The sequence below is a fragment of the Oryctolagus cuniculus genome, chromosome X (assembly GCF_964237555.1).
Source record: "Oryctolagus cuniculus chromosome X, mOryCun1.1, whole genome shotgun sequence".
Taxonomy (NCBI): domain Eukaryota; kingdom Metazoa; phylum Chordata; class Mammalia; order Lagomorpha; family Leporidae; genus Oryctolagus; species Oryctolagus cuniculus.
In genome coordinates, this window is record NC_091453.1 from 29,756,018 (window position 1) to 29,828,106 (window position 72,089).

The following is a 72,089-nucleotide window of genomic DNA, read 5'->3' on the forward strand; positions in this document are numbered from 1 at the left end:
TCATGGAACTACCACCATCCTACTATCTATTTATAGCCTCCTACCCTCCTTTCCCCAATCCCTAACTGCTGACAACCACTAATTTTTTTCGCCAACTCTTTAATCCTATTACATTATACGGCATGTAGTACAGTTTATTTAACCATTGACTCGTTGAATTACATTTGGGTTGTTCCCACTGCCTGGCTGTTACTAACAAAGCTGCCATGAACAATTATGCACAGGTGTTTGTGTGAGCACAAACTTTCATTGCTCTGGGTTAAATGTCCAGGAGTGCAATAGCTGAGTGATACGAAGGCTGCATGTTTCGTCTTTGAAGAGCCGATCAGAACGTGCTCCAGATTGGCTATAGCGTTTCACCTTCCCACCAGCAATGTGTGAGAGATCTGGCTTCTCCACGGCATCACCAGCACTGGGTGGTGTCAGTGTGTTTTTTAAAGATTCATTTATTTGTTTGAAAGCCAGAGTGACATAGAGAGAAAGAGACCTTCCACGCACTGGTTCACTACCCAAATAACCACAATGGCTAGGGCTGAACAAGGCTGAAAGTCAGGAGCTTAGAAATCCATCCAGGTTTGCCATGCTTGTGGCAAGGACCCAGGCACTTAGACCATTTCTGCTGCTTTCCCAGGCACATATTTATCAGGGAGCTGGGTCTGAAGTGGAGCAGCTGGGACTCAAACTAAGGCTACTGTGCCAGAACGCCAGCCCGGTGCCAATATGTTTCATTTTAACCATTCTGATAAGTGTGCAGTGTTATTTCATTGTGGTTTTAATTTGCACTTCCTTGATGGCTCATGATATAGAACATCTTTTCATGTGCTTATTTGTCATCTGTATATCCTCTTCAGTGTAATATCTGTCCAGGCCTCTTGTCCATTTTCTAACTGGATTATTCCTTGTAGGGTATCTCATTTTACTTTTTTTTTTTTTTTGGATTTATGTATTTCTTTGAAGGTCAGAGTTACACAGAATCATGGAGAGAGAGAGAGAGAGAGAGAGAGAGAGAGAGAGAGGGAATCTTCCATCCATTGGTTCACTCCCCCAATGACTGCAATGGCCAGGGCTGGGCCAGGCCAAAGCCAGGAGCCAGGAGCTTCATCTGGGTCTCCTACATGGGTACAGGGGCCCAAGCACTTGGGCCATCCTCCATTGTTTTTCCAGGAGCATTAGCACGGAGCTGGATAGGAAGTGGAGCAGCCAGGTGATAAATTGGCACCCATATGCAATGCTGGCATTGCAAGTGGTAGTTTTACCTGCTACGCCACAATGATGGCCCCTCATTTTTTACTTCTAAACACTACATTCTTAACTGCTGTGTGTTTTTTGCTGATTTTGTGGAAGATAAATATTTTATTTTATTTTATTTTATAGAAAGAAAACACGTAGGGGGGGATATTTTTCTTTCTACCTTTCAGAATTCTTACTTGAACCAGACCCCTGTGACAAGAAACAGAGTAACAAGAGAAAAACAAACATGGTGATAACGCGTATACCTCAGGTATGTTTGGGAGATACCTAGAGAAATGAATAAATCTCAAAGAGGTGGCTTTGACATAAGGCTTAAATACATCATCAATTGAAATGAAATGAAGCAGGGCACTGGGAAGGTTGGTTATGAGATGTGACCGTTCCATGCATGGTAAGCAATGGTAAGGTTTGTTATGCAAATTTCAGTTGGAGCCTTCTCCAGGGACAAGCAGCTCTAGGGTTTAGAGTCAGTCTCCTTTTCTTGGTACTGAGATTTCCTTTCCAGTCATAAAGATCCTTTACAGAAAAGTCACTTTTATTCTGTTCTCAGAATTTCTTTCTGTATCTGCAGTGACTCAAAATAATCCGCTCAAAATAGTCCTTATGCCAAAGAGGCATATTTGGGGGTGGTGTGTTCTGATCCCTACAGCCATTGTGCTAGAATTACTGATAAACAATCCATCTTCCCCCCGCCCCCAGGTAGGATAAAAATACTATTCTTCTCATATACTAGAGTCTCGTATACACCGGTATCAATTTTGAATGCTTTTATTCTACCTCAATGATCTGTATCATACTGATTTTATTAAATTGACTTTGTTTCTTTCGACACCTTTTTAAAAAGTTGTAGTATTAAAATATGATAAAATTCACAGATCTTAGGTTACAGAGTTCTGACAAATACATTAACGTGTGCAATCACCACACTGATCAAAAATAAAGTAATAAAATGATAAAACATTTCCATTTTACCAGAAAGTCTCCTCCTGCCTCCACCTTCCAATGGCAAATACTTCCTATTGCCATACACATATATTTGTTTTCCTTGTTCTAGAAGTTCAAATAGATGATATCAACAATCTTCTGTGTTTGGCTAGTTTTATCCAACATAATGATTTTGAGATTAATCCATGTTATTTTCGTCCTTTAAATCTTGAATCTACTTTGAAGGCGGTTCAGCTTGTTCCCATCTGCAAGGCTCTTTAAACTCTTCTCTAGCAGGCCTTTCAGTTGGGTAAATACATAAGAGTGCAATTGCTTGATCTTAAAGCAAGATTATGAGTATGCTCAACCCTATAAGAAATTGAAAACCGGCTGCTTAAGGATGACTACATCCCGTATTGGATTGCCTGGTTCGAAGCTCAGCTGCTCCACACTTCCAATCCAGCTCCCTACTACTCCACTTAGGAGGCAGCAAATGACAGCCCAAATGATAGCTGGGGTTCCTGCCGCCCACGTGGGAGACCCACGTGGAGTTCTTGACTCCTGATTTCAGCCTGTCCCAGACCTGACCGTTGCAACCGTTTGGGGAGTGAACAAGCAGATGGACTCTCTCTCTGTCGTCTCTCAAATAAATAAATACATCTTTTTAAAAAATGTTCTTGAGGGTAGGATGGAGGGAGAGAGGAAGGGAATATCATTATGTTCTTAGATTTGCATGGATAAATCATATTGAATATGTTGAAAATTAATTAAAACTGAAATAAAAATGAAATTTAAAAATATTCTGAATATAAATCTTTATCAGATATGTGCATTATGAATATATTCTCTCAGTCTGTGCATTGCTTCCTCATTCATATAATGGTGTCTTTGATTGGCAGATGTTTTACATTTTGACAAAATCCAATTTACTAATTTTAACTTTTGTGATTAGTGCCTTTCGTGTCCTCACTAAATCTTATCTTAGCCTAAGACTGTGAAGATATGCTTGTTTTTTTTTTTAATTTCTTTTATTTATTTGAAAGGCAGAGTTACAGAGAGAGTTAGAGTCAGAGACAGAGAGAGGCCTTCCATCTGCTGGTTCACTCCCCAAATGGCTGCAATGGCCAGAGCTGTGCTGATCTGAAGCCAAGAGCCAGGAGCTTCTTCTGGGTCTCCCACGCGGGTGCAGGGACCAAGGACTTGGGCCATCCTCTGCTGCTTTCCCAGGTGCATTAGCAGGGAGCTGGATCTGGAGTGGAGTCCCCAGGGTTTGAACCAGTGCCCACGTGGGATGCCAGCACTGCAGGCCAGGGCTTTAACCCACTGCACCATGGCACTGGCCCCAAGATATGCTTCTGGGTGCTCTTTTAGAAGTTGTATAGCGGGGCCACCACTGAGGGCCAGCAGATAAAGCCATCGCCTATGGTGATGGCATCCCATATAGGCCTCACTTTGAGACTGGGCTGCTCTAGCTCCCTGCTAATGTGCCTGAAAAACCACTGGAAGATGGCCAAGAACTTGGGCCCTGCACCCACGTGGGAGACCTGGAGGGAGCTGCTGCCTTCTGGCTTTAGCCTGACCCTGCCCTGGCTGTTGTGGCCAATTCAGGAGTGAACCAGTGGGTGGAGGATCTCTCTTCTCTCTCTGAATCTGCCTCTTGTAACTCTTGCAAATAAATAAGTAAATCTTTTTTAAAAAGTTGTATAGTTTTAGCTTCTGTGTTTGTCTGTGAACATCTCAAGTGAATTTTTGTGCCTAGTAGGAGGTGGAAGATGTAGTTCATTTTATTCCATAAATCTATTCAATTATTGAAACACAATTGAGGGGCTGTCATTGTAGCACAGAAGGCTAAGCCACCACTTGTGATGCCAGCATCCCGTATAGGAGTACCGCTCTGAGGCCTGTCTACTCTGCTGTGGATCCAGTTTCTTGCTAATGCACCTGGCAAGACAGTGGGAGATGGTTCAAGTGCTTGGGCCCTTGTTACCCATATAGAAAGCCAGGATGAAATTCCTGGACCCTGGCTTCAGCCTGGCCCAGAACTGGCTGTGGCAGCCATTTGAGGGGGGCACCAACAGATGGAAGATCTCTCTCTCTCTCTTCTCTCTCTCTCTCCCCCTCTCTTCATCACTGTCTTTCAAAGCAAATAAATAAATCTTTTTAAAAAAATTCAGAAGAGGAGGAAATTATGGGAAATAGCAGTCAAAAAATGTTAAGCAGATGTATGCAAGATAGGAGGTCTCCTCTGTAATGTTTTCCCAAGGGGGAGAAAGAGCACATTCCTACATTTTTTAGCTTCGTAAAACAGTGTTGAAAATAGCTGCTCTGAATCTTTAATTAGTAAAGCCCTCATAACAGGATATGTATAATATAAAAAAAGAGATTGGGATATTTTAATGGAAATTACCATTATTGAGAGACTACATACTATTTTCTTTAAAATTCCAAGGAAATCAACTGGAAAATTATTATAATTAAGATCGAATTTACTGCAAAGGCGTAATAAAAAGGTACAAAATCATTATATTTCACATATACCTGTCATAGTGACTATTATAATTCATTTAGTCTTCAGCTTTTTAAATTTTCAGGCTTTTATGTGATTACCATTTACTACTACTTGAGTGATAAAAAGGACAGTAATGAGGAAAAGTCACTGGTTTCAAGAAATTCTATGTTGTAATTCTGTATAGTATTTTTCATGTTTCTTATATTTGAAATTCATTGAGCTTCTTGTCTTTATGAATTTTTCTGTCCTCCTTTCTTCTTCTTTAGAGACACCAGTTCACACAAGTTATGTCACTTGACGTTGTCTCACGTTTCACTAATGCCCTCTTTTTAGTCTTTTTTTCACACTCTATTTGATTTTGAATGGTTGCCATTATCATGTTTTCAAGTTCTTCAATCTTTCCTTCCTTGAATTCCAACGTGCTATTAATCATATCCAGGGTGTCTTTCATTTCAAATATTGTAATTTCATCACTAACACTGCATTTGATTCTGTTCTATTTCTCATGTCTCTCCTTATTATACTTAATTATCTGCTACCTTCTACAGCATATGGAGTATGACTATAATCACTTTAATGTCCTTTTCAGCTTATTGTATATTTTGTGTCATTTGTGGATATTGCTTGCTTAAGAGGCAGGCACACATGAATATACACACTCACACAGAGAGGGAGGGAGGGAGAGAGAGAGAGGAAGAGAGAGATAGAGACAGAGAGCTCCCATCCACTGGCTCACTACCCAAATACCCACAAAATGCCCATTATAGCCAAGGCTAGAACAAGGGAAGAAGCAAGGAACACCAAGAAGGAGCCACATGTGGGTAGCAAAAACCAAATTACTTGAGACATCACTGTCGACTCCAGAATCTGCATTAGCAGGAAGTTTAATGAAAAAACATAACTGTGAATTGAACCCAGACACTCCAATATGGAATGAGAGCACCTTAACTGGTGTCTTTGTCAGTAGGCTAAATGCCTGTCCATATATATAGAGATATAGATATATTTAAAGATTTATCCATTTATTTGAGAGGCAGAGCCACAGACAGAGAGGGGGAGAGACAGAGAGAGAGGTCTTCCAACCGCTGGTTCACTCCCCAAATGGCTGCAAAGGCCAGAGTTGGGCCAATCTGAGGCCAGAAGGGTCTTCTGGGTCTCTCATGTGGGTGCAGGGGCCCAAGAACTTGGGCCATCTTCCACTGCTTTCCCAAGCCATTAGCTGGGAGCTGGATCAGAAGCAGAGCAGCCGGGACTCAAACCAGTGCCCATATGGGATGCCAGCACCGCAGGCAGAGGCTCAACCTACTATGCCACAGTGCCAGTCCCTGGGTATATGTTTCAATTGTCTGATATTTTGCCTCATTTGGGTCACAATTCTGTGTCTCTTTGCATGCCTAATGATTTTTTATTGGCTGCCAAACAAGTTGATATTGGTGTTTTTATGTTGATATTGGATGTTTTTATGTTGTGCAAACATTCTCAAGAATTGTTCTAGGCTATAGTTAAGTTACTTTGAGACAGTTCGAATATTTTGAGGATTTCTCTTAAGCTTTCCTAAATGAGATCTGTGTAGTTTTTAGCATATGTCTAATTTTCCCTCTCAACTCAGTCAATACCGATGTGATTACTTTACCAATGCCCTCTGAATTACGAGATTTTCCTCTCTGGCTAGTGAACACACAAACTACTCCTGGCTGTGTGAGTTCTGGAGATTTTTCCTCTGCTATTCTTTTGTAATTCTGTCACTCAGCCCCTGGTAGTCCCCTTATGTATGCACGCATATCAGATCTCAGCTGGGGTCAAGGTCACATGCAGATCTTTGGTATAAAGCTCTTTGGGCACTCTTCTCTTTGGTACTCTCTTCTGCAGACTCAACCCAGGGAGAAAACCAGGCTTCATCTGGGATGCTCCTCCCTGCACTGCTGCCAGGAAATTCTCTCTGAACAGCAAGCTGGGACAGTGATTGGCTCATCTTGTTTTTTTACCCTCTCTCAGGGATCACTGTCCTTCACTACCTGATGTTCCATGCTTGAAAACCACTGTTTCATATATTTTTCCATTAAAAAATCAATTCAAGTGCCTGTTATCCCATATTGAATGCAAGCTGACATCCAAAATAAACATACAAGGGTATTTTTCAAAGTTCATGAAAAATGAAGTTAAAAGACAAGTTTATCTTGGTACAAAAAATTCTAAAAATCGGCTGGCGCCGCAGCTCACTAGGCTAATCCTCTGCCTGCGGCGCTGGCACCCCGGGTTCTAGTCCCGGTCGGGGCACCGGATTCTGTCCCAGTTGCTCCTCTTCCAGTCCAGCTCTCTGCTGTGGCCCGGGAGTGCAGTGGAGGATGGCCCAAGTTCTTGGGCCCTGCACCCGCATGGGAGACCAGGAGGAAGCACCTGGCTCCTGGCTTCGGATCAGCGCGGTGCGCCGGCCGCAGCAGCCAATGAGAGGTGAACCAACAGAAAAAGGAAGACCTTTCTCTCTGTCTCTTTCACTGTCCACTCTGCCTGTCAAAAAAAAATTTTAGAAATCCATGTATATGAAGTGGTCTTCAAAAACATTCATGGAAGATACACACTTAAAAAACTGCATAGATCTCAAATTTTTCAACTAAAATAAACTTATTTTTAAATTTCATTTTCTACATGTTTTAAAAAATGCCCCTGTATTTTAATGTTTCATAAAGTTTCATTAAGAGCTTTTATTAAGCTGATGCAAGAATTCCTTGATGAAGCAGTAAATCTATACATAATTGGCAGTCGCATAATGTATCATTAAGATGGCACCATAAATCAGTGGCTAAAAGAAGGAATTAGTCAATAAAATGACCTGGAAAATGTAGCTATTTGAGAACAGCATCAATTTATATCTTTACCACACACAATACTTGAAATAATTTCTGTTGGAATAAAGAACTAGCTATATACAAAAAACAACATAAATATTTATTTAATTCTTCCCTGTTAGCAGTTGACATTTGGCACAGTGGGTAAGACCACCACTTGGGATGCCTGCATCCCACATCACAGTGCCTGGATTTCAGTCAGCTCTGTTCCCAAACTGAGCTTCCTGCTAATGCACACCCTAGAAAGTAACAGTGATGCTCAATTGGTTGGGTCTCTGCTACCCAGACTGAATTACTGTCTCCTAGCATCAGCCTGGCCCAGGCCTTGCTGTTGTAGGTGTCTAGGGAGTGAACCAGCAGGTGGGCGCACCCTCTCTCTCTTTCTCCCCCCTCCCCACTTTTTACTCTCTCTCTCTTTCTCTCTTCCTTTCAAATAAAATAAATGTGTAAATAAAACTTTTTTAAAAAAATCAGTCTCTCCATTTTAAAAAAAAGCTCTGTTAGACAATATATAACAGACAAATCTGATAGAAATTTTTAAAACCTGTGAAGAATTATTAATAAAATAAATTAGAAGAGTTGATAAAAAAGTTTTCAATAATAATACAAAGGTGAATATGACCCCCAAACAGAAAGGAGCACATGTTATAAGCATATACTCTGCAAAATTATGAATTCAATGACTTAATACACTTGTGATAAGCTACTGAACACAGCAGTAATCAAATACAGTAATTGAAAACTGAAAATCTCTTTTTACCCATGAAATTAAAGAAGATTAAAAAAAGATAAAATGCAAACTTGGCAATGTAGGGAGAACGAAATGAGTGTTTATCTATATTGCCAGTGGAAATAATAATAAGAACTCTGCAAAAGGAATTTGGTAATATTTATCAGCAGTCTTAAAAATGTTCCTCTCTTCTGATTCTATAATTTCACTTTTGGGAACATGTCCTAAGTAATAATAGTTCTAAATGCAAACATTTATTTGCACACAAACAAGTTCACATTGTTAAAAAATGGAAACATCTAAAGAGCATTAATATTAATGAATCTAAACAATGAAATGGTGTGCCACTATTAATAATGTTACAAAGAATTTAAAGACCAAATGTAGTTATTGGTTTTCAAAAACAGGGACAAAGTTGAATGCAAATAAGAGGTACTCAATCATGTTAGAATTTCATGGAAATAATGAATAGGGTGATGTTCACAAATGCATTATTATTATTAATGAAAATAGAAATATTGACTATATTTTTCTCCAACTTCTTTATATCCTCCAAATTTTTAACAATGAACAAATGTTATTTTTGTAATCAGAAAAACAATATTTTTACAAAAAAAGTCAGTTACCAAGATGGGTAGGAAATTTTTTGTAAGTTATCTCTTATAATATGTATTTTAGGGGCCAGTGCTGTGGTGTAGCAGGTAAAGCTGCTGCCTGCTACACCGGCATCCCGTGTGAGTGCCGGTTCAAATCCAGCTTCTCCACTTCCTATCCAGCTCCCTGCTAACACGCCTGGGAAAACAGCAGAAGATGATCCAAGTCCTTGGTCCCCTGAACCCACAAGGGAGACCTGGAGGAAGCTCTTGGATCCTGCCTGGCCCAGCCCCGGCTATTGAGGCCATCTGGGGAGTGAACCAGTGGATTGAAGATACATCTGTGTGTGTGTGTGTGTGTGTGTGTATCTCTGCCTTTCAAATAAAAGAATAATTTTTTAAAAAAGAGATGTATTTCAAAATATGTCTTTATGCTTGGGGTTCCCAGGGTAGTCTTATAGATCAAGCATGAAGATCTCCAACTTCTCTGGTCTACGAGTCATCATTATTGTTGATGTTGTCCATGTTTTCATCATTTTTTGAAGCTGATGAGAAAACCTCACTGGTGATAAAATTTCCAGACAGTAATGTAGTCTAAGGAAGTGCAGTTCCTTCCTCCTAGTCCTTATCATGTCCCCTCGTTTTCATATTTTGTGCCTCTTGTAGGGCAGTCTGCAAAATCCCTGAGACTAAGACCTTTGTCGGAATCAGTTTCAAAGAACTGGAAATAAAAGAAGTGCTAGCAAGCAGACTGAGACTTAATTTCACTGCATACATCTGTAAATGTTACTAAACGTAGTCTCAGCATTTTGACCTGCAAAAGTGAAGTTAATAAAACCCTCTTCTGGGGCAAGCTTTGTGGCTCATCGAGTTCAAGACCCTGTTTGGTATGACCACATCCCATATCAGAGTGCTGGTTCAAGTTCTTGCTACCCCTCTTCTAATCTAGCTCCCTGTTAATGCACCTGGAAGGCCTCAAGTGATGGCTCAAGTACTTGAGTCCCTGCCACTCATGTGGGAGACCCAGATGGAGTTCCTGGCTCCTGGCTTTATCCTGGTCCAGCCCTGCTTGTTAGGCCAGCAGGTGGAAGATCTCTCTGTCTCTGTCTCTCCCTTCCTGCTCCATCACTCTGCCTTTTGAATGAATGAATAAATAAATAAATAAATAAATCTTTAAAAGAAAGTCCTTTTTATAGAATTTCTGTGTTAGAAATCATAGCAATAAAAATCTGTCACTTAGTAAGTTTTCAATAAATTGTAGTTTGTAGTAGTTGCAAGAGTAATATTTTATGGAATAAGGGCTAAATAAATATTTCTTGCTGATTGATGGAAGGCATACATGTTGAAATTATACAGCCAGTTAAACTCTTCGGAAAACTAGCAGATCAATTCAGAGATATATTGTAAAACATTGTTGTTTACATACTTTCTTCTGCCCAAAATAATATTTTTAACAAGACACTTAGAGGAGCAATGTGTTCACCCAAAGAAAACAATTCAACAGACAGCAACAAGTGAGAGGGAGTGATTTGGGGGCAGCAAGAATTTTCCTGGAGTAAACTCCAATCTTCCTTCCTTTGTTCATGGTGAAGACCATAAACACAATAATGGAATCCTGACAATCAGGCCTAGGCAACGTGTTGAATATCTTCATATCCAGCCGCTTCACAGACAGGGAAACTAACACTCAGTGATCAGAAAGGGAATGTCCCAAGGTGGGTGGTCTAGAGACAAGGCTAGAAGCCAGCTGCAACCTCTCTCCATGGCCAGTTTAACCACAGCACTGTCCCCCACCCCCGCATGCTATATGTCCTGAGAAGGGGGTGGGGCAGAAGGCAGGAGAGGAGGAGAAAATGGAGTCTGAGAGAGACAAGGGTGATGGTCTTCTCCTCCTGCCACTGTGGACAGGTATAGGAGCATGCCATCACAGACTGAACTGTGCTCTCCCCACCCTCCACATTCATGTATACAAGTCTTAGCCCCCAGTACTTCAGAACGTAACAACATTTTGAGATAAGGTCTTTAAAAGGGTAATTCAGTTAAAATGAAATCTTGATGCTGGACCCTAATCCAAAAGTGATCAATGTCCTTAAAAGGAGATTAGAACACAGACACGCACAGAGGAAGGACCATGGGAAGACATAGTGAGAAGGCCAAGGAGTTCCTTTTCATGAACGCAACTAGCCAGTTACCTGCACTGTTCCTTCTCACTGGTCCAAACCACTCCTGGCCACTCCTGCCCTTCTGGGGAAATTTTTTATGAGTGAAGGAATGAGAGGAAAGGAAAAAGTGGTGAAGGTGATTCAATAAAGTGCTTGAATCCTAAAAAAATGGACTAAAATAGAAAATAGAATGAAATTCTTTTAAAATTGACAGAATGGAGGGAGTATAGAGAAATTTCCTTTTCTTCCCAGAGATTTTGATGCTGGGTTAAATTTTATTTTTTCCTTCCTCTTCTTCTTCTTCTTTTTTTTTTAGATTTATTTATTTATTTGAGAGGTAGAGTTGCAAACACTGAAAGGGAGAGACAGAGAGAGAGGTCTTCTGTCCGCTGGTTCACTCCCCAAAGGACCTTAATGGCCAGAGCTGCGCCAATCCGAAACCAGGAGCTAGGAGCTTCTTCCGGGTCTCCCATGCGGGTGCAGGGGCCCAAGGAACTGGGCCATCTTCCACTGCCTTCCCAGGCGATAGTAGAGAGCTGGATGCGAAGAGGAGCAGTCGGGACTCAAACTGGTGCCCATATGGGATGCCAGCGCCGCAGGCAGAGGATTAAACTACTGCACCACAGTGCCAGCAACCCCCCTTCTTAATCACTATATTTAATGACATATGAATTATGTATTTTATGCTGATGTTGCAAGTGCAAAGAAAAGATTGTCGTGTTTCAACGAATATGGAATTACCAAAAGTCCTCATCATATTTTTGACATAATAAATCATATCAACTGAAATACAGCAAGACATTTCTTTTGTTCTACAATGACGCATCACATTGAGAGCAAGACGGGCAGTGCCAGCTTTGAACACACAAACAGCTTCACCCTGTATATAGGGGTGTTCTGTTGCTTAAGCAGGTCTCCATGCAATAGTTCCCTTTCACTTTGGACAGTCTTCCAACTTACTGGATGTCTGCCCACTTATTATTTACCTCAAAGAGAAGATTTATATATATCAGAATCACTTCAAGATATGAAGGTATTTCAAAAGGTTCATGGGATTAAAAGATACATTTCTTTTGATTAAAAAATGTTGACATCCATGCATTCTGGGGCCACACTGTGGTGTAGCCAGTAAAGCCGTCACCTGCAGTGCCGGCATCCCATACGGGTGCCAGTTTGTGTCCCGGCTGCTCCACTTCCAATCCAGCTCTCTGCTGTGTCCTGGGAAAACAGTAGAGGATGGCCCGAGTCCTTGGGCCCCTGCACCCGCCTGGGAGACCTGGAAGAAGCTCCTGGCTCCTGGCTTCAGATCAGCCCAGCTCTGGCCATTGTGGCCATTTGGGGAGTGAATCAGTGGATGGATGACCTCTCTCTCTCTCTCTCTCTCTCTCTTTTCTATGTCTTTCCCTCTCTCTCTGTAACTGTGCCTTTCAAATAAATAAATCTTTAAAAAATAAAAAGAAATCCATGCATTCGAGGGATCTTCAAAGAGTTTGTGGAAAACGCATATTATAGAAAATTGCATGGATTTCAACAATTTTTGCACCAAAATAATTTATCTTTTAATTTCATGCTTCCATGGTATTTTTAAGTACTTTCGTATATTAGAGTTTAAAGCTATTGACATATAGTCTGACTTATTTCTTGCTTTGTTATTTTCTCTCTTTCACAAAGATAATGATGAATTGAGAAAGAAAGGATGAATACCTGTGTGGTGTAGTAGGTACTTATTCTGGATTGAAAACATTTTACAAATAAGGCTATTACATTTTGTGAGTGTACCTGTGTCCAAACATAACCTAGACTCTATAAAAATGTCCACACCTGTTATTACCTATTTACTACTATTCCAGTAAGAAATATTAGGAGCCTGAAGGAGCAAGGTGGAGTTGAGGGATGTTATAGATGATTTTTAAATGTCTCAATTTTCATAATTAGAATTCCTGCTTCTTCAGGGCCAGTGTTATGGCACTGCGGGTTAGGCCACTGCCTGTGATGCTGGCATCCTATGTGAAAATTGGTCCAAGTCCTGGCTGCCCCACTTATGATCCAGCTCCCTACTAATGTGCTTGGGAAGACAACAGAGGATGCCCCAAGTACTTGAGCCCCTGCACCTACAAGGGAGACCTGGATGGAGTTCCTGGATCCTGGCTTCAGTCTTGGCCCAGCCATTTGGGGAGAGAACCAGTGGGTGAAAGATCTTTTCTCTCTTTCTCTCTCAGTCATTATGACTTTCAAATAAATAAAGTAAACCTCAAAAAAAAAAAAAGGAATTCTTGCTTTGTCATCAAATACTTTCCTCCTAATGAGGTGCATCATGTGTCTCATGGTGACTTTTGTGACTGGTTATATAAACGCTGATTTCAAATTTGTAATTATGAAAGTTTTCTTTTTTTTCATTCTGACAGAAAACAAGGCTTCTGGGGGAAGTCTCTGAAGGCTAAAATGTTATATTCCTGTCTTTTTCTTGGAGTTCATTTAAATTAAAACTGCTGTATGTCAAATATCATCTAGTGATTTAAAATACCCTGAGTTCATTAGAATGGCAAAACCCTTGCTGACAATTTATCAGGAACTGAACAAAGTGGTACCTAGCAGATGAAGAAAAGTAAATTTAATCTACAGTTTAATTAAACAGTAAAAGATCGTGATGATCATATGAATCATATATTTTCATGGAGAAAGTTCCCATAGAAATCTAGCACATAATAATTAGTACTTATGACATCTTTTCAATTTTAATTTTGGGAATTTTTATGAGAGAGTGAAAGCACATTTTGAATGAGGCCTGGATGCTAGGTAATTCTGTGCCCCAAGCTCAGATCTAATGGCAATCTCTGGTACAGCTTTGTGTGACTTTTCGCTATAGTTTCATCACATAATGGAGGTCATCACAATACTTTATTTTCTCATATAAATCTTGACAACTGTTGGTTTAAGAATCAATCAAGGGGCCTGCACTGGAGGACAGTAGGTTAAGCCCGTGCTTCAGATGCCAGCATCCCATATGGTGCTGGCTCAGGTCCTGGCTGATCCGATTCTGATCTGTCTCCCTGCTAATGCACCTGGGAAAGGAGGAGAAGATGGCCCAAGTACTTGGGCCCCTGCCACCCACGTGGGAGACTAGGATTGAGTCCAGGCTCCTAGCTTTGGCCTGGTCTGGCCTTGGTTATTGCAGATATTTAGAGTGAACTAACAGATGGAATATCTCTCTCTCTCTCTGTAACTTTGCATTCAAATAAATAAAACACATCTTTAAACAAAAAAAAAAAAAAAAAGAAATCAACCAAGCAAAAATATTTAGTTATTTTGATCCTTCTGGGTAGATTATGTCCATAAGATTACATGAATTTAGTCAAAACAGACACAAAAAATGATCAAGAATGAGCAGGTTGGTGCTGGCACTGTGGCTTAGTAGGCTAAGCCTCTGCCTGTGGCACTGGCATCCTGTATGGACCCTGTTTCAAGTCCCAACAGCTCCTCTTCTGATCCAGCTCTCTGCTTATGGTCTGGGAAAGCAGTGGAAGATGGCCTAAGTCCTTGGGCCCCTGCACCCATGTGGGAGACTGAAAGAAGCTCCTGGCTTCAGATCAGCACAGCTTCAGCCATTGCAGCCATTTGGGAAGTGAATCAGTGGATGGAATACCTTTCTCTCTGTCTCTCCCTCTCTCTGTCTGTAACTCTGCCTCTCAAATAAATAAATAAAATATTAAAAAAAAAAAAGGAAGCAGGTTGCATGTAGACAGGATGATGATGTGGTCTTTTCTCCAGAAAGCATTTTATTTTCCAGAGTTTGAGGATCTGGAGTTCTGGAGCAGGGGAAGTATAATTCTAATTGCTGAATCAAAAATAATACAGCTGCTCTTTGAGAATCTAAAAGTGTCCATTTTGGGCCGGCGCCGCGGCTCACTAGGCTAATCCTCCACCTAGCGGCGCCGGCACACCAGGGTCTAGTCCCGGTCGGGGCGCCGGATTCTGTCCCGGTTGCCCCTCTTCCAGGCCAGCTCTCTGCTGTGGCCCGGGAAGGCAGTGGAGGATGGCCCAAGTGCTTGGGCCCTGCACCCCATGGGAGACCAGGAGAAGCACCTGGCTCCTGCGTTCGGATCAGCGAGGTGTGCTGGCCGCAGCGCGCCAGCAGTGGCGGCCATTGGAGGGTGAACCAACGGCAAAAGGAAGACCTTTCTCTCTGTCTCTCTCTCTCACTATCCACTCTGCCTGTCAAAAAAAAAAAGTGTCCATTTTGTTTTACCACATGGAGGGTGTTTTCTATTTTTTAAAAAGATTTATTTATTTATTTGAGAGTTAGAGAGAGAGAGAGAGAGAGAGAGGTCTTCCATCCGCTGGTTCACTCCCCAAATAGCTGCAACTGCCAAGGCTGGGCCAGCCTGAAGCCAGGAGTCAGGCACTTCTTCTGGGTCTCCCACATTGGAGGTAGGGAGCCAGGCACTTATGTCATCCTCCACTGCTTTCCCAGGCCATTAGGAGGGAGCTGGGTTTGAAATGGAACAACTGGGACATGAATCGACACCCATATGAGATGCTGGTGTTGCTGGTGGCAGTTTTACCACCTGTGCCACAACACTGGCTCCACAGAGAGTGTTTTCTTGACAAACTTAAAAGCCACAAACCAGGCCTTATTAAATTATGGGCTGAGTGCATTTCGATGGGAGAGTGAAATAACTTAATGACACTAGGTCAACATCTCTAGTTATCAAGAAAGGCCAAGTCTCACTCATTTTAACAAAAGTATTGTTGAGGTTTAATATCCAAGAGTGTTTATTTGCAAATACTCTGCTATCTCTGTTACATGCACCATCCAGTTATTTAATCTCTGTATAATCTCTACCAACATACAAGACAGGGATGGGTTGATAGATGTTGACAGATTGACAGCTGTGGCACTGTATGTATCACTCTTGTGACAAATCACTCTTTATTCAGTTCATAAACATGTGAGGGAATATGATGAAAATAAATCAATTCCTTCTTCCAAAACATTGTCAAAAGCTACAGCCCAAAATGTTGCTCTGTATCTTTTGCTACTATCATCTGATTTCTCCTGAAACTCCCTTTAGCCACATGTAATTCCCAAATTTCTTCAAAAAGCCTTTGTAGCCTTTACCAGCTTTGATTTTTTTTTTAAATATTTATTTGAAAGATAGAATGGCAGAGAGAAAGAGAGGCAGGGAGACAGAGACAGGGACAGAGAGATGTCCATCCTCTGGTTCACTCCCCAAATGGGTGAAACAGCTGGGAGTGGGCTAGGATGAAGCCAAGAGCCAGGAACTCCATCTGAATCTCCCACATGAGTGGCAGGAACCCAAGTACTTGAGCCATCATCCACTGCCTCCCAGGTGCACTGCAGGGAGCTAGATTGGAGGAAGAATGGTCAGGACATGAACCAGCAGTCAGATATGGGATGTCAACATTACAAGCAGCTAACCCACTGCACCACAACGCTCACCCCACCAGCTAGCTTTTGATGTGCAACAAACTGCTCCAAAATCAAGTTATTGAAATTAAGTTGTTGGGCCGGTGCCGCGGCTCACTAGGCTAATCCTCCACCTTGCGGCGCCGGCACACCGGGGTCTAGTCCCGGTCGGGGCACCGGATTCTGTCCCAGTTGCCCCTCTTTCAGGCCAGCTCTCTGCTGTGGCCCGGGAGTGCAGTGGAGGATGGCCCAAGTGCTTGGGCCCTGCACCCCATGGGAGACCAGGAGAAGCACCTGTCTCCTGGCTTCGGATCAGCGCGGTGCGCCGGCCGCAGTGCGCCGGCCCCGGCGGCCATTGGAGGGTGAACCAACGGCAAAGGAAGACTTTTCTCTCTGTCTCTCTCTCTCTCACTGTCCACTCTGCCTGTCAAAAAAAAAATTAAAAAAAAAGAAATTAAGTTGTTGGATTGGCAATTTGGACTGGGACCAGCTAAGGAAGTTCATCTCCTAGTCTTGGTTGGCCTTACTCATGTGTCTAAGCCAAGGGCCAGCAAACTTTCTGTAAAAGGCTAGATAGTAAATATTTGGGGCTTTCTGGACCTTACAGTCTCTGTCGCAACCATCCCCATTCTGCCACCATAGCAATAAAGGAGCCATAGACAGTTGTAAATGAATGAATATAGCTGTTTTTCAATAAGACTTTATTTACAAAAGCAGACAGCTTCCCAGAGGACTCTAGTCACCAAACCCTGGTCAAGAGTCAGAAGTTGGTGGGGGGCTGGTTGGTCTGCAAGGGTTTGGGCTGTAATGAAGAGCATCTTTCAAGCTTCCTCTTGTGTACTGTTTGTTAAACTCCCGATAGCCAAAGCAAACTGCAAGCCAATCCAAAATCCAGGGATGCAGAAATATATCACATATCTTGATGGGAGGGGAAGACTATGTGGTCATTTGTAATCTTTTAGTTCCAAGCCAGCTGTAATTCACTTATCTAGATAGCCACCAGCAGTATATAGCAAGAGGCAAAACACAGCTAGCTGCTAATAGTCAGCTTTGATCTTGGATGCCCCTGCTGCTGATCAGAGATTAAATCCACAAAATTCCTTTGAATAGTTTTCTCCTTTTTAGGTTGAAGTGAGATGATCCCAGGGAGATTGCCACCCTGTACAGCACATATGTAGTAAGCAATCAGATAGAGTAACCTAAGAATAAAAAAGGACCCAACTGATTCAAAGGCATCACTACCCATAGCACATCTTCCACCATTTGAGCTACTCCTTTGAACCTAATAGTAGTGGGGTGCTTGTTCCCAGGAGCACCGGGTGAAAGTGCACCCAGGTCAGCAGAAAGCCCTACTTCTAGCTCAGATGTCCCACTCACCATCTTACGAAGCATGCTGAGACTCTGAGAGCACCATAGGATTCATGAATGGTCTCACATGCTTCCATGTGTTCCCATAATGGTCCCTCTGTGTCTCTTCTGTTTTCTCCTTGTCACTGAGAATAAGGACATGTCTTATTCACCCAACATTTACTAAAGGACCACTCAAATGTGTATTTGGGGTGGGAGAGAGAGAATATGTAGGCCCAGAGGACATATTCTTAGGATGGCCTGGGGACAGGTTGCTCAGGCTTGTTAGTGACAGCAGGAGAATACCCTAAATCAAGTGCAGTCTGCTTGGTGGCTTGCCCAAAGGAAGGAGATATCCTTAACTGTTACAGGCCCACCTTTAAGAATTTGGCTTATATTTCCTCAAGCAGTCCTCCTAAAATCCCTTTGGCATAGGTTTTTTTTTTTTTTTTGTATTTGTGTCTTCTAAGAAAATAAAGAAAAATGACCTAATTCATCCACATGAAAATTCCATGGTATATTTGAAGGTAGTAATTTTGCTGTCAGTTTCTCTTAAGCTCCTTTACCTTCCTCAATTAGTTTTTGACATTCTTTATGAATCCAGTCCTGATTACAATCATATCTCCATCTTTTAGGACCTCCTTATTTATAAGAATCAGATTGACAGTAATAATTCTACTTCTTTCTTTTTACATTTATTTGAAAGACAGGCAGATAGAGTTTCTATGTGCTGGTTCACTCCCTAAATGTGCTCAATGACTAGGGCTGGACTGGCTTGAAGCCAGGATCTGGGAACACAATCCAGGTCTCCCACATGGGTGGCTGAGACCTAGCTACTTGAACCATCACCGTTGCCTCCCAGGGTTCCCATTATCAGGAAGCTAGAAGCAGAAGCAGAAGCAGAAGCAGAGCCAAGACTCGAACACAGGTACTCTGACATCTTAACTGCTAAGCCAAATGCCTACCTCTAATTCTACTTCTTCTTTTTCTATAAAGATGTATTTATTTATTTGAAAGGCAGAGTTGGGGCCAGCGCCATGGCTCACTTGGTTAATCCTCCACCTGCGGCGCTGGCATCCCATATGGGCGCTGGGTTCTAGTCCCGGTTGCTCCTCTTCCAGGCCAGCTCTCTGCTGAGGACCGGGAAGGCAGTGGAGGATGGCCCAAGTGCTTGGACTCCTGCACCCGCATGGGAGACCAGGAGGAAGCACTGGCTCCTGGCTTCGGATTGGTGTAGCTCCGGCCATGGCGGCCATTTGGGGGGTGAACCAACGGAAGGAAGACCTTTCTCTCTACCTCTCTCTCACTGTCTAACTCTATCTGTCAAATAAAAAAAAAATTAAAAAAAAAAGAGAGGCAGAGTTGGTGTGGGGGTGGGGAGAGAGCAAATGACCTGTTGGTTCACTCCCCAAATGGCAGCAACAGCCACGGCTGGGCTAAGCCAAAGCCAGAAGCCTGGAACTCCATGTCAGTCTCCCACCTGGTGGAAGGGACTCAAGTACTTGAGCCATCAGCCACTACCTTCCCAGGCCATTAACAGGGAGCTGGATGGGGAGTGGAGCAGCTGGGACTTGAACCAGTGCCTATATGGGATGCCGGTGTCACAGGACCTCACAAATGTGTACAAATATTATGTATCAATCAAAAAATGGGAAAAATAATAGCAATTTATGCAACATATAAAAATTAGCCTCACGGTTGAGACACTTGTTAAGAGACCCACATCCCATTTCAGAGTACTTGGGTTTGGATTCCTGGCTGCAGCTCCTGACTCCAGCTCCCTGCTAATGTGTTCCTTGGGAGGCAATGGTGATGCCTCAGTAATTTTGTCCCTGCCACCTTTGTAGGACACCTGGATTGTATTCTCAGACCCTGGCTCCTGATTTTGGTCCAAGCCGGTCCTGGTTGTTGCCAGTATTTGGGGAGTGAACCAACATATGGATGCATTCTCTCTCGCTCTCTTTATCTCTCTCTCTCTCTCTCTCTCAGCCTCTCAAATAAAAAGAATTAAAAATAGAAGAGAGACAATGGACACAATCAAAGCCAGAATTAGGTTCAAAATTCCATCCACATATAATGCAACAGGCCCTAAATGTAGAGCATTTTCAGAGATTACACAGCTAACATAATAGATGCATCATTTCAGATCAGAAAGACTATGTCATATTATTAGAGTCAGAAATATGCATGCTTGGTTAAGTCCCAGATGACAGGTGACATTGTAGACAAAAACCGCACAGAAAAAGATCTTTCCCTGGAGTTGCCTACTTAAGCTTGGGTGGGGCTCCCAGGGTGTGTTAGTCATGGGTTTTTAAATTTTCTGTATTTTCTGATACTGTGACATTCAGGGGCCTTTCAGACACAGGGAGGCATTGCCCTCACAGGATTAGCTAATTCCTTGGGAAAGCAAACAACTTGCTGCAAACCAACCAATCCCAAGCCCATACCCACACCCACCTGCTTTTATCAGGCTCCTGCTGTTCAGGACATTCCCTCTGACCTCCAGTCACCCCAGGGCCAGGGCGAGGGCCAGGGCCAGGAAAATCCTATAGCCTTGAGCCTGCCAAAATTATTCAAACCACCCAATCTTAAACCTGCTCAGCTTTGTTCTTTCCCAAGAAAACCACAACCCCTGCTTTCCCCTTGCTCCTTCCACTCCCTAACATACATGTGTCTCCGCATGGCCCTGCATGACGTGCTGTGACTGAGTCTAAGGATCTGTCATTAAAAACTCTTCCCTTCGTGGCCACCATTTCCATATTGGGTGTCTTTCCACATCTGATTCAACCCCAAATCACGGGTACTTTTGAAACCGAAGAGCTGGTGAATCTTCTGGTCAGGCTTTCACAGCCTGGAGCTCCTGACTCAGAAAGCTCAGCCAAACTGAGTCTTGAAGTTTTCTGCTGCTCCAAGCAGGTTTCCCTTTTCTTTCTTTAATGTTCTCAAAATGCTTAAGGGCATTTGATCTACTAAATGTATTAGATTTGCAAAATTGATAAGGGATGTTTTCTTGTTAGATTTGGGAGTCTGCCTTTGTAAAAGTGAGAGAATCGGGGCTGGTGCTGTGGTGTAGTGGGTAAAGCCTTGCCTGTGACACCAGCATCCCATATGGACACTAGTTCGAATCCCGGCTGCTCCACTTCCCATCCAACTCCCTGCTAATGTGCCTGAGAAGGCAGTGGAAGATGGCCCAAATGGTTAGGCCCCTGAACCCACGAGGTAGACCTGGATAGAGTTCCAGGCTTCTGGTTTCAGCCTGGTCCAGTCCTGCATTGCAGCCATTTGGGGAGTGAACCAGCAGATGGAAGACCTCTTTCTCTGTCTCTCCCTTTCTCTCTGTAAATCTGCCTTTCAAATAAGTAAATTAATCTTTAAAAATATTTATTTATTTGAAAGATTAATAGAGAGAGAGGAGGAAAGACAGAGAAAGAGATCTTCCATCAGCTATCTTACTCCTCAAATGGTCGCAATGGCCAGAGCCAGGAGCCAGGAACTTCTTCCGGGTCTCCCAAGTGGGTGCAGGGGCCCAAGTGCCTGGATCATCTTCCACTGCTTTCCCAGACCATTAGCAGGGAGCTTGATTGGAAGTGGAGCAGCCGGGACTCGAACTGGCGGCCATATAGGATGTCAGCATTGCTGGTGGTGACTTTACCCACTATGCCACAGCGCTGGCCCCAATACATAATTTTTTTTTAAAAGTGAGAGAATCAAATACATTAAATTTGTAAATGTGACTTGAAATAGCTAAAGTAATTTGATTAAAAGTGTAACTTGTGCACCCCTTCAGTGGAATCTCTTCATCTATGAAAGCAATCTGGAGATTAGCAGGATTCTAATGCTTTAAACAAACAGAATTGGAGCAACTGGATAAGGAAAATAAAAAAGAATCTTGACCCCAACTTTACATCCCTCAAATACAAAAATGTATTCAGGATGAACTATAAATCTAAATACAACACCTAGAACCATGAAGCTGGTGATAGTAATGAATGTGAACTTTTTTAAGATTTAGGATTTTTTTGGAAATGTGAGAGGCTATATCAAAGACCAAAGTTTGAATATCAGTTTAGGATATAACATCTTGGGCTGTGTGGAAGAAGATATATTTTCCAGGGACAGTGTCGTGGTACAGCAAGTTAAGCCATTACTTGCAATCAATCCTATATCAGAGAGCTTATATCCTCTATCCTGGCAGCTCCACTTCTAATCCAGCTTCCTGCTAATGCACCTGGGAAGGGAGCAGCTGATGGCCCAAGTGCTTGGGCCCCTGCCACCCAAGTGGGAGACCTGGATGCAGTTCCTGGCTCCTTTCTTCATCCCGGCCCAACTCTAGCTGTTGTGGCCAATTTGGAGAGTGAATCAGCAAATGAAAGATCTTTCTTTCTCTCTCATCCTCTCTATGTCACTGTGCCTCCCAAATCAATAAACTCTTTTTAAAAAGAATATGTATTTGCCAAGCTGATATTTGAAATTTTGTCTTCAATATAGCCTTTTTAATTTCCAAGGATTCTAAATCTGAAAAAATTCACATGTATTATCATTATCAGTAATGTATCCTAGTGGATCCTTGATCAGAGGCAAAAATAGTGTTAAATGGTATTATGGAGGGACTGGCACTGTGGCACCGTATGTTAAAGCCCCAGCCTGCAGAGTTGGCATCCCATATGGGCACCAGTTTAAGTCCCAGATGCTCCAGCTAATTCACCTGGGAAAGCAGCAGGGGATGTTTCAAGTGCTTGGGCCCCTGCACCCATGTGGGAGACCCAGAAGAAGCTCCTGGCTCCTAGGTTTGGATTGGCTCAGCTCCGGCTGTTGTGGCCATTTGGGGAGTGAACCAGCAGATGGTTCACTGTAACTCTGTCTTTCAAATAAATGAAAATCAATGCTAAGAAAAGGGAGACAATTGCTGAAATTGCTGGCATTGAGCTGCTTTTCAGTATAGGTGTACGATTTTAACCTGGATGTGTAAGAGGATCTTTATGTGTAGAAAATCATGATGAAATATTTAAGAATACAGAGATATTACTCATACCATTTACATATTTGTAGACGTATGAGAGAGAAAGAGAGAAGTGTAGATGATTAACAGTTGAGGAATCTAGGTGAGGAACCTAGATTATATAAGATTATATAAGTCTTCTTTGTATTTTTCTTGCCAACTCTTCTGTTAGAAGTTATTTAAAAAAATTCTGAAAACTGAAAAAAAAATTTCTTTCAGAAACTGAATTGAAATCTATCTCCTAAAGATTTCCATCCTTTTGGATCCATTTCTTGGCATGATCTTTAACCACTAAAATATGATTTCAGATGTTAGTATTAGAGTATCACGACGCTCCTAAAATCTTCGTACCACATTATCTGAATGAGAACTTCACTTCCCTCCTGACCTTTGCCCCCTTCCTGCTCTAAGCAGTGTAGACACACACACACACACACACACACACACACAAGCACCAAGTATATATACTAAGTGGAACCAGTGTCAACTGCCACATCTGTAGATCCATCCATGTGAATGGAGAAGAAGTTATTTTCCTTCCTCCATAAAAAACTTCCACAATGTCCAGGGCTTCTCAATGCAACTGTGACACAGCCTGTCACCCACTGCATTGGCAAAGAAAAGCTGGATAGCCAGGCATTGTCTCATTTGACAGGACTATGAGACTAAGGGACTCTCGGGAACTCACAATGTGTGGAAAAGAGCAGAAATAAGACCTGAAAGCCTGCTGCAGAAAGGTTGCTATGGTGTGATGTGTTCTTCCCCGCCCCTCTTTTCAGAGCCAGAGGGAAAAAAATGAATTATGCTGGGTCTCGCCAGTTCTTTCTTAAGTGAATGAATGAGGCCTTCCTAAAGAAAACACAAAATGAATGGCTCCGTCACACAATCTAGGGACACAATAGAACATTATGAGCCAAGATCACCACAAGCTCCAGTCAATGCACAGGCAAGAGAAATCTGAATTCGCAGGATATGTATTCATGTTTAAAGTATGAATGACGGATGCCATGAGACTTGTCTGGAATAGTCAGCGACATTTAGCATCACCAGAACTTTGCTGTGACAACCAAGCCCCAGAAATTTGTTTTTATCAAGATGCTTCCAAATCTGTGGCTGTGTTCCCCAGGCCTGGTTTGGAAGGAAGCTTGAAATACAGCCAGTCAGTCTCTGGACTAACAACCACCTGCTTGATTCGGAGTACAAAGAGTTCTTGCAAACTCTGTGTTATAGTAGACCATTAGCACCATCTAAAGGCGACATACTAAATGTCTTGCCAAAGTACATAATACTCAAAATGCTGTTTGTTTTGATGGTTTTCTATATAAAAAATTTTAAAGACAGAGAGAGAACAATAGACAGAGAGCTCTCATCCACTGGTCTACTCCCCAAATGTCCATACCAGTCAGAGTTGGGCTGGACCAAAGGCCAGAGCCAGGAACTCAATCCACATCTCCCACGTGGGTGGCAGGAACCCAGCTCTATGAGCCATCACCTGCTGCCTCCCAGGGTCTGAATTAACAGGAAGTTGGAATTAGGAGCCTGAGCCAGAAATCAAACCGAGGCACCCAGATGTGGAATGTGGGCATCCTAAGTGTCGTATTTTTACCTTTTTTGGGGAGAGAGAGAGACAGAGAAACCTAGAGATAGACAGCAAGGGAGGTGTTGATCTTCTCCAAATACCTGCAACATCTAGCACTGGGCTAGGTTGAAGCCAGGAGCCTAGAACTCACTTTCTCCGAGTGGGTGTCAGGGACCCAAGTATTTGAGCTATCACCTGCTGCCTCCAACAATACTCATTAGCAGGTAGCTGGAATTAGAAACAGAGTCAGGACTTGAACCTAGAAACTCAGATATGGGACACAGGTGTCCCAAAGGGCATCTTACCTGCTGCAACAAACACTGCACTTTATGGTATAATTCTACTGCTGCTGCTCTGAAAAATTTTGTCTATCTGGACTGAAAAATAGGCCATATCTATGATGGCTGTATTCCCAGAGAGGTGCGTGTAGCACTTTGCTATTTGAAAAAGATAAAATAATAGGCTACAAGTATCAGAAGCTCGATTGATCTGCTTTCTTGTGTAGGTACCCTGTCATTCTTCAGCTCAGCAAATTCACTCTGTCAATGAGCCTATCTGAACTTGGCCATGAACACAGAAGTGAAAGGACTTGAGGAAAGGGCAGGGTAAGCATCCAACAGCCATTAGCCTGGGCCTGAGAGATGGGAGCTCCAGTCTGCCTTTTCTAAGTGCTAGGTTTGTGATTCTTTTTCCTATTATTGCAAAGAGTGAAATAAAGAGCTCCAGGCAGACTCTATGGAGTTGTTAGGTGCAGCCGAGTTTTGTTTGAATCCTTTGGATTCAAGGTAGGAAAAAAAATCTGACTTAAAATTTCCTTAGGATGTTTGCAGGAGCCTTGGTGTCTAGCTGGAGCCCCCTGATTCCTTAGAATCTGGAGGGCTCTCAAAGACCTTTTACAATAGGGGCTGGTCATACAAAAGATTTGGATGGTAGGTGGTTTTTAGAACAAACTGACCTTTGGTCCTTACCGAGGTCCACTGCTGTAGTCCTCCAGTAGGAAAGTGCCTTGTTTGAGGGTCAAACTTAGGTAGTCACAGAAACAGAGATAGAACTGAACACAAAGAAGAAAATTCTCAAGCTTAGTAGATAGATCTTTGGTCAAAGTTTGCCCTGCCCCTTTCTAACTGGGGGCAAATCATGACACCTCTCTTAAGCTTCAGTTTCCATGTCTAGAAAATGTGTCTAATGGGGCAGGCACTTGATTCAGCAGATTAAGCTACAACTTAGGGTGCCTGCATCCCACATTAGAGTGCCAAATTCGATCCATGGCTATACTCCCCTTCCAAACCAGCTTCCTGCTAACACAGCCTGGGAGGCAGCAGAAGATGGCCCAAGTGATTTATTCCCTGTCTCCCATGAGAGAGACTCATATGGAGTTCCAGGACCCTGGATTAGACCCGGCCTAACCCTGACTATGGTGGGCATTTAGGAAGTGATCTAGTGGATGGAAGATTTCTCTCTCTCTCTCTCTCTCTCTCTCTCTCTCTCTGTCTTTCCAGTAGATGAAAACAAATAATGAATATTTGTAAAATGAAAACAATTCTTTTTAAATACAACTAACAGCAAAGTTGTCCTGAGAATTAAGTTAGATAGTGCATTCATTGTGTCTAGAACCATACTGGATGCAAAGTAACGATGCTGTGTGTGATGTCACTGTTTTCTTGTCCTAAATTCAGACTCTCCTGTTTGAGCACACCATTGCACAAAGCCAAGTTAAAGGCTCTGGCTCATGAGCACAGGTTCCATGATACATTTCAAGCCACTTGCCAGGTTCCTCAGACACATAGACTAAGGTCTTGCTTTTGTCTTCCGAAATGTTTATTTGCCCACTGCTTTCTAAGTGTCTACCACGGGCCTTGCCTTCACCCTGCAGGATCCTGGTTCCACTTTCATCACAGGTGGCTCTTGCTATCAGGGTATTTGAAACTTTCCTTTGATGGCCCTGTAACTAAGCAACTTAATTACAGGTGCACACTCTGCTGAAAAGCTTGCCACTCACTTTCTTTAGTCCTCAAATACCCCTGGCAGATATCCAGGGTCTCTATACACAAATGTAGAGGGTAAGTGACCCACCCACTGCAGAGCCAACCTGAACCTCTTCCCATCCGTCTGCTGCTTGGAGCCTTGGTTAGAGAAGAAGAGGGAGTAAAGAGAAGAACAGGAGAAATGTAACACAGTTTTCATAAAGTATACTACATTTAATCGTTGTAAATTCTCAAAATGAATGATGCATTATCATCAGTTCCACCCTATGTCATATAATAAAGTTAACTATGTTCTCAGCTTGGTCAAAGCAATATTTTAAGGAGGTTCTAGATTAGTCCCATTTTTATCACATATAGAAAACATCACTCATGCACAATCCTTTGAAAAGAAGAAAAGGAAAAATGGAGAAGCCTAATAAGTAAAAATGCAGGATTTCCTAGTGGAGAAAATAAATCAAGAACAGATTTGTTTTAAATCCCCTCTGCCTTGAGAAGAGGTGTTAGAGGTTGTGTGTGTGTGTGTATGTGTGTGTATTAGAATATCCATGATTCAGGAAGAGATCTTCATAATATGATCTAGGAAACTGAGAAATGAAAGCCTAAGCGATTTGTGCAGGATTGCATAGTTGATTAGTGGCAGAGCAGGAGGGGCCTTCAGGTTTTCTGACTCCAAGGGGATTGCTTGGCAGAGCCACATGGGCAATAAAGTCTTTGAAATATCTACATAACTATTGCTTGCCACATACTAAACTGCTTCATCCATAATTTCCAGGTCCATTTCTTTGGCTCTTATACTTGGACTTGCCCTTTTGTCCTGGTGAATTCAATTTATCCATGAAATCTCAAAAAGAATTTATAGTTCAAATTGATACCTAAAATATCCACATTGTATTCAAAAGATTATAGCCTGATATGACATAGTTTTAAGCTCTCAAGCATGGCACTGGTTTCAAATATAATTTGGAATGTTTTTACTTTCTCCAGAAATCCATATTACAATAGTATATTTTATAAAATTCTATTGGGTCAAGGCCTTGTATGCTTTGAGTTAACAAGCTCCTCCCATTGTGAGATCATGGTTTGCTAGTGAGAACTGACAGACACTAACACAAGATGGTTTGGGGATCTATTCCTTCTGCCCACATGCTTTAGGATAGAGAAAAAGAATCATATATGGAATCCTTTCAGAGTGCATCTCACTGAAGTAGAGAGTGTAACAGTGATTACTACAGGTTAGGGATGGGGAGAAGGGGAGAGATTTGTCAATGGGTACAGAGTTAGAGTCAGACAGGAGGAAAAGCTTCTAGTGTTCTATTGCAATAGAGTGATTGTAGTTAACAATAATGTATATTTCAAAATAGCTAGAAGAAAGGTTTGGGAATATCCTCAGCACAAAGAAACGATAGATGCATGAGGTGATGGGTATGCTAACTCCCTTGATTTATTTTACAATGTATATATTTATTGAAACATCAATGAGTACAATTATAAAGCGTCAATTTAAATATAAAATTAAAATAAAGTCCTGTAAGGATGAGGAATAAAAGAAAAAAAGAAAGTTTTCTGCAATAGTAAAGAAAGCATATAAGTTTTGGTGATAATTAACTTACCCTATAAAGAATATTTTGAGAGCCAATGAAATACTATCTGTGCAAGTGCTGTAGAAATGCTAATATGATTATTAAAAATCATATCTCTTTATGCTAAAATGGCTGCCTTAAAACCAAGCACACCAGATTATCTGTTTGAGGATAATCTCTGTAAGTCATCCGTGTACTTATTAGAGTCACCTCTCACCCTCTCTAGCCTGTGTACACATTAAAAGCAAGGCTATCACTTTTTCATCTCAGTATCTGCAGCATTCAATAGCCTTGGCGCTGCTACATATTTTTAAACTATGCATTTAAAGGAAGCTGAGACATTGATTTAAACCCTTAAATGTTATGGGCCATACAATGAAACTAGATGGCTTAGATTAAAAAAAAAAATGCACTCCTTTCCTTTTAGAGGCCCGTAAATATGTAAAAAGTTACTATTGCAGACTCAATTCTCAAGAGTCAGATGCTGAAATGGAGTTTGTGGTGCAGGCTATTGACTAGGGATCATTACCCATGGAAGTGTGAGGGGGAGGCAAACTTAGGTAGGCAGAAAAACAGAGCTGGGACACAGCCAGCCTGGTAGAAAGCTGTGGAACAAGGAATGCTCATTAAAGTTATTCTCCACTGGACCAAGATAGCCAGGCCTTTATAACCTGGCCTCCATCAGGCATGGGATATGATCCTCCACAGGAGGACTCTCTGCAGCTGAGCCAGTCCCTGGAGAGGTTGACAGCTGAGGCAATAAATCCTTTCTTGAAGGATGACCTGGTTGGTGCATCTCCATGTTTGTCATGGCCATCCAATTTTAAATGTTCTACCACATGAGAAGATGGCATTGATATTTGAGGGCACAGAATGACTTCAGTCAGTAACACATTTCAAATTACACTTGCCATCCAATAAAAGAAAAGCCCTGTGCTTCCACAGATTTATGGTAGAATACACCAAGGTAAATACTAAATTACTATACTATAGTGAAGAGTTACAGGAAAACAAAGGGCTCTGACATTTATTGGCAGATCATGTCATTTTTTAAAAGATTTATTTATTTGTTTGAAAGAGTTACATACAAAGAGAAGGAGAGGCAGAGAGAGAGAGAGAGAGAGAGAGAGAGAGAGAGAGTCTTCCATCCACTGGTTCACTCCTCAAATGGCCACAACGGCAGGAGCTGCACTGATCCGAAGCCAGGAGCCAGGAGCCTCCTCCAGGTCTCCCACGCGGGTACAGGGGCCCAAGCACTTGGGCCATCTTCCACTGTTTTCCCAGGCCATAGCAGAGAGCTGGATCAGAAGTGGAGCAGCTGGTTCCAGAACCGGCACCCATATGGGATGCCGGCACTGCAGACGGCGGCTTTACCCGCTAGGCCACAGCGCCAGCCCCAGGTCATGTCATTTTTCTCATGAGATGCTGTCCTTCAGCATGTTGCTGGGTATCTATTTGTGCATGGAAACCAGCATCACTAAGTAAAGAGCTCCTCCCACAGTACACCTATGGCCAAACTCGACCCAGATCTAAGCCTCTCCACTGTACCAGTCTTTGAAGGGAACAGGCGTATTTGTCCACCAGGATACCTCATCAAGAAGGCACCATCAGCAGGACATAGCTTCCTTTTCTGATCCATGCCTCCCCACTGCTCCCACCTTCTCTGGCCCCTACAACTTTGGTGTTCCATCTTGGGCAGCTCTCTTGCTCACGTACATACAAGAACTTTTTTTGAAAAGTTCATGGGAATGCATATTGTGAAATAACACATGGATTTCAAAAATGTTTTGCACCAAAGCAAATTTATCTTTTAGTTTCATTTTTCCATGAACTTTTTGAAGTCCCGTCATGTGTTTCAGTGAGGCTGGAAGAAGTGACTGAAAGCAAATCCATACCTTCATTCCTCCAAAGTCTCATTAAAAAGTCAGTTTACTCTGTCCTGCAGCCAGAATGTATATACAGCCCACTCTACCTAATACAAAATAGTGTATTGGGTAAATCAGCAAATACTTGAGTTTATAAGAAGGTCAGCCACTATCTCTTCAGAACTAAGAAGGGTTAATTGATCTTTCATTCTAAGCTTCTGGGGAAAGTTCAGGAACTTTACAACATGTATAAGAGAAGGGATTGGTCTGAGAAGCTGTAATCTCAAGAAAATCAATTAAGTTCATAAACCTGTCTACCTTCCACAGCAGTCTGAACTCATTATTATTAAACATTTATAAAAGATGCAGGTAAGGGGCCGGCATTATGGCACAGCAGGTTAAGCTGCTACCTGCATCGGCAACATCCTATATCCTAGTGCCGGTTCAAATCCCAGCTGCTCAGCTTCAAATCCAGCTTCCTGCTGATGCCCCTGGGATGACAGCAGAAAATAGGTCAAGTGCCACTCATGTGCAAGACCAAGATGGAGTTCCAGGCTTCCGGATTCGATCTGGTCAAGTCCCAGTCGTTACAGCCATCTGGGGAGTGAACCAGCAGATGGAAGACCTCTCTTTCTGTCTCTCTATCTCTGTCTGTCACTCTGTCTTTCAAATGAACAAAATAAATCTTTAAAAAAGATGAGAGTGGCCAGCGCCGTGGCTCACTAGGCTAATCCTCCGCCTTGCGGCACCAGCACACCGGGTTCTAGTCCCGGTCGGGGCGCCGGATTCTGTCCCGGTTGCCCCTCTTCCAGGCCAGCTCTCTGCTGTGGCCAGGGAGTGAAGTGGAGGATGGCCCAAGTGCTTGGGCCCTGCACCCCATGGGAGACCAGGAGAAGCACCTGGCTCCTGCCATCAGATCAGTGCGGTGCACCAGCCGCAGCGGCCATTGGAGGGTGAACCAATGGCAAAGGAAGACCTTTCTCTCTGTCTCTCTCTCTCACTTTCCACTCTGCCTGTCAAAAAAAAAAAAAAAAAAAAAGATGAGAGTAAGATCAGTTTACAAGAGGCTTAACTTTCACCATTATGGATTATCATACAGATTTATAAAATGTACTACTAAGATTATAATATATTTAGTGGGACTCGTGCTGTGGCTTAGCAGGTAAAGCCGCTGCCTGCAGTGCCGGCATCCCATATGGGTGCTGGTTCGAGTCCTGGCTGCTCCACTTTTGATTCAGCTCTCTGCTGTGGCCTGGGAAAGCAGTAGAAGATGGCCCAAGTCCTTGGGCCCCTGCACCCACATGGAAGACCTGGAAGAAGCTCCTGCCTCCTGGCTTTAGATAGGAGCAGCTCTGGACATTGTAGCCATTTGGAGAGTGAACCAGTGGATGGAAGACCTTTCTTTTTCTCTTTGCCTTTGCCTCTCTGCAAATCTGCCTTTCAAATAAATAAATAAATAAATAAATCTTTTAAAAATATATTTTAGTTTCCTTTTTTTCATGCATTGTAAACAGAGAAGACAAGTGAACATTCCTTAGGTATTCCAGGAATAATGCTTCTAACTGATCGTTGTTTTCATTTGGTCTCAATCCTTAGTGGTAAACACTAAAATAAATCCAAATGTATTTAATTTTAAAAGATATAATACAAGGCCGGCGCCGCGGCTCAATAGGCTAATCCTCCACCTTGCGGCACCGGCACACCGGGTTCTAGTCCCGGTTGGGGCGCCGGATTCTGTCCCGGTTGCCCCTCTTCCAGGCCAGCTCTCTGCTGTGGCCAGGGAGTGCAGTGGAGGATGGCCCAGGTGCTTGGGCCCTGCACCCCATGGGACACCAGGAAAAGCACCTGGCTCCTGGCTCCTGCCTTCGGATCAGCGAGGTGCGCCGGCCGCAGCGCGCCAGCTGTGGCGGCCATTGGAGGGTGAACCAACGGCAAAGGAAGACCTTTCTCTCTGTCTCTCTCTCTCACTATCCACTCTGCCTGTCAAAAAAAAAAAAAAAAAAGATATAATACAAATTCCATTGTAATGGAATATTTGATAATGTTTGAATTCCCTCTGTTCTCAGGGCTGTTTTGAGGTCTTTGGGGAGACTGTAACTCGTGTTCCCTTTCTCAGCCTTGGGATGCTACTGCTAAACTTCACCCTGTCTTGCCACACTCTCTTCCAGCCCACTCACCCTATTCAGCATAGAAGATCCTAAAGGGGTAAGGATCTTTTTGTTGGTAATGGGAAGGGCAAAGAAGCACCCAGGACTATGGAGAGCAGGAAACCTGGATTGTAGTTCCAAATCCAAAACTAAAGGTGTGACTTTGAGCAAGTTGTTGGATTTCTATAGGTTTCTGTTTGCTCTTTTATTTTTTAAAAGATTTATTTATTTACTTGAAAGTCAGAGTTACACAGAGAGAGAGAGAGGTCTTCCATCTGCTGGTTTACTCCCCAAATGGTTGCAATGGCCAGAGCTGGGCCTATTTGAAGCCAGGAGCCAGGAGCTTCTTCTGTGTCTCCCATGTGGGTTCAGGGGCCCAAAGACTTGGACCATCCTCTGCTGCCTTCCCAGGCCACAGCAGAGAGCTGAATCAAAAGTGGAGCAGCCAGGACTCAAACCAGCACCCATATGGGATGACGGCACTGTAGGCGCCAGCTTTACCCATTATGCCACAGTGCCAGCCTCAAAGGGAACAGCCCCATTTGCTCTTTCAAGTCTCTTTAAGGGGAGAAGAAAATGCATACTTTGTAATGGTCCTTGCAATGCCACTGTCGTGTGATTCTTTAATACTCCAAGCATATTCTGCTCATTTCCATGGAAGAAGCTTTGACAATAGACCATATAAAGGGATTTGAAGGGATTACTTTTTATGGTTTCCCAAGAATCTGGAAGATATTAGTCATTTAACTCCCTCACCCCCGGTCCCATATCTGTAGGGATAAAATAAAAACTGGAGTTTGGGGTATATATTATAGATTGTCAAAACAACTTGAGTTTTCAAAGCCAAGAAGAGATATTTTAAGGCTAGAAGTATAATTTTCACTTTTTGATTAGCAACATAAAAGGACAGCCATAAATGTGACCAGCAGTTAATACTTTTGTTATCAGTTAAGAATTATAACCATTTAGCTTTCAGCATTAAAATTTAGTTCTTTTTATGAGAAAATTTCTCTTCATGTAATAGTCCAAATTACCATTTCATGTTTGCCTTCAGCACGAGGAGACCTTTCAATTTAGTAGACTAGCTGATTCTGTCACCATGAAGGTTAAGATCAAGGTCAAGGTTTAATAGCCCTAGTTTCATTCTGTTTCAAAGCCACAGAAACAAATTTAACTCTGCTGGCTTCCTAAAAAAATGTGTGAATTCTGTGCCAAAGAGTGTACAACACCATCTTCTCTACAGGAAAGTAATTCACAGGTTGGCTGTACAAACAGTGAGGAGCACCTCATCTTTGGTTAACCAGAGCAGGATGGTGTCCAGGTTGCTGTAGAAACTGAGTTGCCCACTCTGGGTTAGTTTTGAGATGCCTACAGTGGACACAGCACTCGACTAGCATTGTGAGTGTTCTTGCATTGCTCAATGGTATCATTGGCCCCGGGGCATTAGCTAGTCAACAGTACAGGAATCACTGTGAACTATGTGTCCTCCTGCTGGTTCTTCAGACTTTAATTATGGATATTCATTCTCTTCCGAGTAGAAAGTTAGGAGATTAAAAAGGAGATGACTATTTCACTGTATACTAAGGAATCCAGAATGCATCAAGTTTGTGTTCATGTGATTGGCTAACTTCTGAGACTAATAGCCAAACTTCATAAGCCTTCTCCCAGACTGCTTTTTTTTTTTTTTAAAGCCCCAATTAGGTGTTAAGCCTTACAATTGAGATGTCACAATCCCTACCTGATGCTCAGCTCTGGCTCCTGACTCCAGATTCCTGCTAATGCGGATCCTGTGAGGCTTTGGTAGTGGCTTAAGAAATTGGGTCCCTGTTGGGGTCGGCGTTGTGGTGCAGTGGGTTAACTGTCTGGCTTGAAGCCCGGCATCCCGTATGGGCGCCGGTTCTAGTCCTGGCTGCTCCTCTTCCAATCTAGCTCTCTGCTAAGGCCTGGAATTCAGTAAAAGACGGCCCAAGTCCTTGGGCCCCTGCACCCATGTGGGAGACCCAGAAGAAGCTCCTGGCTCCTGGCTTTGGATCAGCGCAGCTCCTGCTGTTGTGGCCAATTGGGGAGTGAACCATCGGATGGAAGACCTCTCTCTCTTTCTCTCTGCTTCTGTCTCTCTGTAAGTCTGCCTTTCAAATAAATAAATCAATCTTAAAAAAATAATTGGGTCCCTGTCACCTACATGGGAGACATGGATTGAGTTCTTGGCTTACCTCTTTAGCCTGGGCTGGCCTGGCCTGGCCTGGATGTTGTGGGCTTTTAGGGGGTGAATCCTCTGCTTTTCAAGTAAATAATTCTAAAATTCTAATACCACCATCATATATTCTAGAACCTTATCTTTCTCTTTTTTGAACCCTCCTACCACATCATAGAAGATGTCCAAGCACTAGCTACATGTATCTTATAGTTCACAGCACAGTAAGATAGAGTCAGAAAAAAAAAAAACTACTTATACAGGTCAAATTTTTGAAGATACTTTCTTTTTATTTTAAAACATGGAAATAACTCAAAATTTGAGCTTCAAGGACCACAATATATTTGAATCAAATGTTCAGAAGATGAGCCAGGCTGCCATTTTGGCAACAAGCTTCACATGGACAAGTGGATGTTAGAGAATGATGCCCAAGACATGGCTAAAGCTATAGCACACCCACAAATAAATTCATACTGGGTTGTCTAATTTGCATGCAGGAGTATGGTGCATTCTCCATGCCACTAGAACGTATATGCCTTTTCCATAGTCAGTGCAGGATCCGTATTTGTGCAAGTCTTTAAAAGTCTGCTCCCTTACAAACGTCTACCATAATTTATTTGCAAGAGCCTTCGGGTGACAAATTCTTTATGTCACCTTTGCTTCCCAAAAAGTCATTTCTGAATAATAATTACAACTATCAAGAGTTCCAGCTTTACCTAAGAGAATCATTTGTTAGTTATTTTAATGTCAATTTGCTGTCTATGAGTAAACCTGGCTAAACATATCCATATGCTTTGCATCTGTAATTTGAAATCGGTAACCTATAGCGGCAATAGCAACCTTAGACCAAAATAACAAGATTAAAAAAAAAAAAAGCAGAAGATATTCCAGAAAGACTTGAGATGTCCTGCTTTCCAAAGCAAATTCTTCCCTGATATGCACCAAACAGTGACAGCCTGACATACTCTTGCATGGGGGCCCACATTTTCCCACTACTGCACAGTGGCTGGAAACCCAAAACAGCATTCAGAGCCAAAGGGAAACATAACTGAATCCGAGAAGGAACCAAAAGAAATTGTACCAGGGAAAGGAGATGGGAACTGAAAACAAGTTCCCAGAGTAGCTCTCTCTGTCAAGAACCATGTGGAGTCTTTACGCCTAGACTATGCAGAATCTTGTGGGAATCGCTGCATCTCTTTGTGTTTGTTTTCCTTAACTCTTTTCTTGCCAGTCCTTCCTGGCTGGTTGGACTGCCTCTGCAGTGGTCCCATCCAGCAGCAAGCCTCAGGAGCTGCATTCCTCGCAGTGACAGGACAGGATGTACCGGTAGGTGGCAGTGAGTCGCATGCCCCCTGAGCAGCGCAGCCGCAATGCCTTCAGCTTGGAGGTCTGTGGCCGGCAGCAGTGACAGGAGGAACGGAAGGGTTGCTTGAGAACAGTGCTGAAGGACACCAAGGGCTCAGAACGCGACGCCTGGCTGCAGTGCCCCTCGCACCTGGCCAGGAGCACCATCTGGGGAAAGAAGAGGAGGTGGTTACCTGCGGAGTGGCCAAGATACCCCAGCATCCTTTGAAAGACCTTGACCCTTTTTATTGGATTCAACCAGTGGCTCTCAACCCTGAGTGCTAAGCCTTAAAAAAAAAAAGTCAACAGCCAGTCCCCATCTTAGACTTTTTAAATTAAAATCCCTATGGGTAGGACTCAAGGTTTTGTGATTTTTCAAACCTCCTTAGAAGATTCTAGAGCAAACTGAGACTTTAAAACCATTGGACCAGGCCCACCACCATGATGCTCAGATTAAAAAAAAAAAAAAGTCAAAGAACAAAAGAAGTTTCTCCCGCCAGGTGATGGTCTCTATTGGCCCAATGCATAGTGATTCTATCAGTAACAAAATGCAGAAACTCATTCAAAATCTAAACTGAGGAGTAAATAAAGAATGACGACACACGAAAAGGCGATTGATTTTTACAAGGAATCAGTAAGCAAAAGGAATATGTTTCTGAAGAAGGAAACGGGACAGCTGAGTAATACTTAGGAAGGCATATTCTGGGTGATACAACTTAGGACAAGACAAAGAAATAGAGACAGGGCATGTTGGGGGCTCTACGATGACACTCTTGTGCTTCTGCACTGAAGGAGCCTGACATCTGTGTCATCACATCTCTATCTTCAGAGTCATTTGGAGGGCAAATATTAGGAGGCACCCATTCTAAGATCAACTGCATTTCCAAAGGTTTGGGTTGGAGTAACAAAGGCAGTATATTCTTTATGGAGGCTCTTAACGTGGCTTTAGCAATGAGTCCGATTAAAAATTACCAGTTATCCCCAGGAAAAATACGTACATAAGCACACACTCAGTATCTTGCATAAAGCCTAAAGAGATAGCCAAAACGCTCATTTATGTATCGCCTATGTAAATCCTGGTATCCAAGGAGTGAAAGTCATGGGTGAGGTAGGATGGAGCAGTTTGATTCATATGTACCAAGGCAGGAAGAAGGTTGGGGAACTTGGGATTGCTGGTCCCTGTTTATGTGGGAGGATCTGGCTTAGTGAATTATGTTTGAAGCAATGGAGAAAAATTTGCCCTATAATTTCAGAACCAACAGCAAGATCATAGAAAATGGAACTATTCAAATAAAAGAGCAAAAGAGACATATATGTACATGAAACCTTTTGACATTTACCTTTACAATATTTTGAGCATTAGCAATTATTAATAAAGGCTCACCAGCTATTATCTCTGACATCATCCTATAGTGCAGAATTAAATACCCCAAAATTCTAAGAAGGAAATGGCTGGCCCATCTTTCCACAAAGGGGAGAAATGGTAATTATAGATCATTAACATCATCATCTGAGAAGGTGCCAGGGGTAAATGCAACAATCACTTGGCAACCATCAAAGGAATATAGGATATGGGTTGGGGGTGTGGGGGACAGTAGGGCTTAGAGAAAATTAACCTGGACTAGACCAACTGATTTGTTTTCTCTGAAAGACCAGAGGCAGAGAAAATGGCAGCTATAAGCTGTTAGAATTTGCTTGAAGGTTTTTATTCTATTCTCCCTGTTCTTGACATTGATAGGCATTTATTAATGATCTGAAACAGAGTTGGACAGATTACATCATAGGTCAGTAGTGCACAGGTCAGTCCCTGGTACCCAGCCCCCATCTCCCTAATGAGAAAGTTCAAGATCATCTCCTTCCACACCTGTGAGAACATGAGAAACTAGTTGGAAACTAGTTGGACATCTATCTCTGTTTATGTGTGTTGGGAGGTGAAGGGGGAGTTGGAAAGATAAGACCCAAAACTGTGTGTCATTAAAGAATGGAAGGAAAAACCATATGCATTCCGGTTTACTCTTGGGAGCCCACATTTTAGCCTCTGTCATTGCCTCACTTGTGTTTCAGCACTTAATGAACATCTTCTGACCTCTTCCCGACCAGGGCATCTCAGGCTGAAGTGTGCATGTGAAAATGCAGGTCCTGATGGAGTAGCTCTTGGAAAAGGACCCAAGATTCTTCATTTCTCATAAGATTCTTGTTGATATCAGTACTGCTGGGCTGATGCCCAAACTTTGAGTAGCAAGGCTCTGGATTCATTCAAGTTTCAGGACTCTGTTGGGGATGGATCACTAGACAGCAATCATTTAGCTAATAGGAACGTTTATTGAGTGATGACAACATGAATTATTGTATTTAATCCTTGTAACAATCCTCCAAGAAAGGATAACATAATTGGTGATCCATACTATTATTGTAGATGAATAAACAGAAGCTTTGGCGAGTCCCAGTTCCTTGCCCAATCTCGCATATCTGGAACAAGGCAGAGTTGGAATCAAACCTGGATCTGTCTAAAACCAGACTCCTGATCAAAACCACTGTAACACCTGTCCCCTGCCATGAAGATGTTTTCCTGAGACATGAGCCAACACAAGCCCTTCTCTAATGTACACTGACTTGTCTCTAGATCCCTGATTGTGTCATTACCAGGGAACTACAAGTCTAACTTTTTCCTACAGACTTCTTGGGACATGACATCACCATCCTCAAACTCACATGGAGCTGAACCTCCCAAGAACCCTGACCAAGTGTCCCCATTCAGATCAGAATAAAGACCTACCTGTCTTCATCCTACAGCAGTATTTTGAATTTACCCCAACTGAATGTAAAACTTCCTTTGCCTTATTCTCCGCACTGACCACTGTGCACCCCTGTTTCCATGATATACCTGAAGCACCTCCTTTCCCTCAGGAACAAGATTCCTTCATGTTGCTTCTCCCATTCCTTCTCTTACCAGCAACCTCAATAAATGGACTGTTCAGCACATCTCAGGGAACCAGGTCAACCTCCAAAGGGTCTGGACCAGGCTGGGGGCACCAACAGATTTACAGCCAGAGGAACAAAAGGCATGGGGCACGGGGCATGGGGCATGGGGCATGGGGCTTGGGAGGGTGGGTGGGATCTCGGCTCACTCCAGCTGGGATCTGGTTCTTTCACTCAGGTCCCAAATCAAACTGATGCAAAGAGGCCTTTGCACATAGAACGCCTCCCTTCTCTCTTTCCTGTTTACTTGGATGAATTATGAGGGCCATAACCCACCCTCCCTCCCTTCCTTCCACCCTTCCTTCCTCCCTCCCTTCCTTCCTCACTCCTTTCCTTCCTTCCTTTCTTCCTTCCTTCTTTCCTTCCTCTCTGCCTTCCTGCCTTCCCTCCTTTCTACTTTTGTGTCTCCAACATTTTCCACAGCATCTTCACGTAGTAGACATTCAGTATAAACTTGTTCCTTTAAAAAAAAATTAAGTCAGATTCCTCAAGCAGTCAATTGTGTTATCAACTTGATGTTCCCGACTCTCCTCATTTTCCTACCACACTATGAGCCTTGTGGGCAGTGGTAGGAGAAGATTTGGGGGCCCTAACAACTCTCTCCTAATCTCCAGGCTCAGCCTTTGACATGCCAGGGCTCTTGTCCTCTGTGAATTTTCCTAGGCTTTGTCTCCTGAGCCATCCTCCTCCTTCGTTTTGTTGCTGTCTCTCTCTTTGTTCCCACCTGCTCCTCTGGCTCATAAGAGTTCAGACAACCATGCCCTGGCTCTAAGTCCTGGCCTGGAGCCACCGCCTCTCAGTCCTTACCCAACTTGGGCTTCGCAAGCCTGCCCTGCCAGCTCACTTTCCAACCTGGGTTCCTGAAAATCCCTCCTTGGCCCAAGTCCAGAATTCACCCCCCCCCCATTAGCCCCTCTTTCTTCCACTCACCTGATAAGGGAGGTCAGACAGTCAGGTCTGTTTCTCTTTTACTTTTATCCTTATTCTTAACACCTCCCTCTGCTCTTCACCCCATCCTGAGTTTAGCAAGCACCACAATGAGGTTCATTTCCCTAATCCTTTAAAGCTATAGGAGATCCCAACGGTTATTGAGATCTCAGTAGTGACTGAAATAGAAAGTGAGTCAAAACACCTGTCCCGTTTATAAGTTCATCACCAAGATGGCAGCATCATTTATTAAATGTCTAGTATATGCTGGACACTTTCTTGGCTGCTTTACATATAGCTCTGCCAACACCCATACCCACAACTTTGAACAGATACCTCCATTTTACATGGGAAGAAATTGAGACACCAAAGAATTACTTAGCTTCTTCCAAAGTCACCCATTTGACAAACTGGAGCTGGATTTGGAAACCAGGTCTCTGTCACTTCAAAGTCTGGGATGCTTCAGTTCCCGTAAAAATTCTCCAAGCAGCCAATTTCCACTGACCATCGACATTTGAGCCTGTTTGCTCTAGAGCCTTTATTCACTCCAAATACCAAGAAACCATGGCATCCCATGAAGATTCGAAAGGAATCTACTACTCCCAGGATCTTTGGTATCCATTCCCAGGAAGTATCACCACTTAAAGCCACCAGGGCATCTCCATCTGTGGCTACACTGTCCTCCTTAGTGAGACTCGGGGCTCAGTCTTCTCTGCCTGCCTTCACCTGAGCCCTTTCCTCAATTGCTAGGAGATGGCAACAGAACCCTGAGACTGGCCAGCTGCAAGATCAGGGCTAGGGTGACCTGAGAGACTCATTGAAGGTGCCCAGAAAAGGTTTCTCTTCTATTTCATTTTCTAGGAAAAATGCTGACTATAAGTAACTTGTTGGCAGGTCAGAAGTTGAGCCTAGACATCTAAATAGTGGTTCCTGCATTTGACTTACATTGTTCCAACATGAAGCACCAAGTAGCTGAAGAAAGAGGAATGTTCCAAGGTAAACATTGTTATTTCTGCACTATATGGCATCAAGAAACCTACTGAATACTTCTTTTGGGTTTCAGCTTTCTTTACTGAAAACATGGAAATGACAAAGCCTGCCAGCACAGGCTCGTTGGTAATGATTAGCACACTTAGAAGAGTACTTCAAAAAGTTCATGGAAAAATATTTTTTAAAAAAGTTTATTTTGGTGCAATAAAACCAAAGAAATCCATGCATAGCTTTTTTTAAATAATACGCATTTTCCATGAACTCTTTGAAAACTCCTCATACACCTGGATTTCAAAATATTTTGCACCAAATCAAACTTATCTTTTAATTCCATTTTCTGTGAACTATTTGGATCCCCCTCATCGTACAAGGTACCTGACACATATTAGATGCTCAAGCAAGTGTCCTAACCCTTCCCTGAGACTGAGTCACACACTCCCCTCCATCTGTCTTCACAAAGTCAGACACTGGACAGATGTAAGTCAGGAAGTGTTACCAATCTACGGGCAAACAGCAGACACTTGTCTAGTAAATAATGGCCCTTGAACATGATGTTGACAGGAAGTTTGTGTAGAGAGGGAAAAAAATCTACTCTAGTCTCTTTTACCAAGAAGACACTAGGATAGATTGTTATTGGCTGCTTTCTAACAGGATAAACATTTTATCCCTCGTCTCTAAAGGTGAACAATTTCATTAAATGAGACCCATGAGAGAGAAGATTAGCTTGAGTTTGTGAAAGTTAAGAATTATAGAATACTTTTAAATGAAAACAATTTTGTTTCTGGTTACATAGAGCAAATCTAATCCATAAAAGGTCTGGGTAGTCGAGATTCTTCCAGGCATACTTTATAGCCAAGAAAGAAAGGTTTATCATCATAAGCACCATTTACATAAGATTGCTATATTTGGGACAGTTCAGAATGTTTGAAAATAGATTGTTCCCATGAAATGACAAGCATTTCTCCTACTATCACAATTGTGCAGTGTTATTTACCACAGCGCTCTGGAAGAAACAAAGGTGACCAACTGTAGACTGAAGTCTGTTTCTAAGACTCATGCTCAGGCAACGTGAGTTTACTGGGTAAGAGTTAATGAGGTCTGCTAATGATGTCTTTTCTTTGCCCTTCCCTATGTCAATGTGATAGTTGCTAAGACGTGCCTCCATCAGTCTGCTTGATCTTTCCAGATTGTTTTCTAGTTTTTAGAGATGCTCTATTTTCTGTGTTACTTCCTGTCATCACATTGACACTCATTTTTAAGATAATTTTACACCCCCCCTCCTTTTTTTAAGAATCATGACTATGAAGGAGAATGCAACAGGGTAAAAGTCATCCATGGAAACATAAAGGGAAGGAGAAGAGAAGGCAATAATTGTTCCAGCCAGCCTTACTTGGGCCTACAGTTTCTCAGAAATCATGATTGTTAAAGCACTTCTCACATTTTTTTCTCAATATGGCTTAGTTTTCTTTCCCTAAGGAGAGATTGTAGCCTTGCAAAAACTTACATTCATCTCTTTACTGCAAATACAAATAAGATCCAGGAAGTCTTTCTTAAGTGGAAAATCTTTATTTGTTCCCACAGTCATAGACCTTATTAATATAATGGTTAAAGTAATGTGACTCAAATTCTGATCCCCCAAACTGAAACAAGTCAGCATCATTGAGCCCTAATCACAGAAGTTATGGAAATTTTAAAAGCAGACTGAAGTCATAATGCTTTCAAATGAAGGGTGGAGAGATTGACTTATATGGTCTTAATTCAATTCTAGTGGTTGATATTACAAAAAAACCCTAATTATACTGGTAATTTAAAAGATACTTGCCATATGAGAATGCTTAAATGGTTTTCGTCTCAGGACTGAGAGTGAAAATCTCTGAGGTTGGGCTAAACAAATTTGTATTTACCAAGTGTGGACAAATTTCATTCATGTGACTGTTTGCGAGTAGTGACACTTGTGAGAACTCTCATTTGGAGTTCTGTTCCACCCTCCAATGTGCCTTCTTTCTGGGTGGTCCATGTGGCTGGCTGTTCTTGGTGGTCTTTTAAGCATCCTATTCCTTTGCACACCTAGATTCAGTGTTGAAGTACAGGTTGCCCATGCAAGAGATATGCAACCTGCTCCAAATAAAAGTGATTCAGATAATCGGTGTAAAAATGATAAATGATCAAATTACCACCCTGTCTTTTGAAATCAATATCACATAAATGTAGCACGTGGAGAAAGGCCAGGTACTAAGTAATTTCACCAAGAGAGCCTTTGAAGAGACCTCCAAGGAGTGTGTCCGATGGCTCAATCACACAAGGGAACTTCAAAGGGTTCATAGAAAATAGAATTAAAAGATAAATTTATTTTGCTGAAAAATATTTTGAAATCCAGGCATAATTTCTTTGGCACATGCATTTTCTATGAATTTTTTGAAGATCTCTTGTATTTTTTTTGCATCCCCTTCCTCTTTATTGCTGGTGGAGGTAGGAGGAGTGATGGTGACATGTAGGCTCTATTTTACTTTCTTGAAAAACAATACTACTGCTCATACATTTCACTGCCAGGGTCAAGTAATATACTCCTACTGGATGAATGCGTATATGGCAACTTAAGCAGCTTTATTGACAGCATTATAAAGCATGATGGGAAGCCCTAAAAGAATGAGTCTCCCACAAGCCTTGGGAGACAGCTATATGCCTCAAGTCTGGGCCATGATCATAGTTCTCCTCCCCTTGACAAAGAAATATGGCTTCTGTCCTGTTTCCACGGGGGTGCTACCTTCACAGAGACCTTGGTCTTACCTTGGAGCTACACTTGTACAATGGGTGACTGATAGAATCCACATAGTGGTGCCTCATGCAGCGTCGAGGATCTGAGTCCACCATGAACGAGCTGTCCGTTTTGCTGTCTGTATCTCCCATTATTGCCAGCAGGGACAGCATAGAAAAAGATGCAGCTAGTACATGATTTCTCATTGTTGTAAGGAAAAACTTCTCCAGAAGAACAGCAGAGGGAGGCAGAGGACAAAAAATTGGAGATGCTTTAACCTAGGCTCCAGATCCTTTCAAGGAAAGGGCAGGATCTGGCTGAAGCTTTCTGGTTGTCATTGTCCTTTGAAGGCCGGAGTTGTGTCTTATTCTTTGCTCTCGCAATCCATCACCAGAGTACCTGCTGCACAGCTAGAAGGAAAACAGAGATTATTGTCCTCAGAAATGTTTACCCAGAAACACTAATGGGACCCAGGAGGTAATGAGTAGAATATTTCTATGTCATTTTAAGTGGAGAATATCAGTTTCTACAGTGTCATTAGCATAAGCTGTCATCCATTTCACTCCCCCACCTCTACCTCATAGCAGGGATCCCCATGGAAGTGGATACCCTGGTTGAATGGAAGCACATTTTGACTTTAACTGCTGGAGTCCATGATCTTAGGGGCAAGAACAGTTTGAACCCCATGTGGTTCTGGCCAGCCCTGAAATGGGTGGTCTCGTCTTTATTCTTGGTTGGTAGGGTCAGGAGAGTCTATTCAGCTTCCGAGTATACCCTTTGGTGTTAAGTGTCAGCTTACAGGGCAGGTAAGAGGAGAGGGGGCAGGTCATCGCTAATGAACACAGGACATGTCCCTTGGGAGCACATTTTCCACATGCAAGTCCATGCTCACCCACCCACCTAGTTTTCCACTTCGGTGCTCTGGGCTCATCCTGTTTTGGTTTTAAGCACCATGCCACCCAGCATCAATGACAAACTGCATCTGAAATACACATTATGCTGACTGGCCTCCAGCATGGTTAAGGCCCCACATGTGTATTTGCCGACAGAGTCACATTTTTACAGAGCCTTTGTGGCCTGGGCCCATGGTTTAATTGGGAAAAGAAAGTAGTCATTGGAGCAAGGGCTTACCATTAAAATAGGAGCATACTGTAACAGTTTGCTTTATTCTTAGAACCATACTTCCTGGACAAAGGACTGGGGTCTGGAGATCTCCCCCAAATCACTTCACTAACACCCAGCCATTGCCAACACTGATGCTTTTTTATCACACCAGAAGACAGAGAGTATCACAAATATTTTCAAACATTTGGGAAAATTGACATTTCACCCCAAACATTTCACCCCAAACCAAAGGAACATGATAATTAAAGCTTTAGAAAAACTTTTGAAAGCATTTCAGATAAAAGTTTGATTACTCTGCTCATAGTACTCTTTCATTAAAAAAAAAAAAAAAAAAAAAAAAAAAAACTCCCTACCCATGAACAGTCTGAATAAACAGGACAAGGTTGAAATTAGAAGTTAAAGTCAGTATCAGCCAATTGCTTTTACTCTGATAGAATGAGTGACTTCAGACACACAGAGACTTAATTAGCTGTCTTGCAAGAGTGGAGCAGAGAATTCTAAGTGGAAAAAGGTGTGTGAGACAGGGCTATTTTAGGACAGAGCCTCCCTGGCAATGGCAAAGCCTCAGAACATGAGTTTTAGGGAATCCTATAAATTTCAGAAAGGGCTGAGACCAGCAGTGAAGGGATCCACCTAGACCCCAGTCCCTGCACTGACTGTAATTAACTGGAGGACCTTGCATGGGTCATTTAAACTCATCAAGTCCATTTCCTCATCTGTAGAGTAGGGAAGTTGGAAAAAATGCCATCTGCTGTCCCTTTTTGCTCGAAAATGCCACCACTTGACAGCTATGATTTCAGCTCCCACCATCTCCATACACAGGAGCAAATCCTAAAGTTGTGGAGGCCCTACTGCCACACAACTTTGCATCACTTTCCTTTGTGTGCATGCTAATGGAATTAATCTCATTAAAACGAATCAAATCTGTGCTCAGTGTTCCAAATCAGCAAAGGATTCTGAACAGCATTTCTTGTTTTCTTTTCAGCTGCATAGTGCAGATCTTTCTACACACATTATCCTGAAACTCAGCAAGACTTTAGCTCAAAGAGCCAGAACTTTCTTGGAGTCCATGTTCAAAGGATGCAATATTACTGACCATTTCCCGAGTTTCAGTATGACTAAATTATCCCAGTTGGTTGGTTATCTGTCTCTTTGAGGCTTTAATTAGTCTCAGAGAGGGAATTGATTAGATTCCTCCTTTCACCACTCCAGTCTACAGATATTTCCCCCAGGAGTCAATGGCACAAGGATGAAGGGAAAAGCAGATATTCCAGTCCTGAGCTCCCAGCTGCCAGCAACTTCTCTTCAGAGTCATAGCCAGGAGGTACGGTTAAATGAGCACAGCAAGTTAAAGAAAAACATGTATATCATGATGGCAAGAATAAGCAACATCAATAAGAAGACTATACATATGTGTATGTATGTTGATATTTGTAGACATTTCCATTTTGTCTACTGGAAAGAAAATACAAGTAAAAATTCATGGCAAAGGCATATTATGAAGAATCATGCATGGATTTCAAAATTGTTTGCATGAAAATAAACCAATCTAATTCCATTTCTCATGAACTTTTAAAAGTATTGTCATATAAAATACAGACGATGGGCACTCTCATTCACTTAAGAGGAATAAAAATTAAAATACTTTGAGATACTTTGTTCAACCAATCAGATTTATATAAAGATTCCAAAGTCTGTGGCATGGCTGTTGAGAACAGGCCCATTTTTGAGTCAGTGCAGTATAAATTGGTACAACCTCTGTCAAGGCTAATTTGGCAATATTCTTTAAAAACGCAAAGGTTTATAATTTAAACCCAGAAATTCCACTTCTATGTATTAACCCACATGAATTCATATGAATATGGCTGCAATAACATAAATTTGGAAACAGCACAAATTATCTATCAATAAGGAAGTGATCAATGATATTGCACATTATCCATACAATGGAATACAAGGCAACTATATGAGGGGTTTCCAAAAAGTTTATGGAAAATGCACATTACGAAAAAATTATGCATGGAGTTTTGAAAAATCGCACCAAAATAAGTTTTTATCTTTTTATTCCATTTTCCATGAACTTTTTGAAGTCTTCCCACTCTTCCAGGTAGACTGTTTAGTTCTTGTACACGACTGCCACCTAGTAGCGATAGCCTGAATTGCAAGCACAATTTTAAAAGAATAAAACACTTCTTGCAAGCAAATGCTATGAAATTTATACCAATAAAGAGACAATGTCACATAAAATGTAACTTTATTATCTGATAATGTCTCTTTAGTGATGGTAAACTGAATCCAGAAGTAATGATGAAGAATAAAATAGTGACAGAGAGAATGTTGCATCATCACAAAGATTAAAATAAATTTTACAATTCCAACACACAAAACATACTTTTTGTTCAGTTTTTATATTAAAATGAAGTAAAAATATAAGCAACAATGTAAATTTGCCGCAAAACTCACAAAACTCTCAAAACCAAAAGTTAAGTTTCTTGCAACATAATCCTGGGTTTTTTGTTTGTTTGTTTTTTGCCTTAAGAGTTCAAACTATATGAACTAATTCTGTCCTGCTCACAAAGAAATAGGAAACAGTTTAAGAAAGGAGCAACGTGAAGTCAAGTTGTCTTAATATTATGTTAGTCGGAGTGTGCATGGGCGAGAATGTGCAAAGTGCGGGTGGGCAGTGGAAGACCTCACAAAGAGGAAAATCTGGAATTAAGGAAATTCACCCTACTGAGATCTCCACTTCCTGGCAGCTTAGGGATATCTGCTTTGGAGAAGTTTCTGTCACTTTCTCAAAAGTAAATTCATTCCAGTTTGTCTTAATTTTTTATAAAGCCATGTGTCATAAAATCAAACATTGCTTCTCAAGATTTTAGACCTCAGCCCAGCCGAGGATGGAGAATGAGAGAACGACTCTCTTGCTGAACTATCACCCTGTGGCTGCTCTGTGCTCTGGGTACAGTCTCTGAGACATGGACTTGGCCAATGTACAGAGCCCGCATTCTAATAGCTCTGAAGTGGAGCCTCGCCGGCAGGAGAGGCACGTAGGCTGGCGTGCCCGACTTTGGAGCTACCCTCCAAACGATACCAGTGGAAAAGAACAACTGGTGCCCAGATTTCCCCACCTGTCATCCTCAGCGAAATAACATAGCAGCCTCCTGGGTGAGAGATGATGTTGTGCCCCACAGATCAGCTCACTCTTGGGCTGACCTTCTGCCTGGCAGAGGGTAGTGTGCTGGTTTCACACAAGTTATTCCAGCAACAGGCTAAGACAAGCAGCCTGTGCCAAGAATGGCCTTACTTGTGCCCTGCGTACCAGGCAAAAGAGGGCATGCTTTGGTGTCCCTCTCTCTCCCTTGGCTTAGATAGAGATACCAATGTATGCACATGTGTCTTCCTGCGGCTCCTTTCAACAAAGATTTATTTAACAGCTATTCATCAGGCACCTACTATGTGTCTCCTTTTGCTCCAGCAGTTAAGAGATAAGGGTCAGGGGGAAAAAATAGGTCCTATCCTAGATCCCTCTACTGGCTCACTGTATCTATAAGCAACGAGCCTTGGCCAGTTGTTTTCCTGGGTAATTCTTTGGATATATTGATAAATTCCCTTAATATTTAATTCATAACCAACATGCAAAGCATTATTTCTTAGTAGGTGAAATTAAGATGATAAAATATAATGACTTTGGAATGAGGTCAATGTATCAGACAGAAGCGTTTGAAATTTACCGTAATTTTACAAAATTATGGCATGAGCTATGACTAAGGTAAAAATGGCAGATCAAGGGGCCTCCCTCAAAAGAATTGCCAAAAACCACAAAGCAAAGCTGTATAAGGGATCTGCAAAAAGTTCATAGAAAATGCATATTATGAGAAAACTATGCATGGATTTCAAAATGTTTTTGTAATAAATAAACTTATCTTTTACTCCCATTTTCCATAAGTTTTTTTTAAGTCCCCTCATGTAAGTGTGGAAGGAAGTTTGGCACTAGATTACAATTCATACTCTGGTTGGAAAAGCAAGAAACTCTGTTCTAATTCAGAGAGTGTGACGTGCTAAGTAGCCCCTTCCTGGGAACTCAAAGAATTCCAATGGGATCTAGTCAACTAGATGCCTTGGAGAATCAGTCAGATGCCTCTTCCCAGGGCATTGTGTTTATAAACTATAAACAGGATGTTGGATTTTAGGAAGCATCCTGCATGCCCAATGCATGGTTTTGAATATGTTTTCTATCTGGAAGAGCCTGACTGGTACCCAAGAAGCCCAGGCTGAGTCGGAGGCAGCGGTACTGACTGTGAGCACTGTCCAGTCTCCAGCCTGCCAACCCCAGCTATGTCCAAGAATGGGAAGCCACAGAATCAGCGGGGAGGACGTGGCTCCTACCCCTTTCATCTCACAGGTGTCCATTCTACAAGGAGGGGTCAGGAGAGGCAATGCGACCACAGGGCTACCTAGGGAGATGGAAGACAGCATCCCTGCAGTGAAACAACAGTCCTCTGGCCAATGACAGGACTCCGTGTTCTCCCAGCTCGCACTGCTAAGCAAGTGTGGCTGAGCTCAGCAGCTGGAGTGATAGAGGAAGATGAGAGGGGAGAAACAAAAGGGAAGACTACAGCTGGGGAAGAGAGGCAATAAATCAAAATCGTGGGTGCTAAAACAAAGGGCTAGGGATGGAAATAATTTAGGGGGATGAACCAACTGTCAAGCGGCCCCACCTGTGTGTGTGTCCTTGGCTTGAATAGTTTTCTTGTCTAGGGAGTGACTAGAGTGGGAGGACTTGACCTTGAGGCTGACTGAAACTCAAATTCCTGGTTTGCAGATACTGTGAGGACATCCAGGGGAACCTCTCATTGTTATCCAAACTCCCACTTACCTACCGCTTTCATCTTTTTCTTCTCAGACTCACTGCTAGCCCATGTCCCTAGCGTCTGGATGTCCCAGCATTTTGCACTCACTTGTGAGAAACATTGGATAACTATCCCACTGCATTCTGAAATCTAAAGAGCGTTCTATTGTTCTCTGATCTGGTAGGCGGATCCTCGAGTCTGAATCCCACCCACCCATCCTTGGCTGTGCAATCTTGAGTAATTCATTTGCCTTCTCTGGGACTCAGTTTCCTCATTTACAAAATGAGCAGTTTGGTCTAGAGGCTAAAACAGCCCCAAGCATTCCTGACAGCCTACAACTCTACCCAAACTTCTCAGAGTACTGCACCTGCATGAGGGCTACCTACTCCCTAAAGCAAAATCCTACAGAAACAGTTGTTTCCTTACTAGGGGAGCTGATGATTGCAGAAGAGTCCAAATGAATTCTAAGGTGGTGGCTGAGCCAACACTGAAGGCCAAGCTAAAACAATTTGCCCCTTGATGAGGTCGTATTGGTGGCTCAAAATAAAAATAGCCCTTAATAACCAATTGACTGAGTGCTTGCAAAGTGCTACTAAATGTGGCTTACAAATGAATAAGATCCTGTTACTAATAGGAAGCAGATAGTGAGAATATTTAACCAGTTGCTATTTTTCTTAAAGCTGTCTTAACATTTGGGTTGTTTCTTTCTGGTCCCCACCAAAGCGTAGATAGGGAGATGAGCAAGGCCAAAAAACAATCATGCTAGGATCAGACTTCTTTCATTTGATGATAATGATCTAGGCCAAGTTCATCCTTCTTGTACTTTTCTTAGGAATGACATTTATTGCTAAACAGAGCTTGAACCCCAAATCCTAATGCCATCTAATGGGGCCATCTGTGATGCTCTGACTCCAGATAGGAGAAGAAGATTGGTTAGAAGAGTGGTTGTCTCTGCAGATGTACAATTAATAACGTCTTAGTGGTCAAGAGTAAGGCCCTCTGCTTTGTAAAGCATCACAAGAACCTCTGTGCTAGAGGAGGAACATTTCTGCAGCCCAGGGCTAGGGTTTGGATCCAAAAGAGCTGATCACTGCATAGGGTTCTTAGATCCTATGCTGGGCATCTGTGGGCTTCTATGGTTTCCATGGGAAGACTCATTCTGGGATCTAAACAGCTGACCTAACTAATTGAGTTTCACAATACAAATCTTGCATAAATTGGAAATGATCAGGTCTGATGAGTATTGGGAAACAGTTTCCTGTAGAAGTCTTCTCTGGGGTGCCTGGGTTATTTCTGTAAATCTTGCCACCTGACTCAAAGCTATGACTGATATGGTCATGAACTTTCAGAAAATGCCTAGTGGTGGCCTTTCTTTGGAGCCACAAATCAACACAGAGTCCCGTTCCATCGTTCCATGAACAGGGAAACAAAAGTGGGAGAGAGGAAACCATAGAAGTAACAAAAGAGAAGAAAGAATGATTATTAGTTGATGCTCAAAATTAGTTGATGCTTCCCTTCATGTCATCCACTCCATGCTAGGAAGGAGGAATTCACGTGAAGAATGGGACACACTCCGTCTTTCACCTTGCACGAGACCCTTTTGAAAGAAAACAGAATTCTGAGCTACCCAACCCAGGAGACTGAGTCCTGTCAAAGCATGTGAATATACACCCTCCCGGTGGAAAAGCACAGACAGCCAGGTGTTGTGGGGACCCTGGCCCACTGAAATAACTGAAATAACTCAACACTTGCTCTGCCCCTGGAGTGCTGGTTGCGGAACGGCCCTAGGAGAAAAGAGGTAACCCCTGTCCACTCTGGGTACCAGGCTCCCTCTTCCCCCTGGAGCCAAATGAGTGTGTTGGCTTTCCTTCAAAGTGTCCAGCAAACTGTTTCCAAAGTTGCATTTGAAGCTGCTCACCCACAACAAGGTTTTGGAATGGTGAGTAGTGATCTCACCTAACAGCTGTAGAGCTCTCAGTCAAGAATGAGACATTAAATAATAGGAGTGGCACAGTCTCCCCATTCCCCATTCAATTTGCTTTTTCAGTCCCATGGTAGGATTTGAATATCGAATTCAACCCTATTGCGATCTGGAACACTCCTGCGACTTATGTCAAAGGGGCAAGATTCACATAAAAGTCACTCGAAAATCCATTTCCTTAAATTACTAGTAACCATGAACTGGTGGGGCTCTTGGTTTTCTGTTTTTATTTTACTACAGCCGCGTCTTTTGATGGCCAGCTCTCCTGTAGCAGTCCTATTCTGCTGCCTTTGGATTTTAAACCTCAAAAGAAACATTTTCCTTCTGAAAAGGAGTAATTTTCCATCATTTCAGGGGGGAAAAATCACAGAAATGTATCACTCCTAAAACGTCCCCTTGAGTTTTAAAGGAAAATTGGATTCTGATTAGGGATTGGATTTCTTTGATTCCTCACAGCCATATTAGGAATGTGTGTACCTGCGTTTTACTTGGGGTGGAGGGTGAGGGACATTTTCTTCACTTGAGGAGTTGACCTCTTTTTCAGGTAAAGAAAGGCAACTTCAAACCCCTTCCTGGCAGGGAGTGGGTAAAATGTAGGAAACTTTTCCTTTCTGAAATTGTGCTATTTGAAAAAATTGAAAGGGCAGTGGCAGATTTTGAACATCAAAAATAATTCCTCCTTCTCTCTTCTTGTTTCTCCCCTGACCTGTTCTTTACCTATTTTTATTCCTTATGGTTGAAAGGATGGAAGAGGACTCCACGTTTAGGGTCATTGGTGGTTTGGGGCACTGTAGGAAGGTCGCCCCCAAGCATCTTCTGACAGCTCATCAACTTTCTTGAATGCCTTAACCTGTTGCCCTTTCATTTTTAAAGGATACTGCAATTGGTTGGATCAGAGCTTAAAAGAAAAAGTTGGGATTCAGCCAGGCCTTGGAAGAGAGCAAACTGTCTGAAAAATTTTTAGCTGGGAGAGAAAAAAAAAAAAAAAAGGGGGTGGGGTGGGGGGGAGAAAAAGATATCTACTGCAAATCTTATGCCTGGTTTGAAGCTGCTAGTCCATGTTCCTATCCATGTTTTGACATGAGGGTGAAATGGAGCCCAGTTGGATGCATTCATGATTACAAGCACGGGGGGACATATTGCCCAATGAAGCTACCCATTCTTTGATTCTCCTGAGTCAGCACTCTTTCTAACAAGAAAGTAGTTGTTCCAGATTGTAAACCCCATTGAGGGTGCCACATTCTCACTGTTGAAAATGGGTGTAGAGGATGTGACTCCTTGCGATAGCCATCAGGAGCTGAGGCCTCTGAGAAAGGGGACAGTAAGCATGAATGGTGCCAAGCAAACTATTGCCAAAGACACAAGAAAGAAGTTTTGCAGATGTGAGGGAGGCTGGCATCAGAAATAATGCCATCGGAACAATCGCCTGAAAAATTCCAGCGTGTGGGTGTGTGAGTTTGCAGCATGCAACCTGCACAGTCAAGCAAGCGCTCATCTCAGTACCAGCTTCCCCTGCCCGGCTGCATGCACTTGGGGCATTGAAAGGACTCCTTGCTCAGCCTTTATTTCCTCCTGGAATCAGACACAGAAGTTGGTGGTTGCTGACCTGATGGCTGAGGAGTGGGTACTATCCGCTGGAAAGCTGCCACTGGCAGGGGCAGACAGGAAAGCAGGAATGCTCTTAATGTCCTCCCAAAGAAAACCTTTGATGGACAAAAGAGTGGTTGTATTTTTACCCTCTCCCTTCATGCTGCCAGCTGTCTTTAAATAGATCCTGTAGCCTAGGGACTTGTATGGAATAATTCATATTAAAACCCAAGAAGTGGAAGTGGAGAGCAGTTGATTCTTTCTTCTCTTTCTTCTCTCTCTCTCTCTCTCTCTTCCCCTTCTGTCTTGTCAAGCTAACAGGAAAAGGCCCATTTTAAATCAGCTGTGTTGAATTTTTCCTTTTGGGTCTTCTAATGACTTTAGCTCATCCGGAAAAGACAAGCAAAGCCTGCAGGAAAAGCAAAGGAATAGAAAGCCACCTTGTAGATAGTTCTTAAATACCTTTTGGTCCCAAGGACATTAGCAGAATCTTTTAAGGATGCTATACCGGGATGGTTACAAGAGACTTCTTAGAAATCTGAAGCTCAATGATCTGGTTTATTCCATTTGCAACTCATCAACCAAACCGTTGTTCTGTTGTTAAGAGAAAAAGAAAAGAGAAAGGAGGGAGGGAGGGAGATAAGGGAGGGAGGGAGGGTAGAAAAAGAGGAGGAAAGAAAGGAGGAAGGGATGGAGGGGAAGAGATGTCTTCTATCTCCCAAGTCCTGTGCAATTTTAGTTCAGGTCAACCCAGAATCCCCTTGTCCCTGTTCACCAAATGGGTTTCATAGACATTCAGGCCTGTGCTGACTCAATGAAAAGTCCTGTCTCTCCTTCTTTCTGTTGGGGAGGAGGGATGAGAAAAGGATGAGGAAAGGGGGCAGGGCTGGACCCAAGGATCCAGGGAGCTTTGTTCAAGTCCCTTGTCTTGAAACAGAATGACCACATTTCTTTTAATGTAGGCCGAAGTGCATCCAGCCATTCCCATAGCGCTCCCACCCCCAGGCCTTTGCCGGAGATGTCCGGGTCACTGTGATGGTATGCTTGTCGTTGCCAACCCGGGTCACTCCAGCCCTGCTCTCGCGGGCCACGTGGCTGCTCCTCTCCGCGAGTGGGTTCAGGCTCGGGGCTACAAAAAGCCCCCCGATCCTATCAGCCCAGGGAAAGCTGGTGCCAAGAATGACATCCTGGGAATACTATGGAGATGGGGAGACCTCATGGGCTGTTCTCCCTGGACAGCACAGGACCCCAGGCTGAGTGGAAAACAGGCAGAGCAAAGAGGAGCTCACAATAGAAGGAGCTCAGGCAGAGCGAAGAAAAGGGGGCGGGCTGTGCGCAGTGGAGAGCAAAAAGAAAAGAAAAGCCACATGCCACCCAGGAAGATTCCAGGGCGGGCTGGAGGAGGTGGCGGAGGAAGGACTTGCAGGAAACAAGTACCCAGACATGGCACTGCCAGTCTAGCTGGATTCTTTTCTGAATTAGATTATGCGAAAGAAAGAGGGGAAATATATAGCCGGCCAGCTGTTCAAAGGCTTACAACCTTGCTTTTATTGTCTGGGTAAGTTGGTGAGGTGGGGCATCAGAGGAATTCCAAACATACCATCCCAGAGAAATTTTAATATGTTCCACAGTGTCATACACGAAGAGGAAATGACAGCTGATCACAGCCAGGACAGGCCACAGCTTCCCCCTTGGGCCTTAGCACTTCTCCGTCTTTCCACCTGCCTCCCCATCTCCTCTGCTCCTGCTGCCCTGGACAGAGTGGCATTGACTGGCTGTCATGGGAAGAGGTGAGGAGGGGCGTGGCGTCAAGGCCACTAGCCAAGAAGCTGAGGGCTGCATAGGGTGAGTCAGGCACCCTGGGGAGTTAGAGGCATTTCAATCCAACCCTGGGGGATGATTTGCTGATAAGGGAACCAAGTCAAGGTCCCTGGTGATGCTGTCTTCAGGGTTTTTCCCAGTAACCTAACCACCTGATCAAACACGACCGGGCCATTTGCAAGCAGCACTGAGTGTGGCTCTGCCAGAGACCTGAGTTTGGGGAACAATTTCTGGCAGCATCTTCCCAGGGGCCTCTTGAATTTAGGCCAAGCTCAGAGGTTATGAGTTTCGTCAGTCCTGGGGGTGGGACAAGTAGGTGGTGGAAGACAGTGACTGCATCTTCCTGCAAGCATGTTTCTAATTCAATGACTCATCCAGTGGCCTGGTGTCAGCTGCTGAATAGGTGACTCACACCCGTCCCGGAGAGACACAGCACGTGATCCTTTCCAAAGGGTGCTCAGGAGAGCAGAGGGAAGGCTTCAACTACTCTTTCTCCAGGCTTCTTCTCCCCCAGACTGGAAAGATCCCGGCCAGGTTAGCTGCGCAAGTGAGCTCTACCCAGGAGCAGGTGATAAAGGAACCCATTGATAAGTAAGAGTCATTTCAAAGCAATCTAGGCTCTAGCAGCTATTTTAAATGGTTCTATATAACCAGAGCATCATTGCCTAGTTTCCCCACTGGCAAAGCCCATTTCAGTTCCAAAATCGAACTGGAGATTGCATTCAGAGGGAGAATTAGGGTGTGGGACAAGGTTTCCTTCGCCTTTGCATCCATCAAGAGTAGCATAGTGCTGGCATATAGAAAATGCTTCATAAATATTTATTAAAAGAATGATGGAATGAATAATTAACCAGTAAGAATAAAAGTACTTGAATTGTGAGTTCCTCAAATAGAGTAGAAATTGCTGGCCACCACTGGTGGCTGTAACCCTGAGAAACTCACCGCATTTTTCAGGGGCTCGGGAAAATAAATGAGTTGGAAATTGTTAAATGTATTGAAAAATGATTTATTTTTCCCTTGCCAGTGTCACTGGAACTAGAATTAAGATTGAAAACTCCACAGGCACGTTTCCATCTGTGGGTGTCAGCTGCTTACGCACAGTCCTGAGAAGGTCTCAACCAGTTCTCCCCAACCAAATGTATATTAAAACAAACGATGCAAAACTCTGCATTTTGCGCTCAAACACCCTCACGTAATGATCTGAATGGGAGTTTAAGAAAATTGTTCGCAGTCGGCGAACACTTTGCTAACAGCGGTAATTTAAAAAAACAAAACAAAACAAAACAAATCCCTGTAAAATTGTATTGCAAGAGAATGCATAGTATCCTTCACAGGCTTTCTGGAATAGGGACTTTCCCAAAGTTGTAAATTAACTCATTGCCAAAGTCAGAGTCGCTTTCAGCAATGCTCCTCGTTAGGCTAGCTATCAGGGCAAAATCAGAAAAGTCTCTCGTAAACCTTGTCCGCACTCCACAGTGAAAACTGGGCAGCGATAGGACTCTGAAGTTTACTTTCAGAAGCAAGACTGGTGAGGAGACACCCAGCAGGTATTTCCGTCTGCTCTAAAGGCTCCATTGAGAAGCATTCTAGGGTCCCCACTGTCTTTGGCGGACACTCTCAGCCTGCACTGCATTTTAGACAACGTCTGTGCTTTCAAATGCACCTGGTATTCAATGTTATGTGTTGGAGCAATTTGCCAAGGCCAGAGCCTTATAATTAAAATGCACTAATATTAGAAATGAAGAGAGACTTGCTTTGCAGCAGCCATAGCTGTTATTAATGACAGTTACAAAGAACTGCACGTGGCACTCCCATCTTGCCAAACAGTTTCTTTCCCCGCACCTGAATCACAGTAGAGAGGAGAGTCTGCCTCTTTCCTGGAAGCTTTTCGGGGCTTGTCCTTTACAATGAGCCCCAGTCACTGCAAGTTCCAAGTCATTAACATTCTGGACACAATCAAACTTCCCGTTCCCCAAGAAAGAGTCCTGCCCAGGCCTCCTACAGCTCAATTGTTCATTTAAAGAGAGAACTAGTATTCAGGAGGTTGAAAGAAGCCTCCAAATATTCCTCAGGTGTCTGTAGGAGTCCTTCCTACAGGTCCTGGTCCCCTGGGCTGGTAGGAGCATCCTTTCTCCAGCACTCCTGGGCCATTGGAGTTTTTTGGTCGAGCTGCAGGGACAAGCTGACTACTAAAAATAAACCCTTGCAATAAGGCCAAGGCAAACAGCATGCATTTCCTCGGACTTTTTACCCAATCAAAATCATACAGTAAACCCATCCTCATCCCCCCCCCCCCCCAACCCCGTGCTACCCGAACGCATCTATGGAAGCGAAGTGCCGCGCGTTGGGATAAGGAGCCGGATTCCTGCAAAGCCTGACACCGAAAGCTAGAAATAAATGTTGCCTATTGTTTGAAGTCATTCTGAGCGCCCCGGCAGAGCCCTGGCAGGAGATCAGCAGCATACATAAGTAGTAATAAAAGTAAACAGTGCGCTTTTAACCTCGCAGGCTCGCCTGCGTTCATAGTGCCCCCATTGTAAGTGGGATGAGGGCGGTGGGGAAGACACCGGGCTCCGTGAATCCATGTCGGCGAGTTGCTGCTGCGCTGGCCCCTTTCACAGGGTCAGATATACGAACGATTACAAAGTTACGTCTAACTACGCAGAGAGTTTGCAAAGAAAATCTCTGTAAGTCGAACCAAAAGATATTTTCCAGCTTCTCTGGGAGGCTCCCTGCTCTGTCGCAGACTTCAAAGCCCCGTTCATTTAAAAAACACAATGCTAGCAGGCTACAGATTAATGCAAATTAAAGTAATGCAAATTTAAGTGGTATTTAAAGGTTGTCTCTTTGTCTGCGAGGAGGTTGAAATGCTCGGTTTGGAAAGAAGTAATTTCCTAGGCGAGCCGTCAGCGCTTGTTTTCCTGCTTACCTTGGGAGAAAGGAGGGCTCCTTTCTTCTCAGACTTTTCTGAGAGCTAGAAAGAGGTCCTGTTACTTCCAAATGCTTTTGTTCTTCTGTCCCTCTGTCACATGGCTTGCCTTTTATATTTGCAACACACAAAAGTTAGGACTGTTGTTTAAGCGACACAGGGAGAGAGAGAGCGGGAGAGGGAGAGGGAGAGAGAGAGAGGGAGAGAGAGAGAGAGAATGTCAAATGGAAAAGTGCCATTGGAGGCATATATCAATCAGGCGTGCGGCCACAGCAGCGCACTAGCAAATGGGAATGCCACGGAAATGTGAGGCGCTCGTTATCGGGGACTCACAGCCGCTGCCCACCGCCCGGCTCCCTTCCACAGAGCATCTTAGCATGGGAACGGCGTAGAAGAACAAGGGCAAGGAAATCTCCCCTCCCTTTTCTTTCTGGCTTTCTTTTTTATATTCTGGAAATAATAAGAGGCTAAATAAATATTCTGAGTTTCCTTCCTCCACTTATTTATTTATTTGGCAAGCATGTGGCTGCCATTAAGAGGTACCAGTCCGCAATAGAGATGCATAGTTTTTGCAAAGAGAAAGCCAGAGCGCTATGCTCTTTAACGATTCAGCAGCTGCCTGGGATGAAGTTGAAATTCTCAGTGAGAGGGGAGAGAGATGGGCATCAGAAATCTTCCTCAGGGGACGCTGTGGAAGCAACGGTGAAACGCTGCCCTGTTTGAGCACGACGTGTGTGGGTGGTGAGAGTCCTCCCCCCCCCCAGCCCCCCACCCCCGAGTTGTTCATCCATTAAATGGCTTTGAGCAGCAGAGACAGGAGGAAACGCACAATGGCACTTTAATAAGCGCCTTCGTCTGCATCATTTAGAATCAAACTTTAGATGCGATTTCGAAACAATGAAAAGGTGGACCCGGTGACTTTTTGAGCTCGAGGAGGGTGACGCTACCAGGTAAGGCCAACTGCCCACGGCCACGACTTATAAAAGAGTGACAAAGGTAACTCTGTGTGGGGGTTAAGTACCTGCAGCGGAACAGCGCTGTTAGGGGCTGTGAGACTGCCAAGGGAAATATTTCATACATCATGCCCTTAGAAAGCTTAAAATTAAGACAGAAAACTGTCAGCAATTTTTGTGGAAAATACAAAGAGCCACCTTGTAATTTTTTTATGTCAAATAGATTCAGCCCCAAGAATACTTTGTTTTACTAATGCTGAGGAAGAATTCAACTGAATATATATATATATATTTAAAAAAAGACATTTCACACAAGATGAAATAGATCATAAAACTTAAGAAGACATTTCTCATGGGAGCCCCTTATCATTGCGGATGCTGAAACTGTCCTGTTCCACGGTAGAGGACCATGTATTATTCATTGATAAACTGATAATCACATTCTTAATTTCTCACGACACTGTTTCTCCAAGCAGTCACTGATGTTTATCTTGGGATTTTCAGTTTTACCCCCACCCTGGAATAAGAAGCCCCCCCCCCCTTTCTTTTGCTCCACCTGGGGAACTCTGTCTACCTTGGGCCAGCCTCCAGTCTCACACAGAATCCACCTTGGAGGAGAAAGGATAAATGACCAGTTCAAAGCCTTGAAAGAAAACCTGGCACTTGGCTGGTGATGATATTGGCTCAATGTCTTAGAAGCAGAAGATCAAAAAAGCAAATGGAAATTGGGCCTTAAAAATGGAAATGATCTGGAGGGGAAATGACTTGGAGCTGAGTAAGAGCCATGGAAACAGTCAGGAATACGTTTTCTGGCTCAATTTGGTGGGTCAGATTGGGAGGGAGAGTCAGCTCTTTGGCCACCAAGATTTTCAAATATCAGAGCTTCACATCCTCCCACCTTTTCATTTCCCCGAAGAAATAATCTCTGGTTTTCCCAGCGTGTGCTGCACACTCCGCCCTGCCATCTTTGGCCTTCGGGTTCTCAGGGCGACCCTATCTGCTCTGAAGCAACACGAAAAGGTGCGGTTCTTCCTGGGCGGAATTTTCCAGCCTTCTGCAATCTGCCCTCCTGAAAGAGCCGCACCGAAAGTGTGCAGATTGCAAACACATTGACTGCTTGGCCGCAGGAGACAGGCTCTCTCCCACATGGAGCCCCACTGCTTCCTCCAGCCGTTATTCTGTCAGGGGTGGCGAGCAATACCATCTGCTCCCCCTTTCAGGAGAGATGCTTTGCCTCCGCCCCCGGGGCTCCGGGGGACCTGTTTCTAAGCCGGTCAATAGGTATCTGGCGACAGCACCTCTTTTCATCGCATCACCATGCTTTGTGCCCCCGTTTGGTTCCTTTGCGAGCCCTCGTTAACTCATTAACGTTGTGGAGAAAGAAGGGGTTCTTTGAAATTGCCATCCCTGCAAAAAGGGCTGAGAATACCCCTGCTGTTATTTCCCCTGCACGCAGGATGCAAAGAGTTTGCAGAAGGCCACATCTATCAGCTGCCTGGAAAATCCTTCCAGGGACCACATCTGATCAGTTGTCTTTTATTTCTCTGGTCCTATTTCCAGGCTACAGGTCTCTGTCTGGGTAGCCCTAGTGGACATTTGCAGGGTGGCTCAGCATCCAAACACCCCTAAGGGAATGGGTATCCCCAAGGCTTCCTGGCTGCAGAACCTGAAGGAGTAGGTGATTCTACCCCCTCTCCTCAGGGCAGCTGGAGAAGCCAGGTGTGACCCCTCCTGGCTCACCAGATGAGGCATCTAGGAGGAACGACCAAAAGCATGCAGACATCAGAAGTCAGTCCCTGTGGTCACACTGTTATTAACAACCTGGAGGCTGCAACAGCCACTGTTGGGAACAATAGAGCTCAGCCATGTGACAGTGGGTGTTCTGGGGACACACGGCCCCCACGATGACATCCTTAGCAGTCTGGTCTGGTCTTTTTAGTTGCACCTGGTTTGGCCATCATTTTATAAGACTGGATCTCTGAACTGCACCCAATCCACACCTCTGCTTAGACCCTACCAATAAACTCCTTTCCACTTTAATTAGCCCGAACCAGGTTTTGAGGTTGGCAACGAGGGGTCTTGACCTGAACAATTTTCCAAATTACCTTTTATTGTTCTCATGAATATGATAATATTCATTCATTCAAAGATACCTGTTAATAATAATAGCAATCAGGTAATGGGTGTTTACTCTCTGCTGGGCTCTATGCTGAATATCCTATAGGCATTCTCTCTCTCTCAGAGAGATACACAACAACCCTATAAGGTAGATATTATTATTGCCTCTATTTCACAAGCAAAAAAGCTAAGGCTCTGATAGATTAGGTGACTTGCTTGTGATTGACGCAGCAAGCAAATGGCAGACATCAACTTGGCTTTCCAGTGTCCAAAGGCCAAGTATTCAGTAGCTTAACTACTGTACACTGCTGCCCACCGTCAACAGAAATGCCTGAGCAGCACCTTGATAGTAAGGCTCTGTTCTTTGTAAAGGAGACAAATAAAAGGAGGCCATGGATCCAGTTCTTCAGCTGTTTAGGATCCTGGAGGGAAGAGATAAATGTTTGCTTATGAAGAGACTGGAAGGTAACATGTGATGAGGGCCACAAGAAAAGAAGAGGGTACAGGACAGGAGGTGGTACACCCCAGGGAACTCCACCAGGGTCTGCACTTTGAAGGCTCAGAGTAGGAACCAGAGGACAAAAGTGAACTTGGGCTGGGCCTAAATTTATGCTACAATAAACCAGGAGAATGAGGTGAGCAGAATGGTGCCAGGCTAGGGATCTGGGGCTAGATGGTGTTAAAAGGAAAGGAGTGGAAAGTCAGTCTGAAACAAAGGGGGAGGTGATATAAGTGGAAAAGGAAAACTGAGACAGAGGAATAAAGATAAATAGCATGACATGGGGTGCAAACAGGTACTTTCATTCACCCTTGCATTCATCCAGCAAATATTCTTTTATGAAAATATCCATTTAAAAATTATTGTTAAGGCGGGCATTGTGGCATAGCCTGCATGCCATAATGGATTGTCAGTTCAAGTTCCACCTTGCGACTTCCTGTCCAGCTTCCTACTTATGCAGACTGTAAGAAGCAACAGGTGATGTCTCAAGTGCTTGGGGGCCTACTACCCACATGGGAAACCTGGATGGAGTTTTGGGCTTTGGATTGCCAACCCTAGCTGTCTATTGTGGGCATTTGGGGGAATGAACCAGTGAGTAGAAGAGTTCTCTCTCTCTCTCTCTCTCTCTCTCTCTCTCTTTTTCTTTGTCATTGTCATCTCAGGGGCTCCAGTGTCAGATAGGACACAGTTCCAATGGTTATGGTGGCAAAGAGTGTCAGTGAGGACACATTAAAAGCAAATAATGAAAGCCTTAAGTATTAATGGCCTAAAACATAAGGAAATTCATGGTACTCAGTCAAGAAGTGGGTATAGGTTCTAGGACTGGCACAGTGGCTCCATGGTATCATCAAAAACCCAAGCCCAGGGCAGGCATTTGGTATAGAGGTTAAGATGCAGCTTGGGGTACCAACATCCCATATTGGAGTGCCTGGGTGCAAATCCTGGCTCTGCTTCTGATTCCAACTTTTTATTAATGCGTACCCTGGGAGGCAGCAGGTGAAAGCTCAAGTATGTGGGCTCCTGCTACCCATGTGGGAGACCTGGAGAGAAATCCCAGCTCTAGCTTCAGCCTCACCCAACTCCAACTGCTGTGAACATTTAGAGAGTAAAACAGTAGATAGGTTCTCTCTCTCTCTCTCTCTCTCTCTCTCTCTCTCTCTCTTTCTCTCTCTCTGCCTTTTAAATAAACAAATAGCTATATATGAAAACTCATTTGTCAAAGATTAAAAAGCAAATGAACAAAAACCCATGCTCATTCCACTTCTATCATAATCAGCATTATTGGCTTCTGTTCTCTTCCAGCAGGTCAACTTGTAGACACAAGATAGCTGGTGGAACTCTAGAAACACACTGAAATTTAGAAGTCAAGAGGCAAGGAGAGAATTTATTGTTTGTGTGCTTCCTCAATCAGGAGAAAGATCTTTCTAGAAAACTTGAAGGCTTCCTCTTAATTCCACTGACCAGAACCTAACCATACACTCAGTCCAACTGCCCTCAATAACTCGATCCAATCATGCCTTGGGGCTGGGTACGTAGCAGACCAACCACAAACTCTCTAGCAATGAAAGAGGATGAATGGCATTTGGGGAGATAACCAGTAGCATTTGCCACAGTGAGAGAGACAATGTATTTACAAGGTGACTTTGGAGTATGGCAAATGCTAATGAGGAAAATGGAGATAACAATATAGAGTAGCTAGTGTAGTGCAGGAAGGGAGGTGACATAATAGGGTGATCAGAGCTAGTCTCTCTGTGGAGGTGGTGTCTGTATTTGAATGCTATGAGGAAACTTACTGATCGGAAGTGCCAGGGTGGCTGGAATAGAACGAGAGGGGATGCTAGGAGATGTGGTCAGAGATGGAAGCAGGAGCCACATGTATTCATACCTTGGTATCCATGGGAGATTGTTTCCAGAACCTCCTGAGGATACGAAACTCTGAGAACGCCCAAGTACCTTTTACAAAATGGTATAGTACTTGTGTGTAAGCTATGCACATCCTCCCCTCCACTTTAACTCATCTTTAGATAATTTATGAGGGGCCAGTGTTGTGGTGCAGTTGGTTAAGCCAACACTTGCAATGCTGGATTCTCATATCAGAGCACCAGTTCAAGTCCTTGCTTTTCTGCTTCCAATCTAGTTCCCTACTAATGCCCCTGGGAAAGCAGTGAAAGATGGCCCAAGTACTTGGGTCCCTGTAGGAGACCAGGATGGAGTTCCTGGGTCCTGGCTTCAGCCTCTCCCAGACCTGGCTGTTATGGTCATTTGAGGAATGAACCAGCAGATGGAAAATTTCTCTCTGTTTCTCCCTCTCTTTAAAATAATTAATTGCCTTTAAAATAATTAATTATTTGTAAACATTTTGAAAGCATAAATAATGTATAATATCTAAAATAATGTAAATGTTATGTAAATAGTTATCATACTGTATTGTTTAGAGAATAATGAAAAGAAGAAAATGTGTTGGTGTTCAGCACAGACACAATTTTTTTCCCCAACATTTTCCATCCATGGTTGGTTCAATCTGCTGTTATGGAACTTGATGACCCAGAGGGCCGACACAGAGCTATTTGGGCCCTTGTAGGGAGTTCAGTTTTTGTAAGGGGTTGCATTGTATCTCCTCCCAGTCCCCCACCAATAAAAATTATATGTGGAAACTCTAGCCCCTAGTACCTCAGAAGGTGACTTTATTAGGAAATAGGGTGTTACAGAGTTGATCAAGTTGAAATGATGCCTTTGGGGTAAACCCTAATCCAATCTGACCAGTGTCCTTATAAACAAGGGAATTTTAGAAGCAGATCTAAATATGTTCAAAGGGAGGACTGTGTAAGGACACACTGGGAGGAGATGGTCATATGACTACAGAAATGCAGCTATAAACCAAGGAATGCCCAAGATTGCTGGCAAACACCAGAAGCTAGAAGTCCAAGGAAGGATTCTCCCCTAGAGTTGCCAGAGAGGATGGTCCTGCTCAGGACACCTTGATTTCAGACTTCTAGCCTCTAAAATTATGAGACAATACATTTCTGTTGTTTGAAATCTCTCACCTTTATGAACTCCTAGGAAACTTATGTAGATCTGCTTGAAATTGGTTGGAACTTCATTGATGAGTTTAAAGTAGTGATTCACATTTCTAGAAACTTAATCTGACTCCTATGTAGAGATGGCTCATGGGCAGATATAGAGGTGAGGAGGGACAAGGAGTGGCAAGAGAGGGGTCATTCCTTGTCTAAATAAGATCGGAGTTGGCGAACTCAAGAGGCTTCCATAGCCTTGGCAACTCATGACAAGAGCCTCAGGTGATTACTGACACCATAAATAAGAGTGTCAATTGTTAAATCAACAACAGGAGTCACTGTGCACCTGCTCCCCATGTAGGATCTCTGTCCTTAATGTGTTGTACTATGTGAATTAGCGGTATAACCAGTACTCAAACAGTACTTTATACTTTGTGTTTCTGTGTGGGTTCAAACTGTTGAAATCTTTACTTAGTATATACCAAGTTGATCTTCTGTATATAAAGATAATTCAAAATTAATCTTGATAAAAATGAGATGGGAGAGGGAGTGGGAGATGGGATGGTTGTGGGTGGGAGGAACATTATGGGGGGAAAAAGCCACTATAATCCAAAAGTTGTACTTTGGAAATTTATATTTATTAAATAAAAGTTAAAAAAAAAAGAGAGAGAGGGGTCATTGAAGTCTCCCAGCAAGAGAAGTTGGAAGCTTGCACCAAGGTTGAGGTAGTGAAAACGGAGGGAAGTGGACAGATTTTGCATATGTTTTGGGGCAGAATATACAAAATTTGCTTCTGGATTGGATGTGGCAGGTAAAATGTGTGTGTGGGTTGGGGGGAGAAAGAATGTGAATGATTCCTGTTACATAATGGAGTAAGGAAAGTAAGATTTGATAAAGATTTGAGCTTCAATCATTCATTCTGTTTAGAATGGGTTCAGTTTGACATTCTTTTATGACATCCAAGGTGAAATGTAGAGAAAGTGGTTTGATATCCAAATCTGGTTTTCAGGGGCAATTTCAGAGCTAGAGCTATGCATTAGGAAGTTGTCAGCCCAAGGGGGTATGTAAAGCTATGCAACATGAGATCACCTAGAGAATTTAGCTAAAGGAAAGACGAGGAACTAGGAAAGAACCCTGGAGATCACCTATATTGAATGATTTGGAAAAGAAGGGGCCAGGGGGCCAGCTGTTGCCTGTGACACCAGCATCCTACATGGGCACTGGTTTGTGTCCCAGGTGCTCCAATCCAGCTCCCTGCTAATGGACCTGGGCAGAGGAAGATGGCCCAAGTGTTTAGTCCCTTGCCACCTATGTGGTAGACCCAGATGAAGCTCCTGGCTCCTGGCTTTGGCCTGTCCCAGCCTTGGTCATGGCAACCATTTTGGGAATGAACCATGGATAGAAGATCTCTTTTGCTCTTTTTCTCTCTGTCTCTCCCTCTCTCTGTAACTATGCCTTTCAAAGAAAATAAATCTTAAGAAAAAGGAAAAAAGGAGAGATCAAAAGGATTAGAGGAAAACTAGGGAAGTGAGTTGTCACCAGAGAAGCAAGCAACAGCTTTGTTTTGGCTTTTTTTTTTTCAGGCAGAATTAGACAGTGAGAGAGAGAGACAGAGAGAAAAGTCTTCCTTTTTCCATTGGTTCACCCCCCAAGTGGCCGCCATGGCTGGCTCTGCGCTGATCCGAAGCCAGGAGCCAGGTGCTTATCCTGGTCTCCCGTGGGGTGCAGGGCCCAAGGACTTGGCCATCCTCCACTGCACTCCCGGGCCATAGCAGAGAGCTGGACTGGAAGAGGGGTAACCGGGACAGAATCCGGTGCCCCAACCGGGACTAGAACCCAGGGTGCCGGCGCCACAGGTGGAGGAATAGCCTAGTGAGCCGTGGTGCCAGCCTGTTTTGGCTTTTTAATCATAGAAAGCTGGTGCCTGGAATTAGGGAAAGGGCACTACAGCTTTAGACCTGGGCTTCTCACTCTTAGAATGGAATGGTGAGCTTTAAAAATGAGGATGCCCAAGCCTCCCCTAGGTTAATTACAACAATTTCCAGGGGTTGAAGACCATTTGGTATTTGTAAAGGTTCCCTTTACAACATCAAAGAAACTATCTGTGAAAGAGAAAATTGATAAGCTGGACTTTATTAAAATTAAAATTTTTCTGCTCTGTGAAAAACAATGTCAAGAGAATGGGAAGAAAAACCATTTGTAAAAGACTGTTGTTCACAATATATAAAAATCCCTTTAACTCAATAATAAGAAAATGAGCAGCTTGATTAAAAAGTGAGCAAAATCCCCAAACACCCCACCAAAGGAGACATACAGACAGCAAATAAATATACGAAAATATGCTTCACATAATATCTCATTAGAGAATTACAGATTAAAACAACAATGAGATACTATCGCACAACTATCAGAATGGCCAAAATCAGGAACAGACAACACCAAAAGCTGGTGAGGATGTGGAGCAGTAAGAACTCTCATTCATTGCTGGTGGGAATGTAAATGGTACAGTCACTTTGGGAGACAGTATGGCAGTTCCTTACAAAACTAAACAGGCTCTCACCACATGATTCAGCAAGTATGCTCCTTGATATTTCCCCAAATGAGTTGAAAACCGATGTCCACACACACTAATGTCTGCACGTGGATGTTTGTAGCCGTTTATTGTTCATCATTGTCAAAACTTGGAAGCAACTAAGACGTCCTTCAGTAAGTGAATGGACAGCTGTGGTACATCCAGACAATGAAATATTATTTAGCACTAAAAATAAATGAGCTGGGGCTGGTGCTGTGGCGTAGCAGGTAAAGGTGCCGCCTGCATCGCTGGCATCCATATGGGTGCTGGTTTGGGTCATGGCTGCTCTATTTCAAATCCAGCTCTCTGCTATGGTCTGGGAAAGCAGCAGAAGATGGCCCATGTCCTTGAACTCCTGCACCTGCGTGGGAGACCCAGAAGAAGCTCCTGGCTCCTGGCTTCAGATCGGCACAGCTCCAGCCATTGTGGCCATCTGGAGAGTGAACCAGTGGATGGAAGATCTCTCTCTCTCTCTCTCTCTCTCTGCCTGTCTGGAACTCTGCCTTTCAAATGAAAAATTAAATCTTTAAATAAATAAATAAATGTGTTATAAAGCCATGAAAAGACATGGAAAATTTTTTTAAAGATTGTATTTATTTATTTGAGAGGTAGTGTTACAGTGAGAGGAAGAGACAGAGAGAAAGATCTTCCTTCCTTTGGTTCATGCTCCAGATGCCCACAACGGCTGGAGCTGTGCCAATCTGAAGCCAGGAGCCAGGTGCTTATTCCCAGTCTCCCATGTGGGTGCAGGGGCCCAAGGACTTGGACCATCTTCTACTGCTTTCCCAGGCCACAGCAGAGAGCTGGATTGGAAAAGGGGCACCTGGGACTAGAACCGGCTCCCATATGGGATGCCAGCGCCACAGGCGGAGGATTAACCCACTGTGCCACAGGGCTGGCCCCCATGGAAAACTCTTAAGTGCATATTTTACTGAGTAAAAGAAACCAATCTGAAAGGGCTGCATACTGTATGATTCCAATTATGTGACTTTCTGTAAAAGGCAGAACTATGGAAACCTAAAAAGATTGGTGGTTGCCAAAGATTAGGATGGAAAGAGGGGGAGGGGTGAACAGGTGGAGCATGGAGCATTTCTAGGGTGCTGTAACTATTCTGGTATGACATTCTATATAATCATGCTATGTTTATGAAACTTCATGTACAACACCAAGATTAAGCCCTAATGTAAGCTATGGACTTCAGGTGATAAGAACACATCAATGCATGCCCATCAGTTGTTCACAAGTGCTAAATGACAACAGTGGAGGGCATTGTGCTTATGTGGGGGACAAGGACTATACGGAAACTCTCTTTACTTCCCACTCAACTGTGTAAAAAATAAAGTCTATGAAGCACACACACACACAAAATATATTATGCTTCTTCTTCCTCCAACTATTATTTGCTTAAGGAGATAACCTCAAGGGGGGCGGGGAACCAGGTGATTCTAAAGAGCAGCTTTAGTCATTGTCAATATGCACAGTCAATCAAGTCAATAAACAATTTCATAGTATAAATTCAAGCGAATGAACCATGAGCTATGTGCTAGCATTAATGAGTAATCTCTTCTGGCGTCTTTTGTAGCATTTTATGAGCTCCTTCAAAGCATTGAGAGGACATCTTCTCTTACAACATACTGTGCGTCTCATCAAAGGCATAAATCAGGGGCGAGCTTTGGTTTCTAAAAGATGCCAAAAGAAAAAAGACTCTCGGCTCTAAATTTAAGCACCTTTTGAACTTTGGAAAAATCACTTTAAGAGCAACGCTGTTAGCATAATAGGAAAATTAAGATTTTTATCTAGTCTTTTTCTTTTTAAATAAATTCTCTGCAAATTACTTCATAAAGATAATGAAAATTATTTTATACACAAAATGAAAAATGTAAGGATTCAAAGTGTACCAAAGAACACTAAGAAAAAAGGACTTTTCTTTAAGGAGGAAATAAATCCTCTAACAAAGTGTGTCCTGTTGCTTCACCGTGGTTCTAAAATTAGCCCTGCCTTATTTAGGTGAGTAATAGGGTTATTGAAATCATCACTCGGGGCAGACATTTGGTCTAGCGCCTAAGCCACCAAGTGGGATGCTTGCATCCCATGTCAGAGGGCCTGGGTTTGAGTTCCAGCTCCATTTTTGATTCCAGCTTTCCACCGATGTGCACCCTGAGGGCAGCAAGTGATGCCGTGTTTAGATCCCTGACACCCACATGGGAGAGCTAGATTGAGTTCCTAGCTTTAGCATTTGGAGAATGAACCAGCAGATAGGAGCTCTCTCTGTCTCTGAGTCTCAAACAAATACATAATTACTGAAATCATCTCCTAGTGCTCGACTAAACTGCTGGGGGCTCCGTGGTAGAGGGAAGAACCCTAATGTCCATTTTATTTCAAAGGTCTCGCTCTTCAATCCAAAGGAGTAACAGTATCTGATCCAAGGGGGCAACTTTTCTATAAAATTCTTTTCTTCTCTTGATCCTCATTATGCTATAGAATCCATCCCTACCCTGGCATCTCTTTCCTTTAAGGCCTCCATTTGTTTCTCCAGTAACATCCACCTGAATCATTTATCTAGTTCTTGGTTCAAATATTAGGTCAATGTCAATTTCTGTTCTTAGCCTACTTCCTGAACTCCAGATCAAAAATTTCCACTTGGGGCCGGTGCTGTGGAGCAGTGGGTTAAAGCCTTGGCCTGAAGCACCGGCATCCTATATGGGTGCCGGTTCTAGTCCCGGCTGCTCCTCTTCTGATCCAGCTCTCTGCTTTGGCCTGGGAAAGCAGTAGAGGATGGCCCAAGTGCTTGGGCCCCTGTACCCGCTTGGGAGGCCCGCAAGAAGCTTCTGGCTCCTGGCTTTGGATTGGTGCAGCTCCGGCCATTGCGGTCAACTGGGGAGTGAACCAGCGGATGGAAGGCCTCTCTCTCTCTCTACCTCTCTTTGTAACTCTGTCTTTCAAATAAATAAAATAAAAATTAAAAAAAGAATAAAAAATTTTCATTTACGCCCAGAATTCTCCACTTAAATAACCCCATTCACACTACTTACTGGGGGAGCAAGTCAAACTGATCATCCGCTCCTCCAAGGCTGCTACCATTTACAGACCCTTGATGCAATTGTGTCGTTTTTTTTTTTTTTTTTTTTTTTTTTTTGACCGGCAGAGTGGACAGTGAGAGAGAGAGACAGAGAGAAAGGTCTTCCTTTTGCCGTTGGTTCACCCTCCAATGGCCGCCGCGGCTGGCACGCTGCAGCTGGCGCACCATGCTGATCCGATGGCAAGAGCCAGGTACTTATCCTGGTCTCCCGTGGGGTGCAGGGCCCAAGCACTTGGGCCATCCTCCACTGCACTCCCTGGCCACAGCAGAGAGCTGGCCTGGAAGAGGGGCAACCGGGACAGAATCCGGCGCCCCGACCGGGACTAGAACCCGGTGTGCCGGCGCCGCAAGGTGGAGGATTAGCCTAGTGAGCTGAGGCGCCGGCCAATGCAATTGTGTCGTAGTCACCCCAACCTGGAAACTCTTTGCAGTTTGGGGAAAGTTGTCAACTTCTTACAACCTCACTTATTTCATCTGTTTTATGGGTAAAGAAAAGAGATTTAGGAGGCTCCATGTGAAGGTTATTTGAGACATTGAACTGTCATTGCTTTCTATTTCAAACATTGTTTATTTCTCTGCATGGCTGCTCAACAAGTCCCTGCTGGAGAACACCTAAGGAAATGGTGAACTCAGTCCTGGCTATAAGCAGACCCAAGGTCCTTGACTCTCATATTAGGATGCCTGTAAAACTACTGGCAGGCTAGGAAGCAATAACTTTCTCAATAGAATGAGACAGAACTGTTTCAGTCGTATTTGAACTTCAAGCTCTTATATTTCTGCTATAAAATAATAGACTCCACTGTCAAATCTCATTTTTGTCAAATTCTTAAATTTCACAGTATGAAGAAATAATCACTTCCTTTAGTATAAAATGTGACATTCATTTAGAAATATATTTTTAATTAACTTTGCATGTCTCAGGATCACTACTTTCTCTAGTAGCTCAACAAATTCACATAAGATCAGTTTTAATCTTACTTAAGGTCAATTTCACATGGAAAGAATTATTCTTAGAGTTTGTACTGACAGCTTATAATTAATGTACACATTCGAAACGATGAATAGTCATTGACTAGATGTTCAAAGAAAGATTATATTTCTTGATCTTCCACTAGCAAAAAAAAGATACCACTCATCATATCTGACACTTCCTTATTTTTCCCATAAGACTTTTTTCACATATTGAACAGCTTCTCTGCCCCAAATTTATGACTTTTTCAATTAAAACTTAATCTTTAAAAACATCTTTGGTGCCTTGAGTCAAGAATAAATAACAGACTTGAAGGTATTCCACAGTTGTTCTATGTGATGAATAAAGACAGCTTCATTTTATTTATTCATTTATTCAATCTGTATTTATTAAGCACCTATCAAGTGCAGAAAATCCTGCCTTTTCTTACTGAATTGATGAATAATTACATTTTCAGAAATATCTCCTGCCTTTCCCAGACAGCTGAGAAATGATTTTCCAAACTTTTTTCAGTACCGCTCATTTATTTATTCAACAAATACTTTGTGAGCAGTGTCAGGCCATGTTTTAGGCCTTCAGGATAGAGTGGCAAACAAGACAGACAAGGTCGTAGCTCTCATGAAGCTGACGTTGCATTAGGTAGACAGACAAGCACCTAAGCAAATATACAGTGAACTCTCAGGTGAGGATAAGCACAAAGAAGTAAATACAAAAGGAATGCAGAGTGAAGGGCTGATCAGGAAATGCACCCATGAATGGAGACATGGGAAGAAAGGTCATTCAAAGGCTGGGAGAAGACCATTGCTGGCAGAGGTGGGGATCAAGCTTGGCACATTCAAGATGAAGAAAGAGGTCACTGTGGCTGCAGCAGAAGGCACAAGGGCAAGCGTGGATGAAAATAAGCTGAGGACCAGATCATGTCAAGTCTACGGCTATGGTAAGGCCTGAGCCTATATTTTTCACGTGATGAGAGCACCTGGGGTATTTTGAACTACAGAATAACATGGCCTGATGCATATTTATAAAAGATCATTCTGGGTCTTTTGTGGAAATCAGCAGTCTGCTTAGGAAGTCAATGCAGTGAAACATGATAGAATACCGACTATATATATATATATATATATATATACACACATGCATACATATATATAAAGATTTATTTATTTGAAAGGCAGAGTTACAGAGAGAGAGAGAGAGAGAGAGAGAGAGGTGTCTCTCATCCGCTGATTCACTTCCCAGATGGCTGCGAAGGCCAGAGCTGTGCCAATCCAAAGCCAGGAGCCAGGAGCTTCTTCCAGGTCTCCCACGCGGGTGCAGGGGCTCAAGGACTTGGGCCATCTTCCACTGCTTTCCCAGGCACACTAACATAGAGCTGGCTCAGAAGTGGAGCAGCCAGGACTCAAACAGGTGCCCATAGGGGATGCTGGCACTACAGGAGGCGAGTTTACCTGCTATGG

At 43.2% G+C, this 72,089-nt stretch overlaps 1 protein-coding gene across 1 annotated transcript; it reads right to left on the bottom strand.

The window, feature by feature from the left end:
• Positions 1–34,408: 34,408 nt before the first annotated feature.
• On the bottom strand, positions 34,409–57,825 carry NDP (norrin cystine knot growth factor NDP). Its single transcript, XM_002719873.5, has 3 exons — positions 57,428–57,825; positions 43,167–43,544; positions 34,409–35,651 (listed from the first exon to the last, which is right to left on the bottom strand). Exons 2-3 carry the CDS (start codon positions 43,338–43,340, stop codon positions 35,424–35,426), a joined length of 402 nt encoding a protein of 133 aa, XP_002719919.1. The 5' UTR covers positions 43,341–43,544; positions 57,428–57,825; the 3' UTR covers positions 34,409–35,423.
• Positions 57,826–72,089: the final 14,264 nt, after the last annotated feature.

What these genes read in the sequence shown, in the direction of transcription:
- NDP (XM_002719873.5), bottom strand. Translation starts at nt 43,340, where the DNA reads ATGAGAAATCATGTACTAGCTGCATCTTTTTCTATGCTGTCCCTGCTG. An exon ending in TGTACAAGTGTAGCTCCAAG is followed by an intron (nt 35,652 to 43,166) that starts GTAAGACCAAGG and finishes TTCTTTCCCCAG; the next exon opens with ATGGTGCTCCTGGCCAGGTG.